Source organism: Quercus suber, unplaced genomic scaffold (assembly GCF_002906115.3).
Source record: "Quercus suber isolate HL8 unplaced genomic scaffold, Cork oak 2.0 scaffold_246, whole genome shotgun sequence".
Taxonomy (NCBI): domain Eukaryota; kingdom Viridiplantae; phylum Streptophyta; class Magnoliopsida; order Fagales; family Fagaceae; genus Quercus; species Quercus suber.
Genome location: NW_027069702.1, coordinates 945,582 through 1,008,918, shown reverse-complemented (window position 1 = coordinate 1,008,918; position 63,337 = coordinate 945,582). Strand labels below are relative to the sequence as shown.

Below are 63,337 nucleotides of genomic sequence, written 5' to 3'. Positions count from 1 at the left end.
GGGGGGGGGGGGGGGAAGAAGGATAAGTACACTGGACTAAATACCAGTACAGCAAATACCAACCATATTGGCTGAAATGAAATAGCATTCAAAGTATTGCAAAACATAATACACGAAAGTTAAAAAGTTGAATAGCTTAATACCCAATGCAAATCCTAATAATGTCAATAACGATGAACCCAATTAACAATCCCAAAGCTATTACAAACCCAAAACACAATAACATCAATTGCCAAATAGAAAATTTTTTCACTGCAGTCAAATAGCAAATGTTTTCACTGCAGCCATATCCCTAAAGGCATCTATAATAATTCAAGACCTCACCTACGACTCTCAGAAGCTAACAATTTGGTTGCAGGTACTTTCCTTCTCATGCATAAACCTTGTCCTCTGCTGCTGCACTCAACAACCTGTACATAAATTTCATGGTGAGCTGCAAATAAAACAATATTGGTCCTTAGAAGCAAGGATACCTGAACCTGCAAAACTCATAAGATATAAGATCATAACTTTCCCGTAAACTATGGTAAAATAAGGTAAAAAAGAGTTCATAGAAAACTAAACCAAAGACAAAACCATGGAAATTTGATCGTTCCCCTGATGTGTGGTGGTTTCAGATAGTCCTTGACAGTAAAATCATTCATGCATATATCCGACTTCGGCTTCGACTGCGGCTGTGCCTTCGTCGGTACCTCCTAGACCGGAAAGAAAAAAAAGAAAAGAAAGAGCACTCACAGCATAGAGAGAAACGTAGGTTTAGAATGTAGAGAGAGAGAGAGAAAATAGAGAGAGAGAAATGTAGAGAGAGAGAGAGAGAGTCAGACGTCAAATTTTGTTGGGTTTAGAGATACGTTTAGAATGTAATAAATGAGGCTAATTAATGAGATTCTAATAAAAATATTTGTAATAATAAGGGTCTTTTTTTAATCATTGGATTTATTTAAATCCAATAGTTTAAAAAATGTGTAACTCTTTAGATTTAGAGTTACTTGAACCCATCTCTATATATATATAAATTAAAAAAAAAAAAAAAAATCAAGCAATCTATTTAATAAAAAGCTCTAAGATGAAGATTGGAAGTGCAGGGGAGACTATTAATCATCTAATCTTGCATTGCCCGATAGCCAGAGAGTTGGGGAGTATGGTGTTCACACACTTTTGGGTATCTTGGGTTATGCCCAAGGATGTTGTGGAGCTTACTGCTAGCTGGCCAGGAAAATTCAGAAAACATAGAAATGGGGTTATTTGGAACTTGGTTCCTCACTGTTTGACGTGGGGAATTTGGAGGGAGAGGAGTGCCCAGATTTTTGAAGGCACCGATAGTGCAATCCATGAGCTGAAGATGACCTTCTTACAGACTTTTCTTGGGTGGACAAATGCATCCAGCATTTCCTTTTTTACTTCCTTGACTGATTTGCTTGATAGTTGTAGCTTTTGTACTTTTTATTTTCCGTTTGTTCTCTCGTTTTCCTCAATACATGTCCAATGTGCTTTGGTTTTTGTTTTGTACTGTCCTCTTTTTCTATCAATGAAGCTTATTTACTTATCAAAAAAAAAGATTGGAAGTGATAGCACAAACAAATGTGCACAAAGAGTTACACTTGAAAGTGACTTCAGTTGTTCTTTACAACCAAAACAAAACATTTGAAAGTGTAGCCAGAGACAACCACAAAAAACTATTATGAGTTAAGGCTTGTATCATCCATCAACATGATCTAAGTAATACATCACTAGCTGTTAGTTAATGGTACTTGAGAAAAAGCATATATTCTTGAGTGTTCAATGTTACTTATTTGTAGGGTACTATCCCTTCCTCAACAATAATTGATCACTCATGTACTATTAAATGCAAGCCAAAGGTTGAACCATTAATAGACTTCAATGGCAGGCAAAAGAATACAAACTTGCAACATTCAACAAATGATCTCTACTTGTTCTCTATTGATTGTTCCTCATGGTGAAGACCGACATATAAGAGAAAAACCAAAATGCAATAAAAACAATTTACCAACAGACTGCATATTTTGAACTTTATTACAATTAGTAAAATTTCCAATACAACTTAATTGTTTTCCTTTTATTCATGTCGATCCAGTTCTGCACATTTTAGTTTGAAACACATCTAATCTACACCGCATCTAACTTGCAATTAGTTGCATACACACCACTCTCACATGGGTGAGAATTCCAAATCAAAGAGTGGCTATTGCAAGATGTGCAAATAACATCTTAATGGAACCCACACCCATGTGAGAGAAATGTATAAATCACTTGATGTGCAAGTTACACACAACCAATAAGTTTTGAACCCATGACTTTACCCTTCACCCTTTTATGAGGAGGAGGTGCCATTTGGGTTAAAGCTCATTGACTACACAAACTTTAAATTGGCAACAAATGGACAGAAATGAAAAGGAAAATTATTCAAAAAAAGACCCCAAGATCTAAGATTGAAACTTTCCTTTTTCTTTTCCTTCCATTCTGATGACCCAACAGAGCAAAAGCAATTCATAATCCAAAAATCAAATCACAAAGAATGATTAGAATGTATCAAAGAAAGGGGAGCCAGATAAACAAAAACGAAATATCTGGATAAAAATAAACCCCCAAGACATTGAAATTCAGTCTATGCCTCAAGAACAAAGCCATCAAGAAACAAATCCTTGCAGCCGAAAGGAGAGGCAAAACACACGCAAACTACCACAATCAGTTATATCATCCAAATCATAGTTGACACCTATACGTTGAAGTTCAAAATACATTTTTAAATCATATACGCTCGCACCTCGTGCACTAACTCGGTTAACAAAAAACTTGAGAACAACACCCATATGTTGAACAGCCTAGCGGATTTGTCAGGAACAGCTTAGCTAGCTGAATCCATGAATGGATTTTTTTTTTTTTTTAAATCCAAATTTATCAACAACACCCATATGTTGATTATGTTCTTAAAACCTTAGCTAATTCCTTAAATAAATTTAAATTATAAAAAAAAAAAAAAAAAAAAAAAAAAAAAACAACAACAACAACACCACCACCACCACCACCACCACCAAAATTATCTAAACTTGTTGGATGAATTCCTATAACGCAAATAAGATAATAAAATAACAATAAAGCTGTCTTAGCTAAGACATTAAACCAGAGCATTTCAAATAGAAATTATAGAGAACAAAAATGAAAATGTAGCAAAGGCAAGGGGAGGCCAGAGAAGTAAGAGGCGACTAAACCGGATAAAGTTGAAGCCCCAGGCCATTGAGCTAAATTGATTTATGCCCCCAGAACAAAGCCATCAAGAAATTGATCCTTAGATCTTAGCCCTTGTAGCTGAAAGAAGAGGCAATCATTATCACACACTCACTCACTCACTCACTACGCTACCACCTTCACCATTTAACAAAAGCAAAAACCCTAAAAAGAGATAGAGATAGAGATAGAGGGAGTACGGCTATAGATGAATTGTGAAGCGGCATATATAGAACGGCAGTTAGCAGGGCTTCAAGTTAAACCCTAGTAGGTGATCACATGACGTCACACTCCTTTCCTTTATTACTGTATAAAGATGCTAATGGGCTTCAAGTTTAGCCCAACCCAACTGGACCCTCTTTGAAGTAGAAAGCTCTCCGTCCCAAAAAAAAAAAAAAACTCTCTTTCTCATTTCATTACTCGACCCGAAATAAACTTTGGAGATCAGATGATTAGATATTAACAAAACCAATTGGGGCATTGATTTTCACATTCTTTATTGTATATTATCTATACATGTCACCTATTTTAAGTTGTAAATGTAAACATCACATGTAAAATTATACACATTAAATATACGAGATGTACATCAACAAATGTAAGAAAACAATTACAGTTAGCAACGTGTTTATCCTTGGAAGTATATCCATTTGATCTTCCCACTTAGATGTATCCATTATCCAAAATTATCGAAATAAACAAAAACAAAAACAAAAATGGTTGTGTCACACTATCGGGAGGACAAGGATAAAAACATTCTAATTTGCTGGGTACAGGTGAAGTATATTCTCATCAAGTTTTAGGATTGAATCGCATCCCCAACCAGAAAGCGTGCAAAAAGTCCGAGAAGGGTTTGGTGGTGAGGGTTTGGTAGTATATTTAATGCATAAATTGGTACGATTCAGGATTCAATTTGAAACTATCGAAAATTATATGGTTTAATTTTTCAACAGTGTTAAACTTCAAGGTTTTCTAAAGTCTAAATTATAATTTAAACAAAAGAATATTTGAAACTCAAAAGGCCAAAGCTAAACATGGCCTATTCCAAAAATTTCCAATGATCAGATGATAAAACTAGGAGGTACCAACACTAGAGTATTAAACAAAGGCAATCCTCCAATCACATAAAAGCATATATTCATCTACACGCCGCAAGTAAATAGATCTTGAGAATAAAACAATATGTATCATTTCAAGCTCCTAATTCACTTTTTAAAAAAAGAAATCAAACAATATCAAGCACTGATCGAGAAATTAAATTTACAGCAGGGGAATCCTTCCTTTTCTTCTCCGTTTTTTCCTTTGACGAGTTCATGTTTCTGGAAAATTCAGTGTGGATTACCCCAACATGGTATCTATTTGTTGTCGGTCTAACCATAAATTGGCATACAGTGTAATAACTCTTATTGTAGGTATATACCGCACCTCGAAAGCAACACTGATTTAAAAGGTATCATCCCTTAAATCTAACAACAACACACGATATGTCATCTTTACTGTCTCTTTTCAATGCTTCAGCTGTTAATTGCTTAGCCGCTTTCTGTGGGTCTTTGATCCTTCTTGCAATATCAACTGCTTCTTGATTAGGCATTACCTGAATATAACGTGCAAAAGGGAAAACGATCTCTTAAAGGTTTACACTAATGCAAGGACAATGTAGACAATCATGTGCCATTTTTTGTATGAACGTGTAGATGGTACTACAGATCTTCAGAGTGAAACAATTACCTTCCAAAGACCATCACTAGCAAGGATTAAAAGTTCAGTATTGGCATCTACAAGAGTCTCTTGTATGTCTGGGTCAGATCGCAAATGTGATTTGAGGCTCTTGTCTCCAAAAGCACGAGAAACTGCCAGCTGCCCGTTGACTCTAGGGACATCCCCTGATAAGATGGCATGACAGAGATCAGGATTATTGCTGTAACATTACCCAACTTCCAAGCTTACCAAATCAAAACACCACAAAGAAAATACCATATCCAAACAGTTATGAATAAACACCATAAGACTTATTGTTTCATTCATAAAAGCTGCTACATTGTGTCTGTGACATATGCAGATCACACAGATCTTTGGCTTAAATCTATTTTATTGGCACTTAGCAAAGTTACTAATGATAAAGATATTTCACATTATTGGAAAGAAAAACAAGTGAGTAGTTTGAATTCATTAAAATTTGCAAGAGACAAGGATAAAGTGGTAACCAATAGCCGGTATGGTCAAAGCACCTTGACTAAGAGAAAGAATACACTTGAATTAAAACTCTTGGCATGGTTAAAGCAAACTGAAGAAAAAACATGTAAAAATCAGTATGGGTGCTCCTTCCTAAGCTTGGACCCACTTTATTCTGCATAAGTCCCCATTGAGAGCAGGGACCATATTTTCTTTGAATGGTCTTTCACACAAATAATTTGGAGGAAGATTACATGCCTGTGTCTGGTTAAAAACTCAAAGTGTCAATGGGATGCTGTGATTGAATTGGGTACTAGAGAGATCCACAAAAAATTTCTCAAAGCCATGTTATGTAAATTGGGCATGGCTGCCACTGTTTACGATATCTGGCTTCAAAGAAATGCCTGGGTCTACAGAGGGCATATCAAATCTGAAGATTCCATCATCACCTCCATCATGTGAGATGTTAAAGCTTGATTTGAGATTTGCAAGAAGGTGAAGGTGAAGCTGTCACTGCAGTAAAAGTTTTATGTTCAAATTGGAGCATCTCTTATAAAGTTTTTAAGAACTGAGGAGGCTTTGCTGTTCTGGTTTATACTTGCCTTAGTTTTACTGTGTAGTAATTCCTAATAGTGCTGATGTATGTGTTGGTTGTTCTGTGGTATTAGGGTACTATTGTCTTGTGCTGCTGTGGGTTTTGGTGTGGTTCTGTGTGGTGCTAGTATGCACTGAGAAGTAGAAATGTTGTGTTCTTTTTTCTTTATTAATGAATTTATCTCTGTTTCATAAACAAATATATATATATATATATATGACCAACATGATAATAAGCAGATTGCTGAGCAGCATAGATTTGTCAAAGGAAGCCAAAAAAAAATCAAGTGACACCTAAGATATACAGAGTAGCACGTTAAAAAAAGATATGTGCAGCAGGGACCCACCCACTTCCTTATAGAGAATTAGAAGTCCCTATTTCTGAAAGAAAGCCCTGAACTTGACCACCACCCAAACTTTTGGTGTCATCTGATATTTACCTAGTATCAACAACTCTGGAGAAGAACAAAACAGCATCATAGTCATCAAGAGGTATAAGCCACATGCTGAGGTATGATACCAAGTTACAAACTCAAAGGAACACCAAAGCAGAGGGCATCCATTTTCACTAGGAGATCGTTTTCTTAAGAGTCAGTTTGGGAATACCTTAGGCTGGGCGTACTATGTATATCACAAACCCAAGACATTGGAGAACTCCCACAAGCCTACAACTATTCAATATGATGACAATAGAGTTATCACCTTCTGCATGGATGCAGGAAATTTTTCTTGTTTTTCTCTTCTTATAGCAAAGAAGGATATCCACTCTGTTTGTGTTATCTCATCCAAGAGGCTCATGATACCCCTAAAAAAAGAAGTCCCTCTCTCCCAATCAACCTGGCTACACTATAGAGCAAAACCCACAATTCAAGGTCATCAGATGTGGGTCTTTCAAAGGGCAGCAGATGCAGTACTATCAGATACTTGTTGACAAAAAATAGTGTAATACCTTTATGATTTTGGACAACACGGATCAGATCGTGAACTCCCTTGTATTTTTCTGAAGTGCCCCAGTGGACTATAAAAATAATTAAGTTATTCCTTGGTTTATTTGATACAGTAACACTAGTGACCAATAGACAGTGTAAGCAAACTCTTTTTTCTGGGTAGTCTTGCATCCAAAGTGAGGAGCACTAAATCCCACCCAACCTCCCAACATGAGAGACATCTAGATGCCTTAAAGATTCATCACTGAAAACCTAAAAAAGTGTCAATACAATGAAAATTTCATGCAGCAATCATATGAGAAATTTGGGATAAGGCTTCTTGTTGTTGTTGTTGCGGTAATCATATGAGAAATTTGAATCGAACAACAAAACTTTGGGGGGGGGGAAAAAAAAAAACTTCTTCTTAGCACCTAATTTATAAGTAGAAAGCTACCAGTTTAGTGGACAGGAATATGATTTGCATGGTAACAACACAGCTACAACATAATCTAGTCCTTGCAATGTGGATCAGCAGAGTTTTTTTTTTAAGACAAAGGCAACTGATCACTTAAAAACAAAATATCTTAATAATAAACCAGGAGGCAGGATGTTTAAAGGCTTGATCAAGCTATGAAACATGAATTCACTCTTTTACTTTCAAGATTATTTGGGTGCATATCAAAGTAAATGGACAGGCCACCTAACCATTAATGGACTAGTTCCCACAAATGCTACTCTGGCTCCTGACAATCAGATAATCACAGAGAGATCTACCAACACTTTTAAGTTCTTATGAAATAATTTCTTGTAGGTGATGATTGATAGTTTTTTTTTTTGGATAAGTGGGTGATGATTGATAGTTTAAATAAATAAATAAAAAGTTTGGCCCCAAGGGAAGGAGGATGGGGAGATTCAAACTAGTGACCTCTGCTTCATGAGGCATGGTCACAGCCGATATTTTCTGAGGAGAACTGGACATTTGTAAGATGCAATTGCATAAATTAATCCAAAAAGATTTTTAAGAAAATAAAAAATGATGCCAGAAATTTGAAGATGAAACTCCATTTAAATGATGATTAACAAATTCTAGCTAGGTAATTATTTCGAATAAAACATCAGCCATGTGTATATTAACTTCAGATGAGTACACATTCAAACAAACTCTTTAAAGAGAGGTGTCTGTGAGAAACCTGGCATGTTTGAGACAAAACCGCCTTTGTTCTCGATGCTGCCTCGCTCGGTGTTGGGCTCATGGTCTATAGACATCTGTATTGCCTGGCCCCCTCTTGAGAGAACTGCTCGTGAATCTCCAACATTGGCTACCCATAATTTTTGGCCATTCATCAAAATTGCAGTTACGGCTGTGGACCCACCCCGCCCCAAGTCAGAACTGTGAGAGAGAATTGCCTGGTCTGTCTTCTCATAGGCTTTTGAGATAGATCTGTTGGGGTCAACCCAAAATTCTTCCTAAAATGATTACATTAGATTGTAAGAAACTAAGAATACACCCTTAAAAGTTATTACATAACCAAGCAAGACTGAAATTTAAAATTCTGTTAAAGTTTAAAAGCAAGACCCCACCTCCTTTAGGATATTGGAAAACAAATGTTTCTGGAGGTAGGAAGGAACAGTATCTCCCAAATGGCCATCATAGATAGCAAATAGTCCTAATTCATGTCCCTCAATCTGCATAAATTTAGCAACATGGTAATCCTCCATGGGATGATTAGCTTTCCCTTTTACTAGGCTGAAACCAAACTTGATTAACCCCTCATGGCTTTTTCCTTTGCCAGAGCTAGATGAGGAACGCCCTCCTACAAGCTACATAACAAAACTATAAATAACAAAAACCTCAATATTAATCTTGCGGCAGTTATATGGTACAGAAGCAAACAAAAGTAGTTGCAAGTTGCAACTTTGAAAACCATTTGCATGAGGCTGCAAGAAGAAGATTAAACAAAGAAATTACTATATTTAATTAATAACTATCATTCCAAACAAATGAAGCATTGAAAGTTATCAAGATAGGAACTTTTTTTTTTCTTTTCCTTCTTATTTTGGTCTCTATTAGTCTATTTTGCTATGTTTATATGATGGTTCTTTTTTTCTTTCCTTTTTTTAGAGTGGGGGAGAGAGAGGATGAACGAAGAGGGTCACCAAAAGTTAGTTAAACAAACTGCAAGTCAGAAAACATGCAGTTGGTTCAATTCCGATCATCAGTTCTTCCTAAAATATGTGGCCTACCAGTGTAAAAATTTCAAAATCTCTTATACCCAATTTCAGCAACCCAGCAAATATCAGTCCAATTCTGTGCTAAAAGTCCCCCATCAAACTCACTAAAGAAGCAAGAAGATAACTTGAACAGTTGAACCACTCAAACTAACTAGATGTGCCATCATCACCTCCAAATCCCCCCAATTATCCATTCTATACAAGTGATTATACCACAAAGAATGATCAATAATCTCACTAAGAACCTGCAAACGTTGAATAATTCAACTGAATAACATCACAAAATTATCATATTCACTCAAGAATCTATACCCCTACTAAGAAAATTGGAGACACAAATCAATCACACAACACAAATAATCCTCTAACAAACAATTAAAGACTATGCCTTTTCAGTTTATTGGTTAACCTTTTCACAACACAGAACATATTGATTGGTATTAGAGACAAACTGATAGACACATAAAGTTTTTTTAAAAAAAAAAAAATTCCTTACCTTAGAGTAGGAACCACTAAAACAGCAGAGCCTATCCATAATAGGAATTCAACAGCCACTTCAACTTCTTCAACTAAAATTTCAACATCCAACCCCTGTAGCCACCTCCAACCCAGATTTCAAACCAAACCCACCTCCCCAATTTCACAAACTGCACAATCAAAAACAATAGTTGATCATTATAATATGAAATGAACAAAAACCCTACAACTATTAAAACCCTAAAGCCTTAAAGTCCCCCAAGAAAAAGCCACAAAAGCTAAAAACAAGTAACAAGAACAAACCAAAACTGGGTTATTGAGAAATTCCTCTTACCGATCCAACTGAAAGCCAAAAATGGCTGAACTTTGTTGTTTTGGCTGTGATTTGTATGCTTGCTCCTCTTGTTGTTATTAGCTCGCACACAAGCTATTGAATAAAAAGAGTTGATAATTTTATAAATAAATAAAATAAAATAAAATAAGAAAAGAAAAAGGGAGAGGGAATATTTGAAATCTTTTTTCTTAAAAGAAAAAAAAAGTTTGTGAGACGAAGGAATCGAAGGAGAGCTATGTGTTTCTTTATGGAGGTGATGATTTTTTTTAGAACCGTTTGGAGGAGACTTGCCAATGAGAAAGATATTATTATTTATAAGTAAAAGATAAAAAAAGGCTGACACTTAGCAGAGCAGACTTACTTTCCTGTTGACTTTGCTGTATCTATTTCTACTGTTTCTTTCTTTGTTTATTTATTAGTTATGGTTAGGTATTTATTAATTAACTATTTTAAGAAATATTTTATATTATTTTTAAGATAAATATAAAATGTAGTAAAAAGAGAAAGGTATTTTTTTTTAAATTATTTCTAAAATTATTTTATAAAATAATATTAGGGCATTTATTAGCTTTTTGGATGGTAGTACAAATTTTTTACATGTATTAACTCAACCCAATCTAGTTTACTATTTTTTTTTTTGCTACAGTTTTGACGTTACATACTATGGATGATTGCTTTTTACTTGTATATAGATTCGCAATTTTTTTTTTCTACTATTCACACTCTACCACATCATAATTGTGGCAAATAAGTTGTGAATAATTTGTTGCCCCATATTTTTTCTCAAGGTAATTCTATTACTAGGTAAAAAGTAGTTGTATCAGAGTATTCGCACTAGGGATTGCAAATGCCAAATGTAAGGTGGGGTTGACATTTCAAGCCCAAAACTGCTTGGCATTTGGGATTGTAAATGGCTACAATTGTAAAAATTTTTGGAATTATGCTACAGTGCAATTCTACATGTAGCTCAATTGCACTGTAGCTCAATTGTAAAAAAAAAATTATTCCTTTGACTCTCCCACTCTCTACACTCTGTGTCTCCCACGTCTCTCTCTCTTTCAGATTTCTCCCTCTCCTTTTGCTCTATCTAAGCGATTTCTCCCTCTCCCTTTGCTTTCCATCAGGCCACCGTTGGCCACCATCGCCCAGCAACGCCAAGCCTAGGTCGCGTCTCAATGTTTTGCTCTGATGTGGCTTTGTTGTTTTGCTCCAATGGGTTTGCTCCGATGTGGGTGTGGTTTGTGGGTTTCTTGGTAGAGATTGGTGGGTTTCTTGGTGTAGATTGGTTCGGCGTGGGTCGTGGCTCTCTCAAGTCCGGTGTGAGTCATGGGTTTTGGGTCTTGAATCGGTTGCATTGGTTGGGTTTTGAATCGGTGTGAATCGTGGCAGGTTGTGATGGCTTTAGGGTTGAGGATTGTGGTGGATCGACGGGTTTGGAGTTTTGGGATATGTGGGTTTTTTTTTTTTTTGTTATTGCTGTGATCGGTTGGGGGTTGCCATGGTTTGGTTTGGTTTGTTTTTTATTTTGATTTTGTGGGTTGCCGTGATTTTGATTTTTTTGTGCTTGAAGATGACTTTGGTTTTCAACTGATAAAAATCAGTTTAGGTACTAAGTTTTGGAGATAAAACTCAGTTTGGGTATGTACTTGGTGGTGGTGGTGGTAGCAGGTGGTTGCAGAGGTGATTTGGGTTTTGGGATATATTATTTTATTGGGTAGATATATTATTTTAATGAGTACAATAGGAAAATAAAAGTTGAGATGTTGGGAGTGTTGTAAAATGGTATGGTATAATTGATAAAGTAATTTTTTAGGATGGTAAAATAGGATAGAGTAGCATTTGCTGATGTGAATGCTCTCACAATTATTCTACGTCATAGTGTCTTTAACTTTTACATGAAGTCACCATTTTTTTCTCCGTTACTCAAATACTGCAACATGGACAATTATAGTAAAGATTATAGTTTTTTTCTTTTTCTTTTTTGTGGTCCTATAATATGTGGTTCATGGGCCTCCACTAACCACCACCCCCCCCCCCCCCCAAAAATCTAATGGTAAACTACTTTTTTTTTTTTTTTTTTTTTTTTTTTTTTTGAGAATGAAGACATTAAACTTTAGGCATAAATGCACTTTTGGTCCTTACATTTTATTTTTACCACTTTTAGTCTCTAAACCAATTAACACATGACATTTAAGTCCTTATCGTCAGCCAACTAATGGGAAAAGCTGAGGTGGCAGATGGAATACCCTGTTAGCTGATGTGGCGATTAAAATATTATTTGGCATTTTTATATGCCATGTCAGCATTTTAATTTTAAAAAAAGCCACATCAGATAAAAATAATATAAAAATTTCTAACCTAATTATTTTTTAAAAAAAGAAAAGAAATTAGTTAAATTAATTTTTTTTTTTTGAAGAACATGAAGAACTTAGAACTATGTGTTCTTCATTTTCTTCCCCAACTAAGCTTGCCCAGAAAATTAAAAATTAAAAATATACTTTTCTTTTCTTGCATTTTCTTAGCAACCAAACCCATAAAATCACTTAGATTTACAAAATAAAAAGACATGCCCATAAAAATTTACAAAACACAAACATTCAACAAGATTTTCTTATGCTTTGAAACCAAACACAAAAAACACAAAACTCAAACCCAGATTTTTGGCCTCCATGCACAACCAAACCACAAACAACCACACAACCTTAAATTCAACAACTCGCACACCTTTAACCCCAGATCTGAAGCCGCAGATTTAGTTAGCCTATGGGTTTTGAGAGAAAGCCACCGCTGGTTTCGGCCATCAATTTAGAGAGAGAAAGTTTGGGTTTTCGTCCTTGGGTTTAGAGATAGAGAACTAGGTTTTTACTTCAAACTCAACCCGATCCATGCAATCATCATCCTTATCCATTACAGTAATGACAAGTAGCAAAGCCTGAATAAGATCTTTAGAGAAAGCGTACAAATTCCAACAAACCCACAAATAGTCAATTTGGATTCAGACAACATACACCACAAACCCACAAACCTAGATCAACAAAACTCACAACCCACAAACCCATCGTCGGAATACATATCTCAACCACGATCTACACCAATGAGCTGAGAGATAGAGAGATGAAAGAGAGAGACTTACTGATTTGGGATAGAGAGACAACGATTTGTGAGTTAGAGAGAGTTTGAGCCATTTGGGTCTGAGTTTGAGCGAATCGTGAAAGAGAGAGTAGGTCATTCTGTGAAAGAAAAGAAGAGAACCACTGTTGATTGTGGTGGTGGCGGTAGTGGCGATGGGTAGGGGAGGCCGGCCATGGAGTTTGAAAGAGTTGTGAGAGTTTTGGAAGGGAGAGGAAGGTTTGAGATTTAGAAGGGATGGGAACCGGTTTGAAGGTTTTCTTTTGAGTGTGTGAAAATTTTTTGGGTTTGGATGCCAAGAAAATACATGAAAAGAAAGAAAGAAAAGGAAGCCAAAGAAAGGGGAAGAAAATAACGATTAATTTGCTAAAAATATGAGTCAATCTTTTGGGGAAGAATACAAAGAACACAAAGAAAATGAAGAACACATAGTTCTGAGTTCTTCATGTTCTTCCAAAAAATAGAAAAAAATTAATTTAAGTTTTTTTTTTTAAATTTATTTTCTTTTTTGGTTTAAATTTTCTGACATGGCTTTTTATTAAAAAAAATTAAAATGCTGACGTGGCATATAAAAATGCCAAATAATATTTTTTAATAATATTTTAATCGCCACATCAGCGCCACGTCAGCTAACAGAGTGTTTTGTTTGCTACCTCAGCTTTTCCAGTTAGCTGGTCGACAGTAATGACTTAAATGTCATGCGTTAATTGGTTTAGGGACTAAAAGTGGTAAAAATAAAATGTAGGGACCAAAATGAAAAAAAAGTGTAAAATGTAGGAACCAAAAGTGCATTTACGCTTAAACTTTATTAAGAAAATCAGCCATGGTTGGCTAGGAATATAGAAGCCAAGTTTGGAGGAATATTCTCTGTCCACATTGAGAAACCTCTAACATGTCTAGTATCTTTAGCTAGGTTATGCGCTACACTATTGCCCGAACGGCGAACATGGCAAAAGGAAACACAACTGCCTGCCACTATCATGGACTTCGCTGAGCTGAGTATGTGACCATAGGGGGAAAAGGACTTTTCATTTGAGTTCAGGGTGTTTAGTATGTTGCCTAAATCTCTTTCCAAGATAAATGAAGTGAATCCAAGGTTCTATGCAAAGGATAAGGCTTTAGCTGCAGCCATTGCTTTAGCTATATCTGGGGAGAAAGGGAGACTAGCTTGTTCAGATAGGGAGGCGATTGCTTGCCCAGTACTATCTCGAACAATCACTCCTAGGTCGGCTTTCTCTATATCTTTGAATAAAGCTTCGTTGAAATTTACTTTGACTCTTCCTGCCAAAGGAGGAAACCAATTAACCCGAACTGAGGAGCTGTGTTGAATCTGCTTTGGGGCTTCAAATATAGCTTGGTGGAATATGGCAAGAGCATGTGAAGCTGCATGGAGTACTTGTGACAACGAATATTCTTTGGATGAAGTTCGTACCTGGTTTCGACAATGCCAAATGGTCCACATAACTGATGCTATTAACTCTACATTCTTTTGCTCCTCATGTGTGAAAATAAGCACCTTTCAGATTGATGGGAAAGTTTTTGATTATCTGAAGGTGAGCGAAGGAATGGAATCCCAGATTGGCGTAAGCTGATTACATCCCCATAATGCATGGTATATGTCTTCCACCTCCACCTTGCATAGTTCACAAGTATCTTCAGTCAAGATGTGCCGCCGTTGCAGGTTTTATTTGACAAGAAGGGCATTTCGACAAGCCCTCCAAAGGAAGTTGCAAACCTTGTTTTGGACTGAGAGACCCCATATCATCTTCCATAGCCCATTATCATTAGGAGTAGGACTTGTCTGTTGGTCGCTAGAGTACTCCGTGGCTAGAAACTTAGAGCCCGACTTCACTGTGTAGCTACCTGATGGAGTAAATGGCCAAACCACTACATCTTCTACCTTGTTCATACAAAGAAGGATGCTTGAAATTAACTCTGCCTTGTGGGGTATCAATTGTCCCTGCAGTAGGTTTTTATCCATTTATGTATGACTGGATCAATGTGGTCTGAGACCCTCATGTTTTCAAAGCCTTGCACTACTTGTGAGCTGACCCGAGGCTGTGTTGGAGAAGGCAACCATGCATCATTCCACACACTTATGGCCTCTCCACATTCAACTCTCCACCTGACCCTCTTCAATAATAAATCCCGCCCTTTTAAGATACTTTGCCATGCATAGGAACCTGTGATTGAATTTGGGGCTTCCAAAATGGAATAATGGGGGAAAAAATCTCACTTTGAAGACTCTATAGAATAAGAAATTTTTGTGGTGTAGTAATCTCCATGCTTGCTTTGTCCAAAGTGCATCATTAAAAATAGCTAGGTCTTTGAAACCCATTCCTACTTCACCAGTGTACTTTTCTTCTATCTCCTTTATGCTTCCACCAAAATTTCCTAGTGAGACTCTCAATGTCTACACAAAGACCCAAAGGAAGTTTGAAGCAACTCATTATGTAAGTTGGGATTGCTTGAACCATTGCCTTGATAAGGATTTCCCTTCCTGCCTGAGACAACAGTTTCTCCTTCCACCCCTGTAGTTTTTTCCACACCCTCTCCTTTATGAAGTTGAACCTAGCTTTCTTATGTCTCCCTATTAATGATGGCAGTCCCAAGTACTTCTCATATTTCACAATCTCTAGTACATCCAGTGCAATTTTGATGTGGTTCTTAATTTCCTCAGAAGTGGATTTATTGAAGAAGATGGTGGTTTTGTTTTTGTTGATTTGTTGACCCGAGCATCTGCCATAAATTTCTAGGATTTTCATAATATGTTGACATTCTTGAATAGTGGCCCTGCAAAACAATAGACTATCATTTGCAAACAGGAAATGGGTTAGTCTGGGGCTATTTCTACAAAGAGAATAAGCCATGATAACACCTTGTGCTGCCGCCTTATTAATGAGGCCAAGTAAGCCCTCAGTGCACAATAAAAATAGAATTGGTGAAAGTGGGTACCCTTGGCGGATACCTCTAAAGGGTTTGATCATCCCTTTAGGTTCTCCATTAACCAGTATAGAATAGGAAACTGTTCTGACACACAACATCAACAGAGTAATCCATTTTTCAGTGAAACCCAACTGTCTCATAACAGATTCAAGGTATGACCACTCCACCCTATCATAGACTTTGCTCATGTCTAATTTAATTGCCATGTAATCTTCCTTTCCACCATGTTTCTGCATACTATGGAGAGACTCAAATGCAACCAAAATATTATCAGAAATAAGCCTACTTTTTGTAAAAGCACTCTGATTCTCAGTAATAACATTTGGTAAAAAAATTTTGAGTCTATTGGCCAAGACTTCAGAAAAAATCTTATAAAGCACATTGCAAAGACTTATGGGTCTAAAATCTGAAGCATGCTTAGGGGATTTACTGAGAATCTGACCAAGAGTACTCCAAATGTGTTGGTAGAATAGAGGTGGCATGCCATCTGGTCATGGGGCTCTTAGTGGGGCCATTTCATTGATTGCCTTTTGCACCTCCCAAGTTGTGAATTCTAATGATAGTTGGTGGTTCATATCTGCATTGATCACTTTTTGGATTGAATTTGTGGCTTCCTCACACTATGTGCCTATGCTGAAGTGAACAGCCCTTGAAAATAGGACACTAATATGTCAGCCACTTCCTTATTGCATGTGCTCCATTGCCTTGTTGAAGCCCGTAGCCTCTGAATTGTATTTTTCCTCTTCCGTTGTGTTGCCCTACTATGGAAAAATTTAGAGTTTCAGTCTCCCTGTGAAGCCCATAACACTTTGGACCTTTGAAACCACATCCGTTGCTCTTTATCCACCAGACTTGCTGTCTCCTTTTTTTAATTCTTGAAGCTGAAAATTCTGACCAATCCGCATGCCTTCTTTTTCTGCATGAACCCAGTCTTTTCTTTTCTGTTTTAGCAACATTTTGACATTACCAAAGTGATCCCTGCTCCATTTCAACAGCTCCTTTCCACATTTTTCGATCTTGTACACCGTTCTAAAGGTTGGATCATCTATGCCTCTAGCATCCCAAACCGCTTCTCCTATTTCAGAACATCCTCGGTTAGACAGCCACATCTTTTTGAATCTGAAGAGTTTTGGTGTATTATGGAAATCTAATCCCACAGTGTTGATCCATAATGGGTAGTGAATCGATGAGTCGACAGTTAAGTGTTGGACTTTTGTACCTGCAAATCTCAAAAGCCAATCGTTAGTTGCAAAAGCCTGATCAAGCCGCTCCCCTATGGAGTGACTTGTAGAAAAGTGTTTCTGCCATGTAAAATGATGGCCTGAAAATCCAAGGTCAATAAAACCACATTCATCCACCACATCCAGGAATAACTGCATTGTTAGTGTATAGATTAGCCCATTGGGCTTAGCCTAGTATATTACTTGTACTATACTTCTATTACTTGTACTGCACACATACCTAGCCTATATAAAGGCTCTCTTTTGTATATTGTTACATACATAATATTATACAGACTATTCAGTCATTCTCTCTCTTTTTATATTGTTAACATGGTATCAGAGCCTTTCCTCTGATTTTTTGGTTCCTGTGGACATCTCCGGCGTTCTTCCGCTGCCCTCGCCTTCATCCGGTAGTCACTGTCGGAAGCGAGTCACCGCCGTCACGCCCACAAACCTAGAACACTCGGATTTCGTCAGTTTGTTGATCAAACAGCCAAAGTAAAGGCATACATTGACAGATCTGACAGTCCCGAGCAAAACCCAACAAAAATCTGCCAGAAACAGCCTTCCACGCGCCCCCACGCGCCGCCAGAAGTTTCTGCCTCACGAGCACGAGTCGCCACGCGCTGCCACGCGCCTCCACGCGCCGTCTCTCCAGTACACGCGCTTCACGCGCCGTCCACTCGCCGTCCACGCGCCTCACGCGCCCTGCTCCGTTTCACGGACTGCCACGTCAGCCCTAGGGTGACGTCACTCAGCCACGTCAGCATCCACGTCAGCATCAGCCGTTGACCTTTGACCATTGACCGTTGACTTTGACCAAGGTCAAAATTTTTCAACAGGACCTGTCTTGCTCAGTTTTTCGCGTAGATTCCGATTTTGGGCTCCGTTTCTGCATTTGAGGTCTCTAAATCTCAGTTTTTGGTCATTTTCTTCATTATGGCTCAACAAAGTGAACGCGACATCATACGTCCTATCACCATTATGTTGGATGGTCCTACTAGCTATCATGCATGGTCTCAGAATATGACTGTTTTTCTCAAGGGTCGTAAACTGTGGAGATATGTGACTGGTTCAATTCCTAAACCAGTACCAAACCCTAAGTCCAAATCATAGCTGCTGAAGAGTCTTCCACGACTACTGTTACAACAGATGAGATCGCCTAGAGGAATGGGAGAGTATTCAGAGTAAGATATTGTCTTGGTTTATTAATACCTCTATTCCCTCCATTCATAATCTTCTTCCTCGTCTTGAGACTGCTGAGGCTGCTTGGAAGTTTTAGCCGATCGCTATAATTGTACTAATGATTCAAGCTTAGAGTTCCATATTGAATCAAAACTTTATCAAATGCGACAAGAGACAGGTCAGTCCATTTCTGATTTTTATTCTCAGACTTCTACTATGTGGGAACAACTCTCTGCTGCAGATCCTCCACTAGTGTGTTCTAAGGACATTGAGCTCTTTGCCAAATATCGGGATCGCCGTAAATTTATGCACTTCATGATGGGTCTGCGTGAGGATTTTGAGCCTACTAGGGCTTCTCTGCTTAGCCGGTTTCCTACTCCTTCTCTTGATGCTGCAGTGAAGGAGCTCATCTCTGAGGAAAACCGTCGGCCTGCTTATCACATGTCATCTGATCATGTCTTGGCTACACCATCTCCACAGCCTCCCATTGCTGCATTCACTGCTCCTCCACGGATAAACTCTAGGCGTCCCACCTCTCAGTCTTCCAAAGGTACTCGCTGTGAGTTTTGCCGTGCTAAAGGCCATGACATCTCAGTTTGTCGTAAACTGCAGAAATTTGTGCAAGAGCAGAATAAAGCTTCTCTTCCTCGGGCAGCTGCTGTATGTCCTTCAGATCCATCGGTTCCTACAGGTCCATCTTTGACTTCCTCACTTACTACGGCTGATATTGAGGCAGTTGTTCAACAGGTTTTATCCCGCACTTCCACTGCCCTTTCTGTCACCTCAGGTAAACAACCTTGGTTTTTTGATACTGCATGTTGTAACCATATGACTCCTGATGAATCCCAATTTTCTGATAAGGCACCCTTAGAACATCCAATCACCATTTACACTGCTGATGGAACTCCTATGCCTGTTAGTCATAAAGGAACAATCTCTTCTCCTTGTTTATCCCTTAGTGACACTTTTCATATCCCAAAGTTATCCCTCAATTTGCTTTCTGTTGGTCAACTTTGTGAATTAGGCGTAGATCTTCTCTTTACTAATCATGGTGTGGATGTGCAGGATCCCCGGACAGGTCAAGTGCTTGGGACAGGCCGTAAGGTTGGTCGCATGTTTGAGGTTCATGACTTGAAGATTCCTTCACAAGTTGTTTCTGCAGCTGCTACCACTACCACCTCCTCACCTGATCTATGGCATGCTCGTCTTGGTCATCCATCCTTATCTCGTCTCTGTTGTTTTCTTGGTTATGGTGTTACTCAAAAGGGGTTTCGCTGCTATGATCCCATTTCTCATCGTCTTCGTGTCTCTCGTCATGTTGAGTTTTGGGAACATCGTCCTTTTACGAGTCTTCAGCAGTTTTCTACATCCTCTTCCTCTGAGTCTCCCATTTTTACTGATCTTTTCCTCCCTCTCTATCCTGAACTTGTGGAGGATTCTTCAACATCGGCTGCCTCTCCAGACGACTCATCTCCGGTTCTGTCCCCGGCATATGACCTGCCTGTCTTGGATCCTGTGGCACCACCCTCTCCTGAGTCTCCTGATGGTCCTGAACTTCGTCGTTCCACTCGGGTAAGCATTCCTCCCCCTTATCTCTCTGATTATCATTGCTCTTTTGCCCTTGCCACCCTCTATGAACCTCACACCTATCGTGAGGCCCATACTGACCCTCTTTGGCAGCAAGCTATGAATGATGAACTAGATGCCCTTCATAAAAATCACACTTGGGATATGGTTGATTTGCCTCCTGGTCAGTCTGTAGTAGGTTGTAGGTGGGTTTACAAGATCAAGACCAAGGCTGATGGATCTGTTGAACGATACAAGGCTCGCCTAGTTGCCAAGGGCTTTACCCAAGAGTATGGCATTGACTATGAGGAAACATTTGCTCCTGTTGCTCGCCTTACATCTGTCAGATGTCTCATTGCTGTGGCTGCTGTTCGCCGTTGGCCTCTTTATCAAATGGATGTGAAGAATGCTTTCCTCAATGGAGACCTTCAAGAAGAAGTGTACATGCAACCACCCCCTGGCTATCCACATTCAGGCAGTCAAGTTTGTCGCCTTCGCCGTGCTCTTTATGGCCTCAAGCAGGCTCCTTGAGCTTGGTTTGAAAAGTTCAGCTCAGTTGTTGCTCAGCAGGGTTTCACTTCGAGTCCTCATGACACTGCTCTCTTCGTCCGAAGATCCTCTGCTGGTATCACTCTTATTCTTCTCTATGTTGATGATATGATTATTACTGGAGATGATTCTGCAGGTATCCGCTCTCTTCAACACTTCCTTAGTCAGCATTTTGAGATGAAAGATTTGGGTACTCTCAGCTATTTTCTTGGGCTTGAAGTTACCTCATCCTCTAATGGATACTATCTTTCCCAAGCTAAATATGCTTCTGATCTTCTCTCTAAAGCCGGTATCACTGACAACAAGACTGTTTCCGCTCCTTTGGAATATAATGCAAAGCTCACACCCTTGGATGGTGAACCTATATCTGATGCTACTCGCTATCGTCAGTTGGTTGGTAGTCTGATCTATCTCACTGTTACTCGTCCGGATATTTCACATGCCATGGGTATGGTTAGTAAATTCATGGATGCCCCTCGTTCTATCCACTATGCTGCTGTTCTTTGGATTCTTCGATATGTCAAGGGTACACTTTATCATGGTCTACACTACTCCTCTCGGTCTTCTCTTGAGCTTCATGCTTATTCAGATGCAGACTGGGCAGGTGATCCGACTGATCGATGCTCTATCATAGGTTTTTGTTTCCTGTTGTGTACTTCTCTTGTCTCATGGCGTAGCAAAAAGCAGGATGTTGTTTCCCGTTCTAGTACTGAGGTTGAGTATCGTGCCCTTGCCGACACCACCTGCGAGCTTGTCTGGCTTCGCTGGCTCTTGGCTGACATGGATGCTCCGCAGCCCAATGCTACTCCTCTTTATTATGACAATCATAGTGCTATCTACATTGCTCATAATGATGTCTTCCACGAACGCACCAAGCACATTGAGATCGACTGCCACATCACTCGCCAGCATCTTAAGAAAGGCAATCTCAAGTTGTTCTCTATCTCATCTGCTGACCAGCCTGCTGATATCTTTACCAAGTCTCACCCGCCTGGTCGTCTTCGAGATCTTGTATCCAAACTCCAGTTGGCTTCCTCCTTGCCACCTCGAGTTTGAGGGGGGATGTTAGTGTATAGATTAGGTTAGAGTTAGCCCATTGGGCTTAGCCCGGTATATTACTTGTACTGCACTTATGTTACTTGTACTGCACACATACCTAGTGTCACGACCCAAATCCATGAAACATGAATTTAGATGCATGACTAACGTGCCAATCTTGCACAAATAAAAGTAAAATTAATCCAAAATAATTTAAAACTCCAAAGAAACAATGCTCTTAATAAATAACCTCTTACAAAAATCTAAACTCCACAAATTGGAAATAGTCTCCAAAATATAAATCATGAATTACAAAATAAGGATAACTAAAATTCTATAAGTCTTCAAGTAATATAGAATTCGCCTACAACTTCCACGCTCAACCTTGCACCTTACAAAGCGATCAGAATGTCCTATATTCCCAACTACACTTCAATCTGAAAAATAATAATTGATGGGGTGAGCCACATCTAGTAAGTAATTATACAGAATACACAACAGAACAGAGTCAAGCAACGCACGAGTATTTTGATTTTTTTCACAAACTCATTTAATGATATCAAAAATAATTATTCCAAAACATATAATGAATCACTTAATACATATGTAATCACATCTTAAAATCATTAGAAATCACATACATAAAATTGACCAGAGCACAGTGTCACATATACACATCACATATTCTCACATACAATCCTGTGAGCGGATACCAACATCTAACCCCTGCTGGTGAGGGATCAACACATATTCTCACATACAATCCTGTGAGTGGATTTACACATATACCTGATATATCTGATCAATTCCAAAAAACACTTATTTTGAGTCACATATCACAAAACACAATTTACGCAAAATATAATAATTTACTTGATATTAACAATTTCTTTTTCAAATACAAGGGCATATCAAAGATCACAATATCAAATAGAACATAAATCAAAGGATGCTTGACTCTCTTAGGGAATGAATAAGAATTGAAGAGTTTCTATAAATATTTTTACAATTTTTGAGTAAATTTAAAAACCCAACTTGCTAAAAGAAACGTCTTAAATACACTTTGGAAAATAAGAATATGACTTTGAAATCACTTAATTTTAAACAAACTTAAAGGTCAAGAACCTTTTTAGAAAACTTACTTAAAACTCAATTCTTTTCTGAAAATCGTTTAGTTTAGAAATCCTCTTTTAAATGAGATTTAGACATTCAAAACGTTATTTGAAATTCAAAGTATTTCTTTAAAACATTATTTAATAGTCGAAATTTCTCTTTCATTGATGCAAAAATACTTTTGACAAACTTTAGAAAATATAAGTTTGAAATACAAAACTTTTGAAAACTTTTAACTTCTAAGAACCTAATGGACAAAACTTGTGCATATAATGCATAATTACTTACTGCACTTGAATCACTCTGAAAGTCCAGCCGAAACAACCTCCAATAGCCTCAAAGTACTCTTAAATAAGACCTATATTCAATCATAGAAAATACTTAATATCCTCCACAAAATATAGAACTTATTGAACTATACATAAAAAAAAAAAAAAAAAAAAAAACTAAAATTTGACAATCTTAATCTATTAACAGAATTTGATAAAAATCATAATTAGCAAATAAAAAATGGCATAAAGAGCATCTTATTATATGACTATATCACTTTATAGAGGCCCAAGCCCCAAAATCCCATAAGAAAGATAATTAGCAAACGAAAAGTATAAGTAAAAGAGCATCTTAGTACAATTTAAAAAAAATATATATATACCATATATAACCATGACCATTATGACATGAAGCAAGTGAACGATGAGCATTATTGTTGTTTATTATCCCAGGTGAGAAAACATATGTCTTTTTGGAAGATTCATGTGTTCTTGAAAAAACTGAATGCTATTTTAGTTTGTGCAAATTATAGAACATAGAATTGGTAATTTAGCAATGCAAAGGAGACGGCATGTAGTGGTTTAGGAAGAGTATGCATTTAGTTATAAGGGAAGAGGAGTAGGCATAAACATTAGAAAACCTTTGAACGGAGGAATAAGGAAAACAAAGAGTTTTTGATGATTATCATCCCTCTCCATTAGTCTTATTTATTACTAATTGAAATCTATTGAGTTTAGTAAGTAACAGTTGGATCTAAACCAATAAAGTTATAATGTTATGCAATTTTGGTATATACTGTTTTTTTCAATTTATTCAGAAAATTTTATGGCAACATTTGTTATGTGGATTTTGAGTTTTGACCCACAAATGTAATAACTATATGGTTTGATGTATGACAGAAGACATGATTTGCTATTGTAATTATATCTTGTCACATATGAGATCTTCTCTTGTTACCTGAGAATTCTTTCTTGCAACTTTTAATGCCTGATTATATTTTCTATTTTCAGTTCATTGTGTTCCCTCTCTCTCTCCAATAATAAGGTTTTTCATATCAAGTTATTTTGAAGCATTAATAACAAGTATAGAAGATTGGTAATGCTGCTTTCCTGCAGTCAACTGCTGATTATGATCTCTATGGCAGATCATTGACATTCATCAGCATCACCTTTATAAAATATTAAGAGCAGGAGCGGGCCATATATACCAGTGTATCCTTCTAAATTTCAAGGATTCTGTTTTTTCTTGACCTGTCTTATGTTCCATTTAATTATGTAACTTAGGGTTGGTTCGTCAACATATTTTCTTGCTCATTGCTTTTCTTTTCTTTTCTTTTTTTCCTTAGATTTTGAAAAATAGCTCTTTTTCCCAAACTGTGTTCTGTTTTCTTTGTGTACCTTATGTGTATGAGACCTGTTATTGTATTTCTTCCACCTTAACTCTATTTTAAAGATCTATAGCAGTGTGCAGTTCCTTCCTTGGAGACCCTGGGAAGGTATCTCTTGTAAATTTAATTGATCTCTCTCTCTCTCTCTCTCCCTCTCTCTCGTGCATATGTGCAAGCATGTACTTGGGGTGTCAATAATGATATAAGAGCCATGGCTACATTGGATGCAACTAGCTTTAGTGATTGCATACTGGACATTAATATCTGCTCACATGGTAGTTTGCTACTTTGCTTATTCAACATAAAGCATTGGCAAATTTGAGGGAGCCCCGTAACAGTTGATTGATTTGTAAATTCATCAAGTCTAAAGTTTAGTAAATAAGGGACAATGATGAAGTTCAGACGAAAGCAGGGTCTTCTTAGAATTATGTTTTCCTTGTAGAAGGTAAAGTGTGGATCCATGGAAGACATAATGAATGCCTTTGACTGGAATATCATGTGTCCAAGTCCAAGCTTTGTCATGGAAGACAAGAAAGAAAAATGTAACACTACAACCATGCAATTGGCTCAAAATATTGTCAAATGTTCCATTTTCTAGTGAGTGATACAGACTGCCAACTGTATCAATGGCATCCGGTTTTCCCGTAGTCCGTTATTTTTAGCTATGATTTCCTTGTAACAAAGGCTGGCCGCTCAAATTTTAGGGGCACCCAATGCCCCAAACATAGCCTAAGTTTCCTTAAAAAGGAACAAATGATCGATTCAGTCTTAACCATTACGAATCTTAACCATTACTTTCCTTCTTCTGATGTGTACAAACATGCTGTAACTCAAGAATTAGTTTCAAAGATGGTCATTTTTGTTGCCATGATGATGAGCTATTTTGATTTGTATTCGTTACAGTTGAAAGCTCTAAAAGCCTCAACAATCTTCTAGCTAAGTTGCAAGCTATCAATGTAATCTGTCTCTGATAACTTCCTTCACTTTTTTTTTTGTAATGTTGGTACAAAATACACGAAGTCAGTCCAGTAAGCTTGGTCAGTGCAATGAGCCAGAGCGAGAGGGCCACAAATGCTAATATTAACGAGCAGTAGCCCGTGAAACTGTCCCTTTTGCAAAGGGTCTTCAAAACCAGGTTACCAATAATGATAACAACTCATAGGTGTCAATGTCTTATTCCATTAGTACCACGTGAACTGAGTTACCACGTAGGACGAGTGACGAGTTCATCAGGGACAATGAACTTTGAGTTATTTATATATTTGCCAGGGTGGGCTTCAGCCTTCCATTATTAAGTTTTTGGAGGGTCTTAATTTTATTATTTACTTTGTTAAATTATATAAATTACACTCTTTAATTTGATTTGTTTCATTATAATAATATTAACTTTTTCACTCCCTCCCTTTAATTTATATATTTTTTCAATATGATCATTTCACCGACATCTTTCCGTATATCCTATTTCATCAACATCTTACTGTAAATCCCATAAAACAATGAAGTTATGTTATTATAAACTAATAAATTTAACGACAAAATTTGAATGGAAATGCAAGAAAGGATTGATTGTCTCCAAGATGTTACTATATGAATTTTTTTTTTTTTTTTTTTGTTCTAATTAGCTCAACTGGTAAAATTTTTAATGGTTGAATAAAAGATCTGAAGTTCAATTCTCATCTACACCAAAAAGTAATTAGTGCCTTTATCCTTATATAGATGTCTGACTTAACCAAACCTTAGGTTTGGAGTTAAGAGTATGTGGGTTTGGTAAGGTGTTAGACATCCAAACTTTCCTAATCCAATGAATCAAGCTCCATTTGTGTTATTAGGCCATGCATAATCAAGGAATTCACTATGGTAGATCCATTTTCCTAATCACACAATCTTTTTATTGAATAAAATAAATGCATATATGCAAGGAAAGATTTTATTGCCAACCATCACATACAAATTTGTGCCTAAATGCATTTGGGCGCTAGAGTTTGAATTTCAAAATTACCTTTTAGGATTTCTAGTTGCAAGTTGCAACATGCATACACATAATGGAGAAAGTCTACTATGTTTCGATAATACCAACTCAGTATCTGTTTTAGTATTTTCTACCCAATAAATGAATGACACTTGTTTCAAAAAACTATATCAGGCTACTCCAATAAATTAATTATAATCTTCTATACTATCGGGAAGATAAATTAATAATTTATTGGAGTAGTATGATGTGGTTTTTTAAAACAGGTGTGACTTATTTATTGGGTAAGAAATACCAAAACAGATGCTGAGTTGGTATTACCGAAACATAGTATACTTTCTCCACATGATGACCCTCCATATGTAGTTATGCACCACTAACCAAGAGTACATAATGTTGAGCATGAACCTGGAAAACTCTACTTGCCCACCCAACCCAAAGGGTATTGGGCTTGGGCGGGTTACATGGATGCTTGAGTCAGCCCGGGCCAAACATTTGGGTCTATTTTGGATATTAGGTCCAACCATATTAGGCTACTCCAATACATTAATCATTATCTTCTATACTATTGGGAAGATAAATTAATAATTTATTGGAGTAGTATGATGTGGTTTTTTAAAACAGGTGTGACTAATTTATTGGGTAGGAAATATCAAAACAGATGCTGAGTTGATATTACCGAAATATAATATACTTTCTCCACATAATGACCCTCCATATGCAATTATGCACCACCAACCAAGAGTACATGGGGTTGAGCATGAACCTGGAAAACTCTACTTGCCCACCCAACCCAAAGGGTATTGGGCTTAGGTGGGTTACATGGATGCTTGAGTCAGCCCGGGCCAAACATTTGGGTCTATTTTGGATATCAGGTCCAACCCGATCCACCTAATCTTAAAAAAAAAAAAAAAAAAAAAAAAAATTTGAGTTAACTCTTTTTGTGAGCTTGAATAGAATAAAATTAGTCATTCTTACTTATGGAATTAAATTTTGCTGAGTCATGGTTACTTTGGGAGTACCAAGAGTGATTTTTACACTTAAAAAATGATACCATTTCATCATTGAGGTCATGGACTCAAAGTTGTAGGTCTATACAAAATAGGTTGTTTACCTGGATTATATTAAAGACAAATATCAACTAAAGGATTGAAATAAAAAATTAAAATTTATAGGGGCACAAATGAAAGTCAAATTATGAAGAAAAAATTTCTAATTTAGTTTTATTATTTATAATTTTTAGAGGGTTAAAAATAATCTATTTTGAGGTTTTAAGAGTCAGCAAGACCATCAGACTCTACTAATTTTTCAATAATGGCTGAAAAGTGATATATTTGGTGGTATTTCTTTTAATTAGTTTTGAGTGTAAGCGGGACTAGTTATGGTTGACTTCTAAAATATTGTTTCAATATATTGTTCAAGCTTTGATAAACAATACAAGATCCATGCTTTGTTTGTGTCGTCACTTCATGATGTTTGGTATTAGTAATATGATATAGAGCTTGAGCCTGGCCATGGCCATGGGGTTCCACTTTGCAATTCTTGTGGTAGAAATTAAAGTTGGGGGTCAAGGCCAATTAGGGAGGTGCTTGTGGCCTGACACGAGTGTAATTCTCCATTTGCATGCAAGACTTTTGTTTATTATAAAATTAAGGAGGGATGGAAACTATGCTTGCAGTGTGGTAGTCCATACGATGGTGTCTCTCTAGCTTCAAATTTTTAAAAGATTTTTGTTATATAAGTTAATATGTGTACACATCCTCCACTTGAAATGTTTTCATATCATAGTTTAAGTTAAATATTATAAATCTAAAAATGTGTCTATTCTCCAAAGTTTTAACGACGTGATAATTCATACTTTGCTAAATTTAGAAAATATAAAATCTTAATCTTAAAATGAATCCCTTCATTTCAAGTGAAATAGAAAAGATCTAGATCCTATTTTAGAACGGTCAAATATGTATCGTTATTTGGGTAATGTGTAAGTATATATGTTTATCTTCAGATTTATTACTCTATAGTTTTATTATTTGTCCACATTTTCTGCTACATACCCTATTTTGGTCCAACCTAATACGTGGCATTTAAACGTTCATTCATTTGTGTTTTGTGTAGATGGCTTTAATTTAGGCATATGACTTTTTAATAGATTATGTAAGTATACGTGAATAATCGTTTGAATTGCTCTGTAGTGGGATTAAAAATTTTGTCCAAATGAATTTGGAAGAAAATTCTATCATTTATTTTTGGTGTATTGATAAAAAAATTATTTTGTCTTTCAGTTACGTAATTGAAACAACCCAAAAACTAAAAGATTTAAATTCATGGCGTTCGTTTTCAGGAGTTGTGTTTCTCTGCAAATTTAAAATAAATTTTTTATAGTCAGGTGTCTTTAAAAAATCTCAAAATTAGTAGCTTTTATTTATTTTGTTATTGTATATTAACCAACACAGGTACAATTAAAATTAATTACAATTATATAGTTTAAATTGTACATTTTTTTAGAAGATATTTAAATTATATATAGTATTAGCTTACTTCTTTTTAAACCATACATTTCTAAAATATGTAATGGTTTCTCATTATATATATGGACACATGGCAGAAAATTAGACTCCAATTGAAATCCAATTTAAAAATTAATTGGATTTTGACTCTTTGATTTGTATACTCAATAATTCACTTGGTACAAAATTAAAAATTAAATTATACATGTGACGTAAAATTGAGAATCCAATTAAAATATAATTAGATTTTTTCTGAGATTTAGTTATATATATATATATATATAGATGTCTTCACAGTATAATTGCATAAAATCATTAGAATTAATCACTTAAAGCACACAGTGCAGTCTGCATTGGGGTATATGGCTATATGCTAGGGTTATCTAAACTATATAAGAAATTATAAAAATATCCACCGGTGATTATTGGTTTGAGAACTTTAACATTTCAGTGATGATCAAATGGTTTAGAGTCATACAGGTTTGGTGTCTGCAAATACCCCTTAACCGTGATAACTAAGTTACATAATAATAACAAGGCAGTACTTTACCATTCTAAACTATACACCATATTATACTTTGCACCTTAAACTATTTAAATGCACACTTTACACCTTAAACTATCACACTTTACACCTCGGTGTTACTTTTACTGTTAAGTTAGATAAAAATTAATAGCATATGACTTGCACATCATTTTTGCTAAGGTGGCACACTATCTAGGCCAAAACACCCTTTTACAAACAATTAAAAACAAGTGCTTATTTAGTTTTTTTCCAGGTCATTCTGTGCGTACTGCGTACAGGTCTTCCCTCTCTCTCACCCAGCAGCTCTTCTCCTCTTTCTCATTGTTTAGTTGCTCCTCTTCCCAAATCAAACATACAAGTTATCTCTAAGTCCAAAACAAAATCATCAACGGTATCAAAACAAAGTATCCTAACATTTTCGGTTTTGCAAATTAGATATAAAAGTACTCAGTTAATTTGTATGTACAAAGTATCCTAACATTATAATAATCAGTTTGTATGTAGAATCTCGTCTTACACGGTTACACCTGGCAGATCAATTGACTCTGTTTGTGATATAAACTAAAGTAGCAAGGATCTATTATGTATCATGGGCTAGAGTTGAACATTGGTTAGCTTTGGGGGATGGATATTCCTATTTTTCTTATCACAAACCAATCTCTAGAATACTTGAACTTCAATTCAACCCAAACTTGTCGACCCACTTAAACAAGAAAGAAAAAGGTTATAAAATGTTAAAAATTATATTTAGTACACGGCAAGTGGAAGAAGCTAATGGTGTTTACCCTTCGAATATTAACTATCAATCTATCGATCAAGCTAAGAAGCGTTGGGGGTGGAAATGCATTGGTCTCTAATTACACTGCAAACTTGTTGGTGACCTTGGATATTCCTATTTTTCTTATCACAAACCAATCTCTAGAATACTTGAACTTCAATTCAACCCAAACTTGTCGACCCACTTAAACAAGAAAGAAAAAGGTTATAAAATGTTAAAAATTATATTTAGTACACGGCAAGTGGAAGAAGCTAATGGTGTTTACCCTTCGAATATTAACTATCAATCTATCGATCAAGCTAAGAAGCGTTGGGGGTGGAAATGCATTGGTCTCTAATTACACTGCAAACTTGTTGGTGACCCTCACATTCTCACTGTTGAAGAAAATTGGACCCAAGACCTATTCTTTGTGTGTGTGTGTGTGTGTTATTATTTATTTTTTATTTTTTGTGCGCTATAGATTCTTACCTTAAGACACTTATAGTTACAAATATTTTTAACATTTTGCTTGATAAAGTAGGTTGCTTTGAACTCATTGGTTTATGAGAAGCAACATAAACTAAGAATCATGATGAATTGACGATAATGCACGAGCTTGGCAACATGCCTTATTGCATAACTTCATACCTTTAATTTCCTATCGTATCTTCTATGTACATGTTAATGAAGGTCGTTCCTTCCCACCAATCATCTTGTAGTTGTGGATGGTGGTGTTTATTGTTATGTTTGTAATTATACTGTTGTATATATGTCTTAAAAAAAAAACATATGTTCAAAACTCCAAATTGATTTTTTTCACCTTTAATCCATATAAATTTTTCTTTCATACGAGAAGGGGGGAGGTTCAGGAATCAAAATTTAGAATCAAAATATTGTTAACCTTAAACAAAATTATTTTCTTGTTATGTTTATGTTATTGTTATTTTATTAAATGTTTTCTTCAGAAAAATAATTCTAAACATTATATACCTATAATCTTTTTAGAGTTTTTTGATGATATATGAAAAGAATACTAGTTATAATCTAACGTAGGTAGATTAATTTAGCCAAATACATTTAATACTCCTTTTAGTAGCAACAATCATAAGACAAAAATGAAAGCAATTAGATTCAATCAATCACGACATTCCTAAATTTAAATAACCTAATAGAAATTTAAGAAATTCTTTGTAATTATTTAATTAAAAATATAGGGGAAAATTGTCAATTATTTATAGGGGGACTAATAATTACTTAGTGCTTAAAAATTTTGAAACGTATGTGTCTGTTACATATATGTTTAATATATTTGACTTTTAAAAGCCTAATTAATTCAAATAGTGATTGAATTTTTTATTTTATAGTTTCTTATTTATATTTGAAAAAATAACATTTGTTTGTGAAAACAGAATTAGACTACATCTTTTATTTACTAAATTTATTATTATTTATTCTTATTCAAGATTTATGACCATTTTGATAACCAAACAACTAGGTCACTCAAGAAAAACAATGATATCAACTTTGTCTTTGTTAGTACGGGCTCTTTTAAACTCGTAGAGCATTGTGTAAACAACTTTTGAAATATATCTCCAGCAATGTTGCATGTATGATTCCAAATGTTCCCAACAACCATTTGGCATTACTAAATAATACTACACTTTTTTTTTTGTTAACCCATGAGACTTTGGTTTATTTGGAATTTATCTTTTCTCTAAATAGGGAAAGACATTTGAAAATCTCAAAATTTTTTACTATTATTATATTATATACTTTGTTCCTCAATTTGATAGTTTATAATTATATATACATGTATATATATATATATATATATTGAAAAAAAAATTGAATTAAGGTGTTTACATATATATATATATATATATATATGTATATATGTATGTATGTATATATATATATATATTTAAAAAAAAAATAGAATTGAATTAAGGTGTCAATCTATTCGATTGTAGTACTTGGTATAGTTATATTTTTACTTTATTGTTGTATTTGTCTTTAAACATATGTTTAAACAAATAATTAACTCAAAATTTATTTTTCTCAACTTTAATCATAATTTTTTATCTATTGTATGAGAAAGAAGGAAGTTTAAGAAACAAATATGCAAACTTAGGGTAGAAATTCAATTTTTTGCAACACAATGTGTGGGGGGAAAAAGCCCAAAGCCACTTAATTGGCCCGGAACCCCCTGTTAAGGACTATTGTATTTCCGAGGATTAATAGGTGGTTGGGGCGGCCCATCTAAAGCAAGAAGCCCAGAAGCAGAAGGGGAGTGTCGTCCGAAGAGATCTCCATTGGTCCGAAGACGTCTCGCTCCTCGGCTATGATGAGCCTTGATCAAACGAACGTGTGGAAGGTCCGACTAATCTTCCCAACGATCCCAACGGTAATGATAGGTCCTGGGTGGATCCGGAAATGATCAGAACTAAAAAATATCTAAAGGAAAAGCTGCTACCACCGCATTTAATGCGCTGCATTAGCTTTTCTAGCCGCATTTATGTGGAGAAGACCCCTGAACAGTGCAATCTCAGCTACCACCACTCACAAAGAACTAAAGTAGACACATGACGTGACATGCACTTGAGTAGATGCGTAGATGAAGAACAGGTGGACGATGGAGATGATAGGAAGGGATGCTATATAAAGAAAAAGGGTCCCTGATAATGGGGGACCGGAAAAGAAAAAGAGAAAGAGAGAGAAAAGCTTTACTGTAGCTCTGAATGTTGTAATCACAGTTCACTCAATAAAACGCCTCTTTGGACATTCATTCATGGAGTTATCTGAGCTTTAGTTCATGTTATCATCACTGCATGTAACCTAACCAACTGTTCTGTGCTTCATAACCAGCCCAGCTCTTTCACCCACTCTCCACAAATTCATTGTTTTGGGTTCGTTGGACCTTTAACCCATATCCTTTGGGCTTGGGCTACAAAAACAGACCTTACACAATGTATGTATGATATTATACTTGCTTATTTTTTCCAAAATATTTCATTTTTTGTTTCCAAAAAGAGCATGGCAATATGGCCAAACCTGAACTCCAGGTGAAGTTCAATGCCTAATCCGTATTGTTAGATAATTTTGGAGATCAACGTAGAAAATCAACCCTATAAAAACTTAGTTGTTGGGGATGAAAATTGAAAAGACCTCCCTGATACGCTTTATTCCACAACTTCCGGGAAGGGAGAATATGATGATCGAGGTCACCATCCATTAGGATATTTAGGTGGAAGCCATGACCTTGTCTCATATAGTGATACTTAGTTCGATGGATTACCCATAAGATTAAAATTGAGTAAACATCCAAACCTAATATTTTCCACAACTAATAACATGATATGTTATGATTGTTGTGTGATACAAGTGATGTCATTAATGTTACTCTAATCACAAATTCACAATAGGCTTTGTTAATTAATAGTTGGAAAAAAATATATTTTTATATTCACCAATGCTTTCTCTCTCAGTCTCTACTTTTCCCTCCTCCTATGCGTCCAAACATTGTTACCCTTTGAAAACCAATTTTTGAGGGTAAAAATTATCAATAGGATCTAAGACTAAAACATTCCTTGCACTCTCCACAAAATTTCAAACTCTGTTATATATATATATATATAGAGAGAGAGAGAGAGAGAGAGAGAGATGTCCAATAACAGTAGCAAAATAGCAAGGTAGTCTTCTTCAAACTGGTCCACAAGGTTAGTTATTTTAAAGATGTACCTCCAATCAAAACCTTCCTTAGACTATTTTGCAAGGTTAGTTGCTTCTCTCTCTTTTTTTCCTCTTCTCCCTTGTAGAACAACCACTCCAACACTCCAACATCCAACGTTTTCAATCAACCCCTCCTCACAATAACAAAAATGATCTAGCATTACTCCTTCACAAAGGCCTAAGATTAGGATTATTCATATAAACTAACTAGAGAACAAAAGAAACTGAGGGAGACCCTACTCTGTGCCAATGTACTATAATAAAAGGGATAGTGAAACAAATATGATAGAGCCCAGCTATGGCATTCCACTTTGCAATTCTTGTGGTGGGAAAGTCAGGTCAATGCCAATAGGAAGGTGTTTGTGGCTTGGCATGAGTGTAATTGTCCATCAACATGCAAGGCTTTTGTTGATTATGAGATTGAGGGATGGAAACCATGCTTGTGATATGGTGCTCCATATGAAGGTAGGGACAAACCCAAGTGGGGGCCCTGCAACACCCCCCCCCCCCCCCCGGCGAGGTTGCAGGTCCAATTTATTTTATAGTTATTATATATTTTATTTTTATAGTTGGACCTCCTTCCAAAACTTTAGGCCTCCCTTCTCTTCAATAAGCCTAATTAGCCTCACCCAAATAGCAAATATCCAGCCCAAAACTTAACAAAAACAATAAAAAAAAATTTCACAATAGTGATTATATTTTAGCAAAAAAAAACTATTTACTAATAAAGAACCAAAAAATCATGTGTTATTGGAGAGGCTAAAGCTAAACTTTTTGCAACTAAAATAAATTGGTATAAATACCAGTTGACTGTAGCAATTTTTAAAAATAAAATACAGTATTTTATTAAGATTATATCTCTTCCTTCAATTAAAAAACTCAAATTCTCTCATTTCCTTTATTATTTTGATGAGTTGTTATATCATTTTAAATGAAGTGATAAACAAAATAGAACATTTGATTTGATATTTAGTGTATTGTAAAGTGAGATGGTAAAATAGATAAAATAGTTTTTTGAGATGCTAAAATTTTACATTAAAAAAAAAAAAAAAAAATCCTAGCCAACTTAGTATTAAAAAAAAAAAAACATTATTTTGTTTTTGATTTTGTTTTTGTCTTTGTTGGTAAATGATTGCATCTTAATGTATTTAGAAACAACGATTTTGAGTATTTATAATTTTTTAATATTATATGTATGCCTATTTGGAGTTTTTTTTTTTTTTTTTTTCTCTGGCCTCGCTAGCTTAAAATCTTGGTTTCTCCCTAATGAAGGTATCTCTATAGCTTCAAATTTCTAAGTCAAATTTAGCTTTTATAAGCCAATATGTGTTTAGGCCGGCCCTAGACATTTGGGCCTAGGGCAAGAACTAAAATGGGCCTAGCCTTTTTATATTTATGTATTAATTAAATTAATATTAATTTAATTTTTATATTATAATATATTTCATTAAAAATCTATTTTTCTTGTTTTTTGAGATGCAAATTGACTAATTAAAATTTTGTATTCAAGTTCTTCTAACATCTTCTTTTCACTTGATAATATAGCTAATCCACTTAATTTTTCTTGGACATTGTCGATCTTATTTATGATTTTATTAATTTTAATTTTGAAAAACTTCTTTCTGCATAAGTAATTGTAATAAAAAAACTTCTTTAATTAAACAATATATTTATAAAAGTTGAAATAAAAAATAACTTCCAAGTGTAGAGTAATAAACCTAATGTATATAAAAAGAATTATTGTAATTTCATCAAATAATAACAAATATTTAGCAATCTTAACCTGCATAAATAAAATATATTTATTATATTACCTAAATCAATATATATATATATATATATATATAAACGCAAGATTAAATTTGAAAAAAAAAAAAAAAAAAAAAAAAAACCAAGCCCAACCAAAGCAGAATTACAAGTGTACAACTCCATCCACAGCCACAGAAGTCTCATTAGATAAGAGTCCACCCACACACACAACCTTAAAAAAAAAATCTTCAAGGCCCAACGGCCCCAGCCAGAACTTAAGAAGGCCCAGCAGCCCCAGCCAGAAGTATTATTAGACAAGATTCCACCCACAAAAAACCACGGCATTTGCAGACTCAGATAAGAAAGAGAATAAAACTATACCTGAGTTTAGAGTCTTCAGACGTAATTATATGATTCAAATCGGAGGAAGCCAGAGTCAACAGCAAAAGGATTTAAGAGTAGGACCAATGGAGAGAAAGAACGAGAGAGGCGGAGAGCAAGAGTGAGAAAGAGAAACGGTAATATGAGTAAATTTGAGGGATTTGATTTGTGGTTAATTTTTTAGATCGGATTTGAATTTTATCTTGTTGAATCTTGGTTTGTCTAGAGGTTAATGATTTTTTTTTTTTTTTCTTTTGGGGACAATTGATTTTGTTTAGACCAAAAAATTTTTTGGGGTACCAATGTTTATCAGGATGTACCAGATTTTTTGTTCTTTAGCAACAAAGATGTGCCAGATTTTTTGAGTTTCATCTGAAACATCTTTTTTCTACTACCCCTCATTTTCCAAAATTTTGGAACCCCCCTTCCACTTGAGGGCCTTGGGCAATGGCCTAATTAGCCTAGTGAAAAGACTAACCCTATATGTGTTCATCCTCTATTTGAAATGATTTAGGGGGTGTTTGGTAGAGTAGTTTGAAAATTGTTGTTTATTGTTTTTTGAAATACGTGTGGGTGAAAAAGTGTGTTAAAATGCGTGAAATGCTGTTTAAAAACTAAAAAATGTTGTTTAAAATGGCAAACCAAACGGGGCATTAGCTTTATGGTACATTATATTTTAACTTTAAAGATATATCCAATATTTCATCATTTAAAATTTTAAATGACGCGATAATCTATTTATTATTAAATCTTAGAAGTAAAATGTAATAATCTATATATTATTAAATCTTAGAAGTAAAATATTTACAGTAAAATAAAACCTTTTAACTCAAATGAAATAGGGAAGATCTTAATCCTATTTTTGAACGGTTAAATTCCTAAATATCATTAACTAGATAATGGGCACGTTTATCTTTGCGTTTCTTACTCTTATAGTTTTATTATTTCTCAGCATTTTCTTCTACATACAAATTACAATATTTCTATTTTACATTTGAGATACCTTATTTTTTTCAATTAATGTATCTATTTTTTTAGAAACAAACACACACACAAGAGAGAGGCAGTTATGGTGTGCCTTTGTGTTAGAATCCCAATTAAAGTATCCTTGATTAAGCCATAATGTTAGTAATTTTTTTTGGATATTCAAATGTCCATCCATTAGTGTAAATGACTTTAATTAAGTTACATGAATTTTAAATAGGTCATGTGATTAAAAGTATACCTAAATAATCATTTGAATCATTTTACAGTGAGCTGGTAAATTTGGTCTAAACTAATTTCAAAGAAAATATAATCTTTATAATAGCTTACTGATAAAATATCTAATTTGTCCTCCACTTACATGATTTACCCAAAAAATTAAGTCAACTTATTCACCAAATCGAGTAACCCAAAAACTAGGAGATTTAAATTAATGACATTAATTTCATGACTTGTACTTCCCTATAAATTTATAATAAGTTAAGTAATAATCTGTGTTGAAAAAAAGGCAACTATCTCAAAAATAGCTTCTTCTTTTGTTTTTTTTTTTTATGAACAAATTCTTTTTCTTTTTTTTTTGGTTGTTGTATGATGCCCCATATGTCTCCAATCTCAATAGTATAAAAGTATTAGAAAGCATATACTAAATATCTACCTTGGGGTATATGGTAGGTCTACTAAACTATATAAGCAATAATGACACTTGTTGTGCCCCACACTCTCATAAAAATTACCATATCTTTTAACCTTGTGTTGAATCATTTTTCCTTTTCTTTGTGTGTGTATGTTTGTTTGTTTGTTTTTTTTTTTTTTTTTTCACATTATTTAAGAGAATGTATTGTATGTAGTATAACACATGTGTCTTTATATTAAAACCACTATCTTTCTTTTTGTTGTGAGTGTGTTTACTGTTTATTACTAAAAATCATATTATATATAATAAAAGTTGAGCTTAGATGACGTGATTGGTTGCGCCAAGTGGTAGCACCAAATTGTAGAAATTTTCTTAGATTTTTAGATTTTAAGAAAATATATATATAAGTTTTTGTCAACTATAAATTCTAAGTGGATATAATTTTTCTTCAATTATAATTTCTAAGTAGATAAAAATCTTAATTAGATTAAAGATAACTGAATAAAACTAAATAGACAATCTTATGAAAAATAAATAAATAAAAAAGAAGAAGAATTTGATCACAATTGGAATACTAAACCCAGCAGTATTGAGAGACCAGCAAACAGATAGTGCTAAAAAGAAGGAAGGATTTTGATGAATACTAAACCAAACTTCTTGCTGAGGTTTCTTTATCAGAATCAAGGTTTCAAGAGGTAAAGAATTGTGCAACTTTCTTATTTTTTAATTACTATACTACACGTTTATATATATAACCACAAAAAAAAAAAAAATGTCATGCGTTGATTCTCAAATACCAATTTCAAATAGATAATACTTAGACAAATAAATAAATAATTCTACCACTTATCAAGCAAACGTTTAAAAAAAAAAAAAAACTGTTTTACTAATAACCAAATATCCGAACCATGCATATTATACAATATACAATAATTGACCTATAAAATTATAAAAACAACAAAAAAAAAATAGTAGAGGAAAAATCAATTTATATCAATGTTATCTATTTCTTTTGTGTTTACCCAGAAATAAATAGAGGAAAGTTGATAAGAAAAAGTAAAATTTTGTATTTATCCAAAGATTAGTAGAGGAAAAGTTGATAAGAACAATTAAGATTTTGTATCTATCTAAAAAAATTGCTGCTATTTTTGCTTACCTTCAAGTATATCTAAAATTTGCGATTAGATCATAGGGAATAAAAATCAATTGGAAAAAAAAATTATAAATATATTTGCTCCACCTCCCTCAAACTTCTCATTCGAACTATTCATGAAGGTTATATTTTTTGTATTCTTAGTTTTTTTTTTTTTTTGGTATATATTTTTAGTTGGATGGTTTTGTTCTATAACGGAAGTATATATTATTTATACTACAACTAACTATATTGGAACTCTTTGAAGCTATAGAGTTTGAAGGGAATTTTGAAAAGCTTAGTTATTTTGACCATCTCTATTTGGCCATGGAGGGAGGCACGTACACTTTTGTGGAGTCATGGATGCTATTTTCATGGATCATTAAGACTTTTATTCCATAATTGGTAAGTATGATCAATCCTCATTACTTCTGGTATGTATTCTTTATTCTTTTGCCTAAATTTTCTTAGGAAAAAAAAAATGGAAGTATTCATGTTATTAGAATTTTGAAAGTGATTATTTACAATAAGCTTGAATTATCGAAACTTAATTAACTAGATCTTCATCAACCATAATCTATTGGAATATGATCACAACAAGGATTCACAAGAGAGATAAAAACTTTAAAAATTAAGGTGTAATTGGCTTAGCAATATAGATCTTCATTTACTCATAATATAGATTGTTGTTCACAAAATTAGCCTAGAAGGATGTGCAGACCTCACAAAAAGGCATTACTTTTTAATTCTTTTGACATCTCAATGCTAATGAAGCTATTTTCAATTATCGATGCAAACTTATTGCCAAGGTCTTAACTCTTAGTATTTCTCAAAAATATTTATTTAAGTTTATATTTACACATTTGTTTTGATAGGTTGAAGTTTGATGCCTCCTCCCTTGCTTTCAAATACAAAAATTCAATTCTTATGTAAATATCACTACTTTTACTTATTTATTTTGTTTAGTAATTTGGGTTGTTTATAATTCTTAACTATTAAATTGAGTTTACCACTTAAATATATGTTATTATTTAAATCAAATTAAATTAAAAAAATATTTATTATTTTCTTTAGATTACACATGATTCTTGATTAAGCCGTGCATCGCGTGGACATAATACTAGTAAAAAATAAAAACAGACCCAATTTTAATAACACTATATGACGCTGCATGTTGCTCATGCATGCAGGCTGCATGCACCAAAGTTCAGGCGTCTTCTACAACAACGTTCACGGATGGGAGAGTTTAAATAATGACTAGTTCTTTGGGAAATAACCGCTGATCACACGGGCAGGCATGAATACTAGTTAAAATATAATATAGGGAGATTAATTTAGCCAATTATATCTATATTATTTATTTAAGGGACTTTCCTTAGGACCTTTATTTTTAGGTTAAAAAATGTCTTTATATTTCTACTACGTTTAAATAAAGATAAAACTAAAGGATAATCCGGTAAAAATACAACTCCAACTCTTACTAAAATATTGTCTAATAAATAGGGCCACTCTCCTATTGATTTTCAAATTGCTTTATTCACTTATAAATTAGATTCTCAAAATAAAAATTATATATAAAAAATAAAGACACAGGTTTTTTTTTTTTTAATCCTTTTTTCCCCTTTATCAAGACTTAAATGTTTCTCTCCTTTTTTTCCCCCTTTCTTCTAAATTCTAATATCACATTTTTTATTATTATTTATTTTTTTCAAATCTCTTTCTCTTTATTTTTGAATTATTAAAAAAATGTGATTTTTAATGTGCTCCGTGTTTTTCTTTTTAATGATTTATTTATTTATTTATGTTCATATTTGAATTGTTTTTTCTCTTCACATCTTTTTTTCATTTTAATGAATGTATTTCTATGTCCAAAATAAAAATCAATATGCATGTGGTTTAATTGGATAGAAGAGAAAAATGTCTCAAATTGAGATGAGTGGAAAAATTATGACATTGAATAATAAAAAAAGTCTCATTGCACGTGCAAAGTGCATGTGATAAAACTAGTATTTAATAATCTTTCTGTAGTTACAACTGTAAGACAAACACAAAAGTAATTAGTTTTAATCATGACATTTTTAAGTTTTAATAATCTAATAAAAACTTAAGAGATTCTCAGAGATTATTTAATTAAAAAATACAGAGCATTTTGTCAAATTTCTTTATAGAAAACTAATAATTACTTAGAGCATGAAAATTATGAAACTTAATAGTCTCTTTTACACATACGCACACATGTGACTGTTGAAAAACCTAATTAATTCAAATATTGATATAATCAATTTTTTTTTTTTTTGGTGTATACTATTTATATTTGAAAAAATAACATATGTTTGTGAATACAAACGTAGATTACATTTTCTTTTTACTAATTTTTTTTTTTTTAAATTTCTTTTTGGATACATGACCATTTCGATGACTAAAAAACCAGGTCTCTCAAGCCAAATGGTGATATAAAATTTAGCTTTTTAATAATTAAGGCCTTATTTACTCCCTGGTTAGTTTCATTTTCATGGCTGGATACAATTTAGCACGTTAGGTGTAGGAATTGCGTCAATAACAGATACACTTAGAGGACGTTTGGTTTGCTTGATACTACGTCAAGTGTGATGTTATATTATTGTAATCCTAGATTCATGTAATGTGATTAATGGAATGCAACATTACAATGTTTGGTTCATTAATTAAATTCTCATCACATTTCAAAAATGTAATGTTGCTTTACTTGGTTAATTTTCATAAATGTCCCTCCAAATATCTTCAGTTACTTTACCAAATTTTATAATCACCTTAATGCCACATTACCATGATGCACATCACATTAAGGGCACATCATGGCAAACCAAACGCCCTCTTATGGTTTACAAAATTGCCTAACAATAATTTTGGTTTATTCAGTAAAATATTGCACCGTTTTTTTTAAATTTTTTTTTTTTTAAAATTCTGATTAACACACGACATCAGTTTTGCATACTATATCTTCTCTCTAAGTGGGATAAGGAAGATATTTGAATAAAAATTCGTAATGTTCAATACATTGTTTCACAATTTGATACTTTTTAATTAATAATTTTTATTTAAAAGAAAACAATAGTAGAATTTAATTAAGGTGTCAATTCATCCCATTGTAATGCTGTTATGTTTTTTGTTTTATTGTTGTATTTGTGTCTAAACATACGTTTAAACATATCAATTCTAAATGAATTTTTCTCAACTTTACTCCTTGAAATTTTTATCTATCATATGAGCAAGAAGGCAGTTTAAGAGTCAAATAAGCAAATTTAGGGTGGCTACTTAATTTTTTGCAACACCTTGTATGTATGATAGTATATTGGCTTGGTTTTTCAAAAGTCTTTCACCTATTATTTTCAAGGAGCATGACATGTCCATCATTTATATGAGTTGAACCCAAACCCCAGGTGGAGGCACAAGACCAATCCTACCCCTAGATAGATTTCGGAGATCAAAGTAGACAATCATCCGTGTAACAAGTTAGCAACCAAGCATGAAAGTTGAAAAGACTACCCTTGATCCTTTTTATTCCACAACTTCTATGAAGGGAGGAATACGATGATTGAGGTCCCCATCCACTAGGATATTTAGTTGTAAGCCAAGTCTTTGTGTCATTAGTGATGCCTATTTAGGGTCCGTTTAGGAACAGCTTATTAATTGAAAACTTTTTTTTTTTCCCTAAAAGTATGCTAAAGTATGCTTATACCTTGAAAAAAAATTTGAAAATGTGAGAAAAGGCAGAAAAAAAAAATGAGGTTTTAAAAAACCGTATATAAAAGCTAAAAATAGCTAAAAGCTAAAAGCTGAGCTTATAAGCTCATGCCAAACATGCTCTTAGATGGACCACCTATGGGGTTAAAACTGATTGAACATTCAAGTCTAATATTTTCCGCAACTTCTAACAAGATTTGTTATGCTTGTTGTATAATACAAGTGAGGTCAATGATTTTGCTCTAATCACAAAAGCATATGTTAATTAATAGTTTTGAAAAATATCATTAATAGTTCCAACTAGTGATTTACACCGACAAATATTATTGAAGATGAGGTATGCTAAGGAACCTTAGTGGTTGGATAATTGTCAACTGACTTTTGGTAGTAGCTAAGTTGCATATACTAAACAATGCAACTTAACATTTTGCTGACTTTTGATTTGCTAACTTTTGTGGGCTGAATATAGTATATTACATAATTAGCAATATTTGATGACTATTTATTTCGGTTAAAACACTAGAAGATAATGTAATATTTTAACTTGCACTGTGTTATGGATGGATGAAATTAATATCATTTCATGTTCAACATAATTGCTTTGACCACAAAGTGGAAGAATGCGTATATATATAGTGTGTTAATAAATTTATTTTGAATCAGGTAAAAAAATTTATAAATATTTATTGAATAGTGAGTTTTTTTGCCCAGGTGAAGAAAATTTAAATATTTGTTGAATGGTGTTTTTGCTGCCAGGTGAAGGATGTGTTAAAAACTAGTTGAATTGTGTAAGTTTGTTGCCCAAATTGTTGCTGCCTAGCTGGGAAGATAAACTGCCTAGTTAAAATATTTTGATTAGATTATATGTAATTTTGCCCAGTTAAATTTATGTGATTTTGCCCAGCGTATATGTGATTTGCCTAGTTGATTTATAAGTGCAAGTTTTTAATGCAAGTTTGCCTAGTTGCCCAATTGATTTGCCAAGTTTGCCCAGTTTTTAGTGTAAAGGGTCATTGTATTATTGAAAAGGATAGTGGATAAATTTTTTTAAAAAAATATCTTCCCAGTTTATGTAACAAGGTCATGTGGATAAAGTTTTTTTTTTTTTTTTTTGGAAAATATCTTCCTAATTTACGTAACAAGGTCATGTGGATAATTTTTTTTTTTTTTTTTGAAAATGTCTTCCCAGTTAACGCATAATCAATTTTTGTTGCCCATAAATTTTAACTTATATATAATAATAAAGAAAAGTAATATAAATTTATAGGTATTTGTGTTAATTTTCATATTATTTAATGAGTGTAATATATCTATTTCTTATATATTATATAACAATGATATAATAGTCAATTTATATAAACTACATTTTCCATCTTCCTATTTTCTTTTTAACCAAACAAAGGAGTTTTCCACCTTCCCACTTTTCCACCCCTCCAACCAAACACACAAGAGGGAAAACCAAATCTTTTCCATCCTCTCACTTTTCCTTCCTCCCACTAATTTTTCATTCTCCCACTTTTCCACTCCTCCAACCAAACGGACCCTTAGTCTCTTCTTTTCCCTCCTCCCACACGTCCAAACATAATTATCTTTTGAAAACCAAATCTTGAGGGTAAAAATTATCAACAAGAGCTAAGGCTAGTCTACAATGTTGCTTAGTTAAAACTGAAATCTTCCTTACACTTTTCGCAAAACTTTAGACTCCATTTGAGAGAGAGAGAGAGAGAGAGTTTGTTGGTCCAATAATATTATGAAAGTAGCTAAACAACAAGGTTGTTGAAAATATTACAATGTTGAGCAAGAAAGGACAAAGTGAACCCAAAAGAGAAAAAGAAAATTGGATAACTTGGAGGCAAAAATTGTTATCCTTAGACAATATTTGTCCCCACACTAATGTTGTTAAAGAGTTATCACAAATTTGTTCTCAGGATACAACAAAGTTTCTTGGGTTCTTCAAATATCAATTTTGAATAATACCCATAGGATTACTTGTGTTTTTGAGAAACTGATTTTAGGAGAGAAAAAAAAAATGAATAAGAGTATGCTATCAAGTGAACATGAATCACTATTTATACCCATACAGTTGTTTCCCTTCAAGAGGCATGAATGGAGAGTTAAGATGTCTCAAAAAACCGTTCATAAGATTTAAAACATTTCCTAACGTTCAGAACGGTTACCACGAATTCTGCAGAAAATAGTTTTGTTAGGAATATGAAATAATTGTTGTAATCTCTTTAATTAGGTAGTTAGCTAGTTGGTTGAGATTAGGATGAGTTAATTAGGATTTGAGCACATGTAACTCATTTAACACATGACTTAATTCATAGAGCTTATGTTGAATTAACTTGTCAATTATCTTGAGCCATGTGGCCCAATGACATTAGAGCTAATTTCCTATAAATACATAATTGTAATTTAACATTAGATATCAATTGAAGAATAAACCAACTTCTTATTGCATTGGTGCATCTCTCTCTCTCTCTCTCTCTCTCTCTATATATATATATATATATATGGAGACGGTGACTACCTCGAATTAAGTTAATTTATCTACAATTTCCATCAACTCCCTTATAATTCATATCCATCCCCATTAGGAACTACCGGATTCCTAACATTTGGTATCAAAGCCGTCGATCTTGAGACGGGTGAATATGACTGGCAAGAAATCTTGAAAATGGTGAATGAAGTTTTAGAGAAGTTTAAGGCCTTGACAGAATCTCACAATGTTGTTTCAAAGAAAGTCAAGGCCTTGGCTAAATCTAACAAGGTCATGAATGAAGAGCTCTCAAGATTGCAAGAGGTTCTTGAGAATATAATTGAAGAGGAGCTACAATCTCTTGATTCAACTGACCAAGAATCCACAATACATGAACCTATTGCTATTGGTGTTCTCTCTCTCTCTCTATATATATATATATATATATATAGAGAGAGAGAGAGAGAGACGGTGACTACCTCAAATTAAGTTAATTTCTCTACAATTTCCATCAACTCCCTTATAATTCATATCCATCCCCATTAGGAACCACCGGATTCCTAACATTTGGTATCAAAGCCGTCGATCTTGAGACGGGTGAATATGACTGGCAAGAAATCTTGAAAATGGTGAATGAAGTTTTAGAGAAGTTTAAGGCCTTGACAGAATCTCACAATGTTGTTTCAAAGAAAGTCAAGGCCTTGGCTAAATCTAACAAGGTCATGAATGAAGAGCTCTCAAGATTGCAAGAGGTTCTTGAGAATATAATTGAAGAGGAGCTACAATCTCTTGATTCAACTGACCAAGAATCCACAATACATGAACCTATTGCTATTGGTGGGGAGCAAGAACACACTATTGACCAATAATTCACAATACATGAACTTGTTGTTGTTGATGTGGAGCAAGAACACACTGTTGATGTGAATGCAAGTGATCCAATGGTGTTTGATGTTGGCCAAACTCATGCTTCAACAAATGGGGCTGCTCATGTAATCAAGAATGTAGGCGTGGACTTAACAGTCATGCATGTTGGTGGCAATTCCGTTGAATTTGGACTTTGCTATAGGGGCCACATCTTGCTCATTAGTGGTTGTCACAAAGCCAAGGAATTAGATGCTTCTTTTCTTGGTGATAGTTGTAGGATAAATGATGGATTTCGTAGCCGAGATGATCACAATTTTTATAAGAAATTGAGTTCTATATTGCTTAAGGTTTGCATTATGCTCCTATGTCATAGGCTTTGATTAATTTCTTTGGAGCTGTTTGTGTAATCAATGGTGAAGATGCTTTAGCGTATTGGGTTAGTGGCTGGTTTCCCCTAATGAAGGTGTCATTTCAAAACAACACCTTGTGGGCAAGGTGTTTTCAAGGGGAGGGAAATGTTAGGAATATAAAATAATTGTTGCAATTCCTTTAGTTGGTAGTTAACTAGTTGGTTGAGATTAGGATGAGTTAGGTAGGAGCACATGTACCTCATTTAACACATGACTTAATTCATAGAGCACATATTGAATTAACTAGCCAATTATCTTGAGCCATGTGGGCCAATGACATTAAAGCTAGTTTTCTATAAATACATGATTGTAATTCAACGTTAGATATCAATTGAAGAATAAACCAACTTCTTAGTGCATTAGTGCATCTCTCTCTCTTTTAATCTCTCTTTTTCTCTATGGAGTATGACTACCTCGAATTAAGTCAATTTCCCTGCAATTTCCATCAACCCCCTATAATTCATATCCATCCCCACTAGGAACCACCATATTCCTAACAAGTTTCTACAAGTCTCGATTGATACTCGATTGATTGAAAAGAATCGAGTATCAATTGAAGGCTCTTTTCGATCAATCAAACAGGAATCGAATACTAATCAAGTCAGGCAGAGAATTCAGGATTATTTCCCTCATCACTTCGATTGATTGAGTAAGAGCTTCGACTAATCGAGAATCCTTTCTCGTTACTTCAATCGATCGAGAAAAAGTCTCGACCAATTGAAAATCTTGGAACTTGAATTTTCACAAAGAAAATTTCAGAACTCAAATTTCAATTTATCCTTTTTATAAACTAAAACTCTCCAAACTTAAATTATTACTGTAAGGTTGAATTTAATCAACCACTATGTTGGCTTTATTCCGTGCCAAATTTGCTTGTATTTTAACAATTAGTAACCTTATATTTATGTGAGAATTATGTAAGGACAGTGAGTGAGAGAGTGTGAAGAAATGTTCAAGATTGTGCAAGGATACAGAGAGTCGCGGGTGACTCGCGACTGGCAAGCCGCCAACTGCAGCACATGAGTGAAGCGTGCAGAGAAGATAAACAGTCATGCCAACTGGAGTACTACAATACAAAAAGTTCAGCCTGGCCATTCTGTTAGCTCACGACTTGAACTCGCGACTCAGTTAAGTTGCAAGGCCATGCCACCAACCAGCCCTGTTTTGAAAAACCTAACTCTTTGCATTCCACTCTCACCCCAGTATAAATACTCCTTATACTCACGAAATGTAGAGAGCTTCCAAAGAGAATTTTAAGAGAGAAACCCTAGAGAAAAACAAGATTGATTCATCCACAATCTTTACATAGAAACTCTTCAAATTTCTCTACTCTCATTCTCTCCATTGTCACATCCTTGAGAGGTTCTTATCCAAATCATTTTCTCACCATACCCACATCTGTGAGAAGGCTATTTGGTGCTTTAGGAAGCAGTTAGGAAGGGACCAATGGCTATTGGTTGATGCTATGGGCTATAGCAGAATCTGGTAAGCTAAAGAAGACAAAAGTTCGGCGTAACCTTGTTGGAGCAATAAGCTTGGAGGGCTTAGGTACACTGGGTAGATTAGGCTTGGAGGGTCTTCTGCTGTTCATGTATCCCAACTTCATTCTTTACTAAATTATTGATCGCTTGGAGGGCGGCAGAGAGGTTTTACGCTGGCTGTGAGAAGGCTATTTGGTGCTTTAAGAAGTAGTTAGAAAGGGACCAATGGTTATTGGTTGATGCTATGGGTTATAGCGAAATCTGGTAAGCTAAAGAAGACAAAAGTTCGGGGCAACCTCATTGGAGTAATAAGCTTGGAGGGCTTAGGTACACTAGGTAGATTAGACTTGGAGGGTCTTCTGCTGTTCATGTATTCCAACTTCATTCTTCAATAGATTATTAATTGCTTGGAGGGCGGCGAAGAGGTTTTACGCTGAAGGCTTTGGTTTCCTCTTTGATAACACATCATTCTGTTGTCCTTGTGTTTGCATCTCTCTTTCCTTAATTTTTGTTATTTAATTTCTACTGTGGATGTAATTTTATTTAGTTTAGATTGTTTATCAATTCTGGTATAAGCTTATATTCATTTTTCACACATACATTGTTTGATATTAAGTTTGAATTGGTATTTTGTAATTTGGGGGTCTAAACATTCATAATGTTTTATACACTTATTGAACATTCAATTGGTATCAAAGTGGGTACACTTGTTGTGATTTAAATACCTAAGTGTGATCCTTAACCCCTTGTGTTTATTTGCCATAGATTGTGCTTTGTATGCCTCTTTGTATGATTTGGTTGATGATGAATGTAGCATGTCATGTGTTTATGAAAATGCCTCTATAAGTGTTAATCCTCATGATTGTGATGCTATATTACATAAATCTTTTTGTGTTATTGATATTCTAAATGACAAACTTTTGAAGAAAAAGGCTAAGAAATTTCAAAAGAATTTGAGCAAGTTATTTTGTGAAAATGATGATTTGATTGCTAAGCTCAATGAATCCAACAAATTGGTTGAGAAATATAAGAAACTTGCTAAAAATTCTCTTGAAAAGCTAAAAGAGTTTGAATGTTTGAATATGGACTTGGATGCTGTACTTGTTTTGTCTAACAAACTTGTTGATGAGCTAAAATGTGAAAATGAAACTCTTAAGATGCATGCCAAGTGTTTGATTGTTGAACCTATTGCTAAAAAGGATGAAAATATTTGTTACAATCATGTTGTGGTACCTGATTTTGTGCCTAATGTGTGTTCTACCTCTAAGGGCAAATCGATGTACATTCCTCCACACAAAAGAACTTAAAAGGCGGAGAGAAAAGTTATTAAGTCAAAGCCTCTGTTTAGGTCTTAACCTAAGGCTTTGAATGTATCTAAGTTTGTTCTAACTTGCTACCATTATGGTGTGATTGGTCATATAAGACCTCAATGTCATAAGTTGAAAAGAGAACAAAACTATGTTACTAAATCCCTTCCCAAAAAGCCTAGTAGACCTAAACACATTGTTTGTCACCATTGTGGTGCTTTTGGTCATCTAAAACCTCATTGCTCTAAGTTTCATGCTCTTAAAAGAATCAAAAGAAAAGAGAAAATTGAATTTCTTGGAAGTTGTGCTAAAAAGAGTAAATCAGATTTAAGTGAAAATAGCATGTTATTAAAGTAAGTGTTTAATGCTCTTAACTCCTTGACTATGTGCATCTCCAGTTCTCATTCTTCCAACCCTCATCTCACTTCTCTTGAGACACTCATTCTAAACAATCGTTCCGTTTGGATGAGGAAGGGTTCCTATGGTTGAGCTTTTGCTCTTTCGGTCCTTGATCTAATTCTTTCGATCTTTATAAGACCCTTCATGCATTAACTGTCATATTTTCATGTATTTGTGCATTTTGCATTTATTTGTATATATTGCTTTTGTTTTTTTCTTACTTTTATGTTTTAGTTTTGTATGAGTAAAAATTCAAAAAGTTTGATCGTATATGTTTGTGTACATATCACATATGAGTTTTGCCTTGTACCTTCGTACATATGGCTTTATGCATTGCTTTTGTTTTGTTTTTACTTTTATGTTTTAGTTTTGTGAGGATAAAAATTCAAAACCACATAAAAAGTGAAAAATTCAAAAAGTTTGACCGTATATGTTTGAGCACATATCACATGTGAGTTTTGCCTTGTACCTTCGTACATATGGCTTTATGCATTGCTTTTGTTTTGCTCTTACTTTTATATTTAGTTTTGTGTGAGTAAAAATTCAAAACCACATAAAAAGTGAAAAATTCAAAAAGTTTGATCGTATATGTTTGAGCACATATCACATGTGAGTTTTGCCTTGTACCTTCGTACATATGACTTTATGCATTTACGAGCTTAGCTTGTTCTTTATACACTTATATCTTTGTGATTGTTGTAAATCGATCTTCAAGCTTGTCATGAATGATTAATCAATAGTCATGTCGGTTCTAATACATACGTAAACTTGTGCCTATATATCTTCCTACTCTTTTATTTTATTTTATTTTATTTTTGCTTAAAGAGCTCAACAAATGTAAATCTCAAAATAAAAAGGGATAATGAGTTGCAAAAGCTGTCACACATACTAGTATTTGACTAAGAAAAAAGGAAAGCGACTTTTAATGAAAATGTATGATGCCTAAAAAGCTAAAGGCTTGTTCATCAAATTGAAATATCAAAAATTTCGGGCATTGGTCTCAAACTGAGATGTATTGATTCAAAATGATCAAATGTTATGAATTGCAAAGAAGCCAAATGAAAAACTTCAAAGATATGTAATCATTTTCTTATGGGAGGTCATATATATTCATTTCTATAAGAGCATTAGTATTGGAGAATGCTAATACCAAATGTAAGGGATATTTGGCATTTCAAGCCTCAAAATGTATTGCATCAAGAAATGCTATTGCTAAGTATTGCAAATTTTTTTGCAATAGTGCTACAGTGCAATTCTATCTTTAGAATTGCACTGTAGCACAATTCTAAAAAAAAAAAACTAATATTTTATTGTGATGGTGATTGGGAGAAAGAAAGAATAAATTATGGTGATTAGGAGAAATATCATTTTATTGTGTAGATATATTATTTTAATGAGTAAAATAAGAAAATAAAAGTTTGGGATGCTAGAAGTATTGTATAATGGGATGGTATAATTGATAAAGTAGCTTTTTGAGATGGTAAAACAGAATAGAGTAGCATTTTCTGATGCTAATGCTCTAATTGAGATAGACCACTTGATTTAGTACTAGTTGTGTATGACTTGGTTGAATTGATAATTGAAACTTCATTCTAGACTAAGAACTATTCCACACTTGATACACACACACACACAACACACATGCATAATGTTCAACAAATGCCTTATTCATTTGTTCGATTGTACTTGTTTAAATGTGATGTGTGTGTGCTCAACTATATATGGTTCAATCCAAAAATATTTTTGATAATTTTATATGTATTTGGAAGTGATTTTTATCACTCTTTGAGTTCATGTTTAGTGCTTACTTTGTTTTTCATTGTTTAAACATATTTTGTGTTGAAAAAATGGTGTCAGAATTTTTCATGACTCATCTCGCGACTCACTAGTCGCGAAACCCCAGTCGTGAGTTTCATCTAGAAGCTTTGGTAACTCACTTGCGATTCACGAAAATTTTCACAACTGAACTTTGCGACTCGTTCAGTCGCGAAATGCCCAGAAACAGCTTTTTAAAGGGCTTTTCATGAAAAACCTATTTTTAACCACTCCCATCCTCTTTTAAACCCCTTTTTCAGTATTTTTACATCAAAACCCAATCAATTTGAATGATTTTTCATTCCATTAACATCTCTAAGGTTATTTTAAAATCTTTTCATTGATTTGAATCCTTAGATTATATTTTGGTGAGTTTTATGCTCTTGGTTGAGATTTTCATCATAAGGGTTGGGAAACTTTATTTTTGTCAAATTTTTTAATGGGATTGGTTTCTTTTGATGATTTTCTTTGGATGTTGGCCCCTTGTGGCAAAAAGAGCATGTATTAAGGGTGAATTTCATGATGTTTATGCATTGTTTCACATTGTTGTTCATAGTGTGCATGCTAGGTGTTTGATAAAATGTCTCTTTGGCATTTTCTTGCTTGTTTGGATTTCGATGAGTATCAAACTTTGGGGTTTCTCATGTTTCCTTATTAGGAACATGTTTGGTTTATTGGTTGTGTATCTAACACACCTTACCTCACATGTGCATTTTCCATGCATTGGTCATGCATTGCACTTTGCCACCTCTTGCACACACCTTGTTCCCCTTGTCATGCATTGGTTTATACCTTGTTTCTTCATCCTAGCATGTCATGTTTACCTTATACTTTGTAGCATTTTGTTTTGTCTTAGGTTTGAGCTTCATTTTCTCTTTCATCTTGCACCCTTCATGCATCATTATCCTTATTCATACCTTCATCTCTTGTCCTCATTTCTTTTTGACCCTTTTTCTATTCCTGACAAAAAGGGAGAGAGTATACTCTAGAGAGTATATCGAAGAGTTTTTGTCATTTCTATACGACCCCTATGCACATTCTTAGGGGAAGAAATTCTGTTTCTCGTGCACATTTGTAAGGGGAAAGATATTCCACAGGGGAGATGCATATACCAAGGGGAAGAAGACATTGAGCTAATAAGAAAACTTTGTTTTGGTGTTTGGTGTTTGATCAAGTTGCTTACATGTTTCACATCATGATTACTTGATCACAATTTACCTGTTACATTATACTTGTTCTTTTATGACTTGCTTTACCTTAAGGGTCTAATATGTTTTGTGCAAGTGTTTCAGGTTACAGGTATATATGTTCCAAGTGCATCACAGTTTCTCATCATTTTGAAGGAAGGAAACTTTAAGCACTTTCAGTTTATTTAAAATACTTTATAGTTTGTACATGTTGCTTTTGTAAGTTTTTAAGGTTTATGTATCCATACTTTGTAGCTTTAGTACTTGTTGTTAAATGTCATGCATTTTCTTTAAGTATATCACTCTTGTGCCCATTGTTAGATTTCATATTCTTAATGCAATTTCCTAGTGTTGTTGTATTGGTTGAGTGTTGGACATGCAAATGATACTTTGCAATTGAGCTTATTAGTTTGCATGTTCAAATGTTCATTCCATGTGTGAATGAGCATTGTGATCACTTTTTATTGTGATTGTTTATTTTTGGTCAAGCCTTGGTTTATTACTTATTTCCATTATGTTTGATCGCATTGTGCTTGCTCCATATTCATTACAAGTTTTCTTCATACAATGATCATATTGTGTTGTTGTGTTTTAGTAGATACTTGTTTTCATGGTTCAAGAGCTTCACAGATTCTAAAGTTAGGTGTAACTAAGTTTTGATAAACTGTTCCCAACTCATGCATTAAGTATAGAATTTGTTATAGGGTTTTGTCACAGAATAGCCAAAGGGGGAGATTGTAAGGTTGAATTTAATCAACCACTATGTTGGTTTTATTCTGTGCCAAATTTGCTTGTATTTTAGAAATTAGTAACCCTGTATTTAGGTGGGAATCATGTAAGGGCAGTGAGTGAGAGAGTGTGAAGAAATGCTCAAGATTGTGCAAGGATGCAGAGACTCGCAGCTGGGACTCTCGGGTGACTCGCGACTGGCAAGCCGCCAACTGCAGAACACGAGTGAAGTGTGCAAAGAAGATAAACAATCACGCCAGCTGGAGTACTACAGGACAAAAAGTCCAATTTGGCCATTCTGTTAGCTCGCGACTTGAACTCGCGACTCAGTCAAGTCGCAAGGCCAAGCCACCAGCCAGCCCTATTTTGAAAAACCTGACTCTTCACATTCCACCCTCACGCCAGTATAAATACCCCTTATACCTACGAAATGTAGAGAGTTTCCACAGAGAATTTTGAGAGAGAAACCCTAGAAAAAAACAAGATTGATTCATCCACAATCTTTACATAGAGACTCTTCAAATTCCTCTACTCTCATCCTCTCCATTGTTACATCCTTGAGAGGTTCTTACCCAAATCATTTTCTCATTATATCCACATTTGTGAGAAGGTTATTTGGTGCTTTGAGAAGCAGTTAGGAAGGGACCAATAGTTATTGGTTGATGTTATGGGCTATAGCGGAATCCGGTAAGCTAAAAAAGATAAAAGTTCGGCGCAACCTCATTGGAGCAAGAAGCTTGGAGGGTTTAGGTACACTGGGTAGATTAGGCTTAGAGGGTCTTCTGTTGTTCATGTATCCCAACTTCATTCTTTAGTGAATTATTGATCGCTTGGAGGGTGGGAGAGAGATTTTATGCCGAGGGCTTAGGGTTTCTCTTCGATAACACATCGTTTTGTTGTCCTTGTGTTTGCATCTCTTTTCTCTTAATCTTTACCATTTAATTTTTTATGTGGATGTGATTTTATTTAGTTTAGATTGTTTATCAATTCTGGTATAAACTTATATTCATTTTCCGCACATACATTGTTTGATATTAAGCTTGAATTGGTATTTTGTAATTTGGGGGTCTAAACGTTCATAGTGTTTTATACACTTGTTGAACATTCAATTACAACCTATACTTGTGTGTGTGTGTGTGTGTGTGTGTGTGTGTGTGTAGATATACATACGTATATATACAACAATGGTAGTCTTCCTCAGATTGGTCCACAAGGTTGGTTAGTTTAAGATTATTCTTCAAGGCTACTTCTCATTTCTCTTGCAAAACTACCACCCCAACACCCCAACATCGAACCCTTTCAATCAACCCCTCCTTACTATTACAAAAATGATTTTGCACTACTCCTTCACAGAGACCTGAGATTAGGGTTATTCATATGAACTAAGAAGATAACAAAGTTTGAGTAGCTAAGAGAGACCCTACTTAGTGGCGACGCCACATTCAGGCCAGGGTGTTCCCAGGAACACCCTGACCTGAAAAAAATATTATAAATAATAATTAAAAAAATTTATTTGTTTGCCCTTAAAAATAATTAGGAACACCCTCAACCAAAAATAGATTCCGGGCCGAAACAAAAACTCTTGATTTCTCATACAAAATAATGAAAATATAAACCTACAAACCAAACAAAACAGATATAGCTCAGTAATGGAGGTGAGGAGACGTTGTGCCAAGTAGAGGCAGCTTGAGAGAGGAGCATGGAGGTACTATTAGGGATGAACGATGCTTGTTGAAAGAAGCATGGAGGTGGCATAAAACGATGCTTGAGGAGACCATTGAGAGAGAAGAAAAGCTGTGACTAAGAAATAAGGACAAAGAAAAAATAGAAGAAAGAAAAGAGGAAAGTGATCTAAAGAAAAATCTAGAAGAGACAGGATAGAGATAAGATGAAAAGCACATGTGAAAGGAGAGAAAAAAGGTTAAAGCAAAAATGACATATAAGTTAAAATAAGAAAAAAAAAAAGCCTTGGAGGTTTTTGGAACTATAGGTCGTTTTCTTTGGGCCGTTCTATGCTTGTAAAGCTCCTGGGCCAGGTTTCTTTTTGTTTTTTCTTTTGTTTTTTTTTATTTTTATTTTTTATTAATATACTTCTACCATTTTAGTAAAAAAAAAAAAAAAAAAAAAAAAGACCTGACAGAGAATACAAAGGAAAAAGAAAAAAGTTATTAAAAATTAAATTAAATTAAAGGGTGGGCCTTGGTTTATGGTTTGGGTTATGACATGGGTATAATTTAAGGCTTGAGTTTATCACTTGATTGACCCACTCAACTTTTAATTACGTTATACATATTAATTATACACATAACAAATTATAGAAGACAATTGATAAACAAATTAAACAACTAAATTATGTTAGGCTAAACAACAATGAAACAATACATTATAAAAGACAAACAAATTAAACTATGTTAGGCTAATGTTTCCCAAAAAAAAAAAATATGTTAGGCTAAACAATAATTAATAATTTTATAATTAATGAAACAACAATATAACAAATTATAGTTTATAAAAGACAAACAAATTAATAAAACAACTAAACAACAATAATTAATAATTTTTTTAATATTTCAAATGAACTTTTAGTTTATTGTTTATTCTTTTGCTAGAATTATGGACAAATATTTGATAAAAAAACCACGTAGAAGGCAATTGTAAACTTTATGTATTTGCGTGTTTTTTTATTGTTGTTGTTGTCAATATACAAAATTTTCTTTTTATATGCTTATTGAGGAACACTCTAAAAAAAATTTCTAGAGTCGCCACTGACCCTACTCAATACCAATGTACTATAATAAAAGGGATAGTGAAAAAATTATAATAGAGCCTGCAGACCATGGCGTTCCACTTTGCAATTGTTGTAGTGTGCAAGTCGGGTCAATGGTAGTACAACAGGGAGGTGTTTCAGGCCTATCACGGGTATATTTATCAATGGTGTGTAAGGCTTTTGTTGATTATGAGATTAAGAAGGGACAAAAACTATGCTTGCGTTTTGGTGCTCTATATGATGGTATCTCTCTCTAGCTTCAAATTTGTAAGTCAAATTTATCTTTCATAAGAAAATATATGTTCATACTCTAATTAAAATGATTTAGTTTGATATTTCAGATTTAAAATTGAAAGGGACAAAATACCTTGGAATGTCTTATGTGATTGGATGGACCGAATATGGTCCGCGGACGTCCGAATAAGCGAGTCCGTCATTTGCGCGGTCCTCCAATGGACGGATCTAATGTGAACGGGCCGGATATGGACAGAATGAAAGAAGGTGGGCTGGTTGCCCATGGGCCTGTTGGGCCCCTCATGGGGGGTATTTTGACCTACTCTCATAAGGGCCCAAATAGAATCCTTGCGCTAGTAAGACTCCGGAAATTTTACATATTTGGTAAAGATCTTCCGTATAAGGAGGAGATCTATTCATCACGTTTAGATTCTAGAAGGAGAGTCCTATAAGGAAAAGACTTCCGCGCCAAGAAAGGGATGTCAACCTTATGCCATTATAAAAGCCCCAATACCCTCGCAAGCCAAGGTACGCATAATTAACCCCTCTCTAGCACTCTAGAGTTGAAAGAAGTTCTAACTTGACCTTCGGAGGGTATTTGGCCGGCACCACACCGGTGCTCTCTGTTAGGTCCTCATTTCTTTGTGCAGGTGTCGTTCCAAGGGTACGAGCATTGTGCAACTTACTGTTGATATTCTCGGCATCATCAGTTGGCGCCGTCTGTGAAAAATCGAGTAATTAAGCCATACTATCGTTTCCCGGACTAAAAGGTTGCATGGTACTCACTCGCTCAATGGCGACTACTAATGACGTGCAAGGAGAGGAACCACCCACGACTGCCCTCGAGAGACAAGTTCGGACCCTCAGTACCGCCATGGTGCGTCTCACCAAACAGAACCTCGACTTGGAGGAACAGCTGCGCCAGAAGAATGCAGCACTAAATAACCGGCCAGAAGATCAGGAAGGGACTAGCGCTCCAAACAGGAATCAGGAGAGACCTGAGGGTAGCCACGCCCCAAGCAGGCCGGAGAGGCAGCACGTGAACATGCCATCCCTCACGGATGCGACTCCACCACATATTGCCACCAAGATGCAGGCAATGAGGGAACAGATGGAGGTCATGATAAACACCCTCAAGGGGCGAGTCTCCAGTGACCTTGACGATCTGGTCAATCGTACTGACTCACCCTTCACTGTGGCCGTGAACTCCTTCCCCCTACCCCACAAGTTTCGCATGCCGAATATAGATAGCTATGACGGGGTGAAGGATCCTCTGGATCACCTGGAAACTTTCAAAACCCTGATGCATCTACAGGGGGTACCGGACGAAATCATGTGCAGGGCCTTCCCAACTACANTTTAATCAAATGTTAGGTCCAATTATAATCAGTTTGTTTTTTTTTTTTTTTTTTTTTTTTTTTGAGAAGGCAGTTTGTATTTAGATTTTCATCTTACACCCACACACCTTGGCAAGTCAACTGAACCAGAAAAACTTGTTTGTGATATAAATTAAAGTAGCAAGGGTCTATTATATATGTATCATAGGCTAGAGTTGAACATTAGCTTTGGGAGATTATATTCGCATTTTTCTTATCACAATCTGTGGGGACATTTAAACCTCAGTTGATATAACTAACCAGTTTTAAGCCAAGTGATTAATTAGATGATTGTGAATATTCCTTGGTTAAACAATCAAACATCAAAATCATGCACAACGAAATAGTAAATAAAACAAGATATAATGATGTTGCAAAAAAACCAATGAAACAAACTAATTTCACAGTAAAAAGTCTAGGAGAAACCTTCCTAAAAAACAATCCACTATAGTAAAGAAAAGTTTAAGATCTTGTACAAAAATTTTGTTCCTAGACTCTACAATCGCAATAAATGAACTTATAATAAAAACCTTCTATCGCATCAAAACTTTTGGACTCTTCAATATATGAGCTCCTTGACATATGACGCACTTACAATCATAACCGAAACTTCCGACTTACTCCAAGACCCTCTCTAAGGTTTTCTTCACAACAATAAGTTTACCAAAAGATCTTCAACTGTTGGTGGGAACACAAGAGTCACAACAATATCTCATTCTTCTATTTTTTTAACTCTCAGGTTCAATAGGTGGAGGCTAGGGTTTCAATACTAAAGTCTTATGTTTTCTATTTCTACCACCTTATTTAAATAAGAGCTTCATGGACATTTTAAATAGGAGAAATTACAGTAAATCCACCTTTGGTTTGGCCCATTTTCACTTTACCTACTTGTGATTTAAAACTTAACACTTTGTCCACTTGTGTTTAGCTCTGTTTGGTCTTTGTTACCCACTTTTGGCTTTTCCATTAAAAAACAACTTTTACCACCAAAACATAATATAACATGAATAAAAAAGTTAGGGTTTGAATTTTTTGAAAGATCATGGGTCCTCTGCTAAAATTCCTTTGAAAAATAATCAAGAAAGGAAGAAGGCAAGAAAGATAGGATTGTTTATGATGAATCATTAAAAAAGGTCTCCATTGGGACCTTTTTTAATATCTCCGTAACACACTAAACCCCATAACCCAAGCACAAAATGTCTTTGTAACACACTAAAAGAAAATTTCTCTCTCATCTCTCACACTAAAATTCAAAAAGCAATGTCTCAACACTGTGAAATCAAGGTCACCATCACCATTGTTGGTAAAACTTATCAACGCTGTACCAAGTTTCCTCCAAACCCATCAGCCGATTCTTCGCGATGAGCCTGTCTTTCCTCTACTGCGACTTGACTCGTTGCCGTTCCTCTTCTTGCTTTGTCGACGCCACCAAAACACTGTAGAAATCCCTCTACTTACACTCCAACAACGACTCTCGATCCTTCAACGGCCGCTCCATTGAGGTCACCACCGCCGCCATGAAATCGAAGACCTCATGTTCAGAAAATTGGGTGTTGTTTTGCTCATAAAAATTTGAGGGAAATTGGGGAAAATCGGGGAACTTTTGGGGCAGTGGTTGTGGACTGTGGGTGTGCTAGTGGCAGTTGTGGGTTCTAATGGTGTTTGTAGTGCCAGTTTTGGGTTTCTAGTTTTTGAACTTTTCTGGGTTTTCAATTTTTGTTGGCAGGGACATGAGGAGTAGAAGATTTGATTTTGATTTATTTGAATGTTGTTGAGTTAGATTAGGAGTTTTAATTTTTATCTAATTTTACTCATATGGCTTTATCATGCTTTTAGATGTATAATTAGTTTGTTTGTGGTTGAGATGATAAGTTCAAATACAAGTTGGAGTTCTAAGAAATTGCATAATATTTTTTACCAATAGCACATTTTGATCTTGTTTTCTCTTGAATTTTTATGTGTTTTATGTTTTGGGAGGAGAGAGACATAAAAATAGCATAAAAATACATATTTAACCTTCTTTTTAACATAGGTGGGTAACGGACCCCTAACGAAAGTAACCTCTAGATTATTTGAACTCAAACCTATCAATCCACATTAATATGAAAGAAAAAGGTTATAAAATGTTAAAAAGTACTGAACTTGAAAACTTATAATTTGTATTAATATTTCGTTAAACATCTATTAACTACAATTATTATCTTTATTTTTTTTCATACTAAGTATCATATGATATGTGATATGTATCATATAATACATATTGAATTTGGAGCAAAAATATGCGTGTTTGAGTACATTAAGGATGCTCTTTTCTTTTTTTCTTTTTCTTTTTTCTTTTTTAATAAGTAGTACATTAAGGATATATGCTTGTGTACTGTATAATATATATTTGTATATTTCATGACTTGTATCAAATCATTGCATTGGTGTGTATCATTATTTTCATAAACATGGGAAATTATTTTGACTCGGTTTAAATATATGAGATTGGCTCAAATCTTGTTGAGTCCAACAACTAAAAACTTTTTTTTTTTCAATTCATATTTTGGGAGAATAAGTTTACAACATGAGTACACATTTAAAATTTGTTCTTTCACTATATCCGTTTGGTTTATCTACTCCCATTTTACTTTATTAGTTTTTATCTATGAGTACATGACAACAAAATCGATACATAACTCTTTAATGTGACCAATTTGATTGTAGATATTATGAATACTCTTTTTAATTAATATGTTTAGTAAAATTTGTTATATATTCTTGCATTTGGATTAAAGTATTAATTTAGTATATCCCAATTTATGACTTTAACAAAATATACCCTTTTTTTTCATAAATGTATAGTTTTCATATAACACACAATTCGCACTTCCATAAAAAAATTTATTAAAAAAAAAAAAAAAAAAAAGGAGTTTGATTCAGGATACAATTTGTGTTTTGTCAATTATATTTTGTGAATATTTAATACCTTTTTCTTATTTGTAGTTTGTTGAATTTATTTGACTTGAATCATCATAATAGACCACCTTATAATTGCAATATTTGTCATATTTTATCAATTTCATGTTATTAGCTAATCAATTTTTTACAAGAGCCTTGCAATTTAATTGGCACCTCCCCATACACAAAATGCTTGAGAGTTTAGAAGGGAAAAAGTTCAAATTGAGAGGTTAATTGCAACTGTAATTATCCCAACCAAAAAAAGAACAAATCAAAATTTCTATTTTCACGTAACTAACTAATCATTTATCGTTTCTCAAAAAAAAAAAAAAAAAAAAAAACTAATCATATATCTATTTTTATAATTTTAAAGTGAAAGAAAAGAAAAGAAGCAAACAGTAGGTTGACCCAAACCCATGCTAAACCATAATTGGCTGAAGAAATAGAACATGACCTGAACTAACCCATTGCTAAGTCTAGGCATAATGGAAGTGTGTTTGCAATATAGTGCACTTCATTTTTAGTTCTCACAATGCTTGATTGAGATCCAAACGAAAGTTGGTAGAGGTTATTGTATTGATTTGCAGGGCTAAATTAATAGCCTGTTATAACCTCCTATTGAGGTCACCGTCACACTAGGGAACAAATTGGGCTAACGCTTGATGTGTTTTGATTCGCTAGATCATTAGTTCAACCTGTGTATCAATTGAACCTAGGATTAATTAAATATATAAAATGTAAAAATTGATTAATCAATTTTTAAAATATAAAACCAGTTGTCTTCAATATATATATAGTACAAATTTAATTACTTCTTTTTTGAGACACATAAAAAGAACTAAATAATATTAGGCTTGGGGTTCTCTAAAAAAAAAAAAAAAGATATAAAATCATAAGGTAAATTTTAGATAAAATTTCTTAGGTACAGTATATTATGTTTTCTAATTAAATTTAAATGTATAGTTAGATTGTTTAATAAAGCACAAATAATATTATATTTTTATGAATAATTAAATTAATTTATTGCAATTATGTATTTGAATTACTTTTTTATATATAGAATTTCAACTTATGACGTCCACTTCTAATGATTGCACTCTTAATTATCAAATTAAGACATCAATTAATTTTTAGTGTAGTCGAAAATTGAATCTCAAATTTTTTAATCAACTATCAGAAACTTTACAAATTGAGTTAACCGAGTCCACATTATGTATTTGAATTCAGTTGAGAACCTAATGTAATGAAGTTTCTAAATTTTACCCATACTCATAAATTGAATATTGGACATATATCAAGAAAATGACAATAAGTATAGAAAGAATTTATTTAAAGCAAAAATATTATGAAAAGTGATGATGCCGGAAAAACCACCAATGAGTTACACGATACTCGCACACTAAACAGCACCTGCACAACAAAAAGGAAATGACCTACCAGAGAGCACCGGTGTGGTGCCGGCCAAATACCCTCCGAAGGTCAAGTTAGAACTTACTTCAACTCTAGAGTGCTAGAGAAGGGTTAATTATGTGTACCTCGATTTGTGAGGGTATTGAGGTTTTTATAGTAGTCGAGGATAGACCTTTCTTCCTTGGAATAGAAGTCTTTTCCATATAGGAGTCCGTAGATCGCAGAACCCTTTCCTTGTAGGAGACTAACATTCAGCGTAGGATACAAGTTATTTTCTTATATACTTATACGTGGTGACCAAGTCACAATTCTGTTAGAACCGTCAACCTCAGGCCCATCAGCCTACTTTATGCCCTTCAGCCATGAATGGTCGTCGACCTTCTTCATATCCTTCAGCCATGAAGGGTCGTTGGCCCACTTTATGCCCTTCAGCATAAACCAAAGGATTACAGGTGACGGGCTAACCTTGCTTTTAATCTATACTCATCAGTTGCCCCCCACTCCATATTCCCGTCAGCTTACATTGACAGGTAGGTGGAGTTGTGTATTTTCCTGCTGTTACCTTTTATTCTTGGCTAGGAGAGAGAAAATAATTCTCGCGATGCAATCAATATTAAATGCATGGACATATGGCGAATTTCGGTTGGTTCCGCTTCTGGACGAGGGCATCACTTCGTCTTCTGTGCATTTCCCTTTTATATATATATGGTCCACCTCTCCTCTTTTTTCTTTTGCACATGCTTTATTTCTTTTGATTTCTTCAAAGCGAGGTCATCATTCTAGGTTCTTAGATTACACCCATCACTTGTAGGTAGTTAGATGTCGAGTGATGCGTCGAGTGACTGGTCGTTGGTCTGCGAGGGAGCGGGCTACGACGAGGTATTTGATTCAGGTAGTGAGTCCGGGAGCTTTTCCTGATCATCAGAGAGGGAGACGTCAGCTCAAACTCCTAATGAGGAGGTAGGAAGTCATGGAGACGGTCAGGAGGAGGTAGTAGATGAGGAGGGTGAAGTTGAGGTGGAAGGAGAGGGAGGTAGTGACGGGGATGAAGGCGACGAGGAATCTTGTGAAGGGACTTCTGGAAGTCTTGGAGGTAACCGTCCCTTCATCCTTCCCAAGGAGTGGGCTGTAAATAAGTTTCTTCCAAAAATGACTAACAAAATTTTTAAAGAATTGCGCATCCGTTTTCAAATTCCCGACCATATTCCCATCTATCTCCCTAGGGAAGGTGAAAAATGCTATACAAGAAGTATGGCAGACGTTGGTATGTACGATGCCATGTTTGCTGTGGGGCTCAAACTACCCCTGACGGCCTTACACCGTCAGTTGGCTGATTTTCTTAGTTTGTCCGTTAGTCAGATTGCTCCAAATTCGTGGAGGATCTTTATAAGTGCCAAGACATTGTGGGGTCGTCTGAGTGGAGGGCACCGTCAGCTTTCCTTGGACGAATTCTTTTAC

At 34.6% G+C, this 63,337-nt stretch overlaps 3 protein-coding genes across 4 annotated transcripts; 1 reads left to right on the top strand and 2 right to left on the bottom strand.

The window, feature by feature from the left end:
- Positions 1-4,344: 4,344 nt before the first annotated feature.
- On the bottom strand, positions 4,345-10,273 carry LOC111997274 (probable protein phosphatase 2C 10). 2 transcript variants are annotated; one of them, XM_024029348.2, is made up of 6 exons: positions 9,982-10,273; positions 9,667-9,817; positions 8,520-8,759; positions 8,129-8,405; positions 4,975-5,129; positions 4,345-4,840 (listed from the first exon to the last, which is right to left on the bottom strand). In XM_024029348.2, exons 2-6 carry the CDS (start codon positions 9,703-9,705, stop codon positions 4,700-4,702), a joined length of 852 nt encoding a protein of 283 aa, XP_023885116.1. In that variant the 5' UTR covers positions 9,706-9,817; positions 9,982-10,273; the 3' UTR covers positions 4,345-4,699. The 2 variants fall into 2 exon arrangements, with proteins under 2 accessions (XP_023885116.1, XP_023885117.1); XM_024029349.2 differs by having other exon boundaries at positions 8,520-8,752.
- A 6,622-nt stretch (positions 10,274-16,895) lies between these two features.
- On the bottom strand, positions 16,896-17,435 carry LOC112004636 (uncharacterized). Its single transcript, XM_024036873.1, has one exon. The coding sequence runs from the start codon at positions 17,433-17,435 to the stop codon at positions 16,896-16,898; it is 540 nt and encodes a 179-aa protein (XP_023892641.1).
- A 3,013-nt stretch (positions 17,436-20,448) lies between these two features.
- Positions 20,449-21,635, top strand: LOC136070610 (uncharacterized mitochondrial protein AtMg00810-like). Its single transcript, XM_065780755.1, has 2 exons — positions 20,449-20,566; positions 20,716-21,635. Exons 1-2 carry the CDS (start codon positions 20,449-20,451, stop codon positions 21,633-21,635), a joined length of 1,038 nt encoding a protein of 345 aa, XP_065636827.1.
- The last annotated feature ends 41,702 nt before the right edge of the window (positions 21,636-63,337 follow it).

What these genes read in the sequence shown, in the direction of transcription:
- LOC111997274 (XM_024029348.2), bottom strand. Translation starts at nt 9,705, where the DNA reads ATGGATAGGCTCTGCTGTTTTAGTGGTTCCTACTCTAAG. An exon ending in TTTTGTCTCAAACATGCCAG is followed by an intron (nt 5,130 to 8,128) that starts GTTTCTCACAGA and finishes CCATCTTATCAG; the next exon opens with GGGATGTCCCTAGAGTCAAC. An exon ending in CTAGTGATGGTCTTTGGAAG is followed by an intron (nt 4,841 to 4,974) that starts GTAATTGTTTCA and finishes CGTTATATTCAG; the next exon opens with GTAATGCCTAATCAAGAAGC.
- LOC136070610 (XM_065780755.1), top strand. Translation starts at nt 20,449, where the DNA reads ATGGAGACCTTCAAGAAGAAGTGTACATGCAACCACCCCCTGGCTATC. An exon ending in AAGCAGGCTCCTTGAGCTTG is followed by an intron (nt 20,567 to 20,715) that starts GTTTGAAAAGTT and finishes ATGATTCTGCAG; the next exon opens with GTATCCGCTCTCTTCAACAC.
- LOC112004636 (XM_024036873.1), bottom strand. Translation starts at nt 17,435, where the DNA reads ATGCAGTTATTCCTGGATGTGGTGGATGAATGTGGTTTTATTGACCTT.